The sequence below is a fragment of the Humulus lupulus genome, chromosome 4 (assembly GCF_963169125.1).
Source record: "Humulus lupulus chromosome 4, drHumLupu1.1, whole genome shotgun sequence".
NCBI lineage: Eukaryota > Viridiplantae > Streptophyta > Magnoliopsida > Rosales > Cannabaceae > Humulus > Humulus lupulus.
The window spans coordinates 142884090-142956178 of NC_084796.1; the positions used below are offsets into that span (position 1 = coordinate 142884090).

A 72089-nucleotide genomic window follows, 5' to 3' on the forward strand; every position below is an offset into this window, starting at 1 on the left:
AAAAGCTCACCTGGCTGAACCCCCCATACTATCAAAACTGGCATCTGGGGAATGTTTGTTTTTGTATCTGGCCATGAAGGAAAATGTGGTCAGTGCTGTGTTAGTTCGAGAGGAAAATTGGGCACAGAAACCAGTGTATTATGTAGGTAAAAGACTTCTTGGAGCTGAGTCCCGATATCCATTAATAGAAAAGCTCGCATTTTGTCTTATTTTGGCTTCAAGGAAGCTCAGGCCATATTTTCAATCCCACACCATCCACATCTTAACCGACCAACCTTTAAGGCAGGTTTTGGGAAAACCTTAAACGTCGGTACGTCTACTAAAATGGGCTATCAAACTCAGCCAGTTCAAAATATTATATATGCCACGCACAACAGTCAAGAGTTAAGCCCTCAGACTTTGTCGCTGAATGCACAGGTTTTCAGGACGAGCTATAACAGAACCGTTGCAGGAATTGTGGAAAATATTCGCTGATAGATCCTTTAATGAAAATGGATTGAGAGTTGGGATAATTTTAATCTCACCTGAAGGGCATTGATTCCATACAGCTCCTAGGTTCGGATTCGAAGCATCCAACAACGAAGTCGAATATGAGGCCTTACTGGCAGGACTAAGGGTGGCGAAAGAGCTAAAAGCAAAGATGATCCAATGTTATAGTGATTCCCAGCTCATAGTCAATCAAATATTGAGAGAATACCAAGCTTGCGGTATCAAGATGGCGGCCTACTTAGCCAAGGTTAAAGGCGAGTTGTCTGAATTTGAGTTTAGCTCAGTTGAACAAGTACCCCACTAGCAGAATTCCAATGCTGATGCTTTGGCTCGACCTGCTACCACCAAAGTGGCCGATACAATGAATGTAGTTCCGGTGGAATTCTTCGAAAGCCCGAGCATAATAGCAGAAACGGTTGAGGTCGGAATGATTGACATAAAACCTGCCTGGATGACTCCCACAGTGGAGTATCTCACAATCAGAAAGTTACAGGACGATCGAAAGGGTGCAAGAAAGCTGCTATATCAAGCTCCGCGATTGAAGGGATTCTATATCAACGAGGGCATTCACTACCTCTCCTACGGTGTGTTATGCCCAAGGAAGCGTAGACTATCTTGCAAGAAATACACGAAGGCTTCTGCGGAGACCATGCTGGGGGGCAAAACCTAGCTCTAAAGGTACTGAGACATGGCTATTTTTGGCCCACGCTGATAAAGGACTCAATATCATATGTGCAGAGATGTGACGAATGCCAACACTTCGCCATAGTTTCTCAAGCAGCTCCCATTGAGCTAACCATGATCTCATCCCCTTGGTCGTTTGCAATATGGGGAATTGACTTGATTGGTTCTTTGCCAACAGGAAAAGAAGGAGTTCGTTATGCTATTGTCACCATCAATTACTTCACGAAGTGGGTGGAGGCCAAACCATCACCTCGAAGAGAGTCTTGGATTTTTTCGTAAAAAATATCATATGTCGTTTTGGGCTCCCAAAAAAGATCGTGTCTGACAACGGAACTCAGTTCGATAGTGATCTCTTCACAAAATTTTGTGAAAAATATGGCATAACCAAGAGTTTTTCGTCGGTAGCATACCCACAGGCTAATGGGCAGGTCGAGGCCGTGAACAAGACCCTAAAGGCGAGCTTAAAGAACCAAAATATTATGGCCCGAGTAGCTCCAGCAAGTACTATAGGCCTATAGAACCTCACATTGAACCTACACGGGACATACCCCTTTTTCTTTGACCTTTGGAAGCGAGGCTATGCTCCCAATTGAGGCACTGGTGACGACCCACAAACATAAGACATTTGACCGAGATCAGAACCACGAGCTACTCAGTGCATCCCTTGATCTAATTGAGGAAAAATGAGAAGCGTCATAATTACAGCTCGCCTATTCTTAGCAGAAAATCACTCATTACTTCAACTCGAAGGTAAAAAGGATGCAAACTTGGACTAGGTGATTTGGTTCTCCAGAGGGTGTTTTTGGCAAGTAAATATCCTAATGACGGTGTGTTAGGGCCAAACTGGGAAGAACCATACCAAATCGTGGAGATCCTTCATGAAGGGACCATTAAGCTAGCCTGGTTAAGTGGAGAAATAGTTCCACGAACCTGGAATGCCCTACACCTCAAAAAGTACTATCAATGATTTTGTCATCTTTAATGTTTTTAGAATTATAGTTTATGTAAGGCTTATCAATAAAACCCACTTCATTTTAATAACAATTGGATTATTACGTAATCAATTTTGTCGTTTTATTATCGCAAGCTCTATTTGTAGAAGCAACCTAGAACATTTATAAGTTCTGGTTGCTTGGGGGGCACATAACTGAAGAAAGCTTTTATAAGAGTTCAGCATATTCGGATGAAATTTGAAACTTAGAGTTTGGAAAAAATTGATTATTCAACGAATTTTTAAAGCTCGGATTTTCAAATTCTGAAACACGAACTAAGATTGATAAATTTCTAAAACAAAACCCCTGGAAATTGTAATGCCCTGCGTTTCGGGTACCTTTAAACCACCCGGGTCGGGATTGTTTTCCTCGAGTTAAGAATATTATTTTAAATAATATTATATTTGTTTGGAATTTATTTCCATGAGTTATTGCTAGCCAAATTATGAAGTTTGTGATTAAAAGTCAAGATAAGACTTTCGGTCTTGGACCGACACAAAAACCCTAATCGGGTAAAAATCTCGGAAAATAAAATAAAATAAAAACTATGGAAAATATATTTTGGGCTAATTCAAGTTTGGTAAAAAATAATAAACCTAAGAGGAAATGGAAATTTTAAGGCATTTTGTGTTAAATGCTTAATTTTACCGAATTGGGGTATTTTATTCCATAAATGGACCTTAGGTTAAATTGTAATGTGTGACTAATTAAATTAAATGTGAGAGATATTTAATTTAATTATTATGTGTTAAGTTTTGTTTTTAAAACTTTATAAGAGTGAAAAAGGTGATAGAAAAGTGATTAAACTTTAATCATATTTGATTAATGTTAATGATACAAAGTGACATAAAATAAAAACACTAAGTGTTTTAGATATTTTTAGAGTTGTATAAGCTATTCCAACCCCCAAAACCGACCTCCCTTCTCTCCTCTCACTCTCATCTTTTTAAAAAATTTCCTCTCAAGTTTTCTCATCATTTTCAACTAACAAAAGCCCTAAGAAACCTTGGAAGCTTAAGCCTTGATCTTGGAAGAGTTTCCATGAGGTAAAGTTTCGAAAAAATTGACTTTTGTAAGGTTTTTAACCAGATATCTTTCAATAGCTAACTATATATGTTGTTGGGGGAGTTGGTTAAGGTTTTGAAAGAGTTTTGAAGGATTCAAAGCTAGTAGAAACATCAAAACCTAAAGCAAGAACAACAAGAGGTAAAAATTTTACTTTTTATGGTTGTTATTATATGATTTTTATTTTTAAGCATTATTTTGTATATTTAACGCTTAAAGTTTCTTATTGGTGATATAATAAGGCTATGGTAGTTGCTTTATAATTTTTATGATGCTTGTGTGTTGATTTTTGAAAATAGGGACCAAAATCCCAAAGGGTTTTGTTGAAAACCCTAAAACAAAAATACAAGTTTTGAGCTGTGACTTCCAAGGGGTCAAGTATCCACTATATACTTATTTTTTAAAAATAAATTGTACTGTGATGTTTTTGAGATAGATTACATAAATTTGAGCTTTTGAAACACTAAAAAACGTTTAGAAATGAGTGAGTTATGCTATTTCAAAGTTTAGGTAAAAAAAACTATTTTTTTTTTCGTATTCTTAAATTCGGGACCAAGTTTGGACAGCTACTGTATAGGTCAAATGAACCCAATTTTTTTCTAAAATTTGGTGGAAATATTCTTGGCATAACCTAGTATTCCACTGTAAAATTTGGTAATAAAATAATGAATGGTTTGAGAGTTGTTAAGTGCCAAAGTTTGGAAAAAAAAAATAAAGACTTGAAAATAAGGTCATTTTTACCTCAATGTTTGGAAAATATTTTCACAAAAAAAAATGGTCCTTTTGACCTAAGATTTCACAAAGACCTAAATGGCATACGTAATATGGAATTTTGAAATTTTGGTAGCAATTGGGTAAGTAAATTTCAAGTTATAACCTAACAAAGTATGTAGTTAAAAATGTGAAAAAAATGGGGTTTTCACACTTAGTGTAAAAATGAGATTTTGGGAACTTAAGATAAAAGTACATTTGTGCATATTGCAAGATAAAAACTCGATAAGTCTTGAAAACATTTTTTGACCTAAAATACCACTTTGAGTTTAGTGAGAAATTTTTATTAAAGAATTTTTATTCTTTCTAAAATAGAAGATTTAATTTATTAATAAGTTGATAAATTAAAAGAGGGTTAAACCCTATATTTTGAGAAAATAATTAAGTAAATTATTTTTCTAGTAAGTAAACTTGATTAATTGACTTCGGAAAATTAACTAGTCAAGATAAGAAATTATTAACGGTTTTCCTAATTAAGTTAAAATTAGGTTATTTTCTTAAAACAGTTTTTAGAGATTAAAACCTTAAGAAAAATAAATGGAAAATTAAGAGATTATTTTTTTCAAAAATAATTAAGGAATTTAATTAGTATTTTCTGGATATAATACCGGCTAATTTTTTTTATATATTTAACTACATGTTGAAAGTACGGGTTAATAGCAGAACTTTTAAAAATAAGATTTTTAGCGAATTGTGAGAAAATACTATTGCGATACTCGAGCCTAAGTATCAAGACCATAGGAGAGGTCTCCCCGAGACTTAGGGTTTAGTCTCAAATTTTTGAGTACGGATTTCTTGAATGGGTTTAAAACCAAATAAGGATTTTTAATCCTTACAAGTGATTTTTAAAATGACCAAAGTGCCAAAAATAATAATAATAATGAATTATGAAGTGCCATAATTAATCTGAGTATACTGTATGGATAATTACAGTATTGGCTAAGCAGAACTGGACAATACATTTGAGGGTGAAATCCTGCTAAGAGCTAAGGACTCCAAGTAAGTCAGCTTCTATTGTGTGGCTACAACATGAAACGACTGTTGTATTGTATGTTAGTATAGAGACACATGCACATATATACACCGTCGTAGAAAGTTTGCATAGAGGTGTTAGTCTAGTGGGTGCTGATTCAGAAAATATGACCGGTAGATATCCGTCATATTCTAAACGGCTGATCGCCATCACACTGCTTGATTTTATTATGTCCAGTTCATCACCGCGACGAGTGGCCAAGAGGTGAGGATTGCTGGTTTAAACCTAGGGGCGCCAAAATGAATGGGACTTAGGGGCCTTCATGCTTACTTAATCAGTGAATGGTTAGAACCTGAGCAAGTGCTCTGATAAGTTATTCCCAGATAGTAGTCGTGAATATTGGCCATTCAGTGAGAGTGCCTAAAGATACTAGCGGTTGCCAAGTTTGAGTGAGGCTGAACACCCTAGGGGCAACTGCTCACAAACACCAATGATTAACATAGAAGTCTCTGTAAACCCGTGTAACTTCGATTACACTCTTGAATAGTAGCAATGCTGTATAGGTGACTTGATGGTTATCATTGTGAGGGATTTGCTCTTAGATAAGTAGCGATGCCCTAGTTAACTTGATAGTTACCCTTGATAGGGATATTTATTGGCTAGATCATAGTGTTGAGACTTGTTTCTCTCTTATAGATTAACATTTATGTTGGAGGGCGTGATACGCCCAAATTGTTGGAAATTGCCGAGCGTTGGTCTCAAATAATAGTTGTGATATATTATATCTGCTTGCTCTGGGATTTTCTGAGTGCAGGGATTTATTTGTTTATATGAAATAGTTGTGATATATTATATTTGCTTGCTCTGGGATTTTCTGAGTGCATGAATTTATCTGTTTATATGAAATAGTTTGTCATTGGTTATCAGGCATGACCATAAGTTTTCCAGGACGCTATTGCGTTCTTGAAATTGATTTCATAGGGTCCGGATGGATCCAGAACCCTAATTTTTGTGAGCTATTATTATCTGTGGACAGTAACTTGGTCAGTGACCACCTGTCTTCTTTGCATGTTTTTTTTTTAAAGTTGAACTTACTAAGCATTTTCGCTTACCTAGTTGCTTCTTGTTGTAGGTAAGAACAAGGGCAAGGCAGAGCAGTGAGCACTGGAGTCTACCTTGTGAATGTACATGTGGACCGACCTTTTGGGAATCTGTTTTGTTTTTGGAAGTACTGTTTTATTTTCATAAACTAAGCTCAGTTTACTCTTCATAAACTATGTTTGTATTAAATATTAAGTATGGCCATACGACTTTAATTTTTTTTTTTTTTTTTATACGGGTTTTTGAAACATTTTGTTACATGAAAACTTTTATATTTCCGCATTATCGAGTCTTGAAAATCCGGGACGTTATAGAAATAACCAGGTCTGAGGTCTGATTCCTAACAAGTACAATGCTATTAAGCATACTAAAACCCCTGGATACGACCAGGTCCAAGGCCTGATTCCTAACAGGGTCAATGCTATTAAGCAGACTAAAACCCCTGGATACGACCAGGTCCGAGGCCTGATTCCCAACAAGTATAACGCAATTAGGCGGGCAAAATCTTGGATAAAATTAAGATATCGACTAAAATTAGTTAGTCGAGCCATCATAAATCTATCCCGATCTAAAGACAACCCTTAAGATTTCGAGTGTACAAGAATCCAAGAATTCACAAACATGAGACAACAATAGACCAAGGGGAACACGAATATATCACAAATTAAATATGTATTCAAAAGCATATAGTTATCTCAAGGGGAAAAAACCTTGATCTGAGCCTGAAGGCGATTGTTTTAATCCCTAGGGACTTAGTTACAAAATATAAAATGAAGAAAACGAATCATTGAGCTTCATCGACTTGCTTGGAGGATGTCACTTCCTCACCATACCCTTCAGCAGCATCAGAAGCCTCGATGGTCTCAGAGGGTTCCTGTGAGAATCGAATCTTGAATTTGGCAAGATAAGGTTCCCAAAACCCTGGCTGCATGAAAGTGAAATTCCTGTCCTAATTGAAAGCCCAACACCAGTAAAACATCTCCTCCATTTGATTCGATGACTCAACATTCTCTAACCTTGCTCTCTCAGCCTCCTCTTTGGCTTTAGCCTCGACCTCGCCAAGCTTCTTTTTGAGGCCATCATTCTCGGCCTGCAACCTATTTTGAATTGTATCTCTGATTTCTTTTTTTTCTTTCTTATTATTCTTTATCATATATATAGAGATTACTCTATTACCTTATTATTCCTAATAATAATAATAGTAATATAATAATAATATCATAATTATGATAGAAATTGATTTAGGTAATTATCTAACTTACCAAATATGAAAAACTATTTTCAAATTATTAATTAATTAAATAAAATAAGAACAACATTGATACAATACCAGTGTAGTGGTACACGCATGACACAGTCCTTGGAATGTGTCATGCGTGAACTGCTAATTCTCTTTTCATGGATATTGCATTTTTCTTTTATTTATTTATTTAACTAAAATCAATCTTCCACAAAATAAGGTATTTATCTTTTTAAGGAAAAGATGACAACCATATTTCAAAATTTAAATTTAAAATTTAAAATTCAAAATTCGAAGTGATGATCATCATTATCTGTAACGTCCCGTAAAATCTCTTAACATAATTTGCGGAAAAACGTAACCATTTTATAAAATAAGGTAACCGCATAAAAAAAACTTTTCAAAACATGCAAGAGTTCGGAAGTATGCGCATACTTAAAAAAAATTACAATGTCATAATTTTAAAACATTAAACAAGCCCAAAATAATTTCTTAGTTATCATATATGGGTTTTAGTCCCCAAAACATAAATTCCCAAAAGGTCGGTCCACATGTACACCTTCGCAGATAAACTCCAGCACTCACTGATTCACTTTGCTTTGATCTTACCTACAACATGAAACAACTAGGTAAGCGAAACGCTTAGTAAGAACAACATAACAAACATAACCACATAAATGGAGCAAGAACTTAACTAACTGTAACTAGACATATAATCAACCAAGAATAGGATTCTGATGAAACTGAACCCTAACATACAATTTAAGAACGTGCGAACGTCCTGGCAAACTTATGGTCATGCCTCATAACAAAAATTTATATCCTAAAAGTACACCTGCACCTAGAAAATCCCAGAGCATACATGCAGTCTTAACTAGTAATATACATACTTACTTACTCATTCATATCTTAACATACATACTTATTCTTCATATCTTAACATACATACTTACTTAGTCATCTTAACATACATATTTACTTATTCATTTGTATCTTAACATGCATACACACTTAGTCATTCATATCTTAACATACATACTTACATAGTCATTCATATCTTAACGTACATACATACTTAGTCATTCATATCTTAACATACATACATACTTAGTCATTCATATCTTAACGTACATACATACTTAGTCATTCAAATATTAACATACATACTTACTTAGGGTTCCAGAGGAACCTCCAACATAACTTAACATACATACATACTTACTTAGGGTTCCACAGGAACCTCAAACATAACTTAACATACATACATACATACTTACTTAGGGTTTTAGAGGAACCTCCAACATAACTTACATATCTTACCATAGCTTAACATATCTTACCATAGCATCGACGGGTGTAAACTAGTTACATCGGTTACCCAGACTCCTAGAAGAATTTGACATACTTTCTTAGTCATACAGATTTGATTCCGCAATTTACTTACTTACGTGTCACGGGGTTTAATTGGACTCTTATGTCACAAGTGTTAAATCGAACTTCTTACATGTTGCGGTGGCCAATCGACCTTAGTTACATAGTCATCGATGGCGAACTGGTTTCTTACTTAGTCCCCCGGTGGCTAGCCGGAGTTCATAGTTGTCACGATAGCTAGCTGTAATTGGAATCAACTTACTAATGTGTCTCGGAGTTTAATCAGACTCTTATGTCATGGGTGTTAAGCTAGACTTCTTACATATTGCGGTGGCCAACTGACCTTAGTTACATAGTCATCGGTGGCGAACCGATTTCTTACTAAGTTCGCCGGTGGATAGTCAGAGTTCATAGATGTCACGGTAGCTAGCCAGACTGCTTACCTTAGTCATGAGTATGTGAACCCTCTAGGACCACGGTCTTGAGTAAACCTTCTAAGACTAGTTCAAATTATGAGCTTATAACTTAGTTATCTAAACTAGTTATTAACGCATTGTAGCCAAACATATCATAAGTTGTCTTACCCGGATTCCTTAGCGCTTGCTTGTGGAAAACTTCTATCCAGAAGCGAGTCTTCACGCTTAGATAACACTGCAGTGAAACCACACAATGACTAGGGTTAAACTATGACATATTCTTTTAGTTAATATTCCACGATAGCTACATGAAATAAATTCTTAGAGACTTTATGCTATAGTCTCTTAGACACTCTTCACAGTGTGTAAGGCCGGATTTCGTTTCAGCCTTTACCATAATATGAGAAAATCGGCCTCACTGCAACACGCTCACCGTGTCGTGCATTTTAATATTCTTTAAATGAAGAACTCCCTTATCGGATAACTCGTATTTTGGTTTTAGGAAAAATGAGTTCTACCCAACTCACATCTTTAGGAAATACCAACGTTTCGTCCTCTTATGAAAATTTACCATTTTCTATCGTTTACCAAAATATCGCTTATTGATCCGTTTCAAATAATAACTAACAATGTTATATCGTTCTCTTAAAGGTTCTACAATCCAAACTCCCATTCTTACCGACTCTCACCCATAACCTAGGATCTCTCTTTATGTTATTTTTTAAAAGAAGGACAATTGGACCCTTAACTTATAGAATGGTAAAAATCAACTTTTCGTTAAGGTTCGAAATTGCCACCTTTCAGTTTTTAGGGAAAACTTAGAAAAAATATTTCTCTTAAACTGTAACACATTTTTCTCTCAAATTTTACAGGAGGACTTTTATACATCTTATATAATTATCTTCAAAATTTTATAATTTTTGGGATGGAAAAACCAATTAAATTTTTTAAAGCAATCTGGGCAGTGCCAGTTGCCCAGAAGTTTTTTCTAGTTTTTATGGTAACTTTGAAAATTTATTTCTCTTACAATGTAGCCCATTTATTTCTAAAATTTTACAAGAAGCTTTATACATGTCTAAATTATCTTAATAAAAAATTTCATAATTTTTAGAATAATAAAACTCAACCAATTGTTTAAAATCATCTGGGCAGTGCTTGCTACCCAGAACTTTTGTTTCTAGATTCTAGGGCAAACTTTGAAAACTCATATCTCTTATACCTTAACATATTTTCGTCCAAAATTTTACACTGATCCTTATAAAAGTTTAAATTAATACCTTACAAAATTTAATAGCTTTTTAGAGTAGTAAAATGTGTTCAAAAGTCAAAACAATCTGGGCAGTGCATGCTGCCCAGAAATTTTCCAGATTGCATCAAAATGCCAAAAAGTTCATAACTTAGGTTTGAAAACATCTTTTTTTCGATTTTCCAAAGCCTAAAATCAAGTGCTCATCTAGAAATATGAAACCATACAAATTATTTCCACAAATAGAGGTAGCAGGGTGTAATGACCCAAATTTGCTAAATAAGGCTTAGTGCCTTGATTAACGTGCCTGGAGGGCAATAAGTGATTTATTGTCATAATATGTGAATTTGTGTGAATATGTGATTAGTGATGCATGTTTAGGTGAGTTAAATATGCATGTAGGCCCCATTTGGTTATTAGGGGTATGTTTGCAATTTTAGCATGTTGAGGGAATAAATGTGATAAATGTGATATATCTGTGTTGCACGATCCGAGACAGTCCTAGGGAGCGTTTAGTTGGAAAGTCACAACGGGGTCGAAAATCTGACTCGGGGTGAGTCGAGGGGCATTTCTAGTAATAGACATTTTATGGGGTTATCGGGTTATGGAAATAAACATTTGGAGATATATTTGATGTTAGAATGTTTAGGAGGGAAAATTGGGGAAATTTACTATTTTGCCCTTGGGGACGTTTTTGGCACCCCGAGCTTTGAGGTAACCTTAGAAGCTTAAGTTGAATAAAACAAAGTTAAGGAAACACTCAGAACTTAGGAATTGACCCACCCACTCTATCTCTCTCTGTTATCTTCTTCCTTGGAAGCTTGGAGGTTCTTTTTGTGAGAACTAATTGGAAACTAAGAATCAAGTTAGAACTTTGGAGGCTAGGAGCTTGGAGTTAGGAGATCAACTCAGAGACTCAATTAAGCAAGGGTAAGCTTTTAAATTATTTGAATTGTGCTTGAAATTTCTGCTGGTGTGTTAAGAGTTTTGCATGTTTTGAAGATTCATCCTTGAGTTTGATGAGGCTTTGAGCTAGAATCCTTGTTAGGTTTTGTTGCAGAATCTATAGTATAACCTCTGTGATGATTAGTTTGGATTGTTGGCTTGATTTTGGGGTTAATTGGATGGGTTTTTGAGGAGAAAATGGTGAGTTTTTCTGGGCTCGAGGGGTTGGGTCGCGGTGCTGTTCATGCTGAGTCGCGGCCCCTTAGAACATAGGGTCGTCTGGAATTGGAGCTGCAACGCGTGTAGGCTGACTTGAGGTAGGGCCTCGGGTTGAGCTAGGGGCTGCGGCATGAGTTTTTAGGGCCACAGCGCTTAGTGCATTTTTGGGTTCTAAAGAGGTTTTAGGCTCGGGAATTCAATAGTTAAGGCTCGGGATGGATTCTATCACCCGGATTGATAGAATTCAATGTCCTGGAGACTAGAATTATGACCCAAAGCTATTCAATGGATTAGAACTTGATGGGTGGAAATTGTTAATGCATTGTGACTAGGGTTTCGGTGAGGCTCGGACTAGGGGACTGTGCTCGGGGATGATAACCAGGGTCAGGACCCTCCACTTGCCCCACAGAATTGGTAACAGATGTTTGCTGAAATGGAAGCAAGATTGCAACGAACAGAAGAAGAGCTTCGATAGTTGAGGCAACAGGCCCCTCCACAGGTCACTGGGTTGCCAATTCAGCAGGTTATGGCCCCAGTTCTAGTTCAACCTGTTGTGGAGAACAAGTGGGAACCTTTATATGAGAGGTTCAGAAAGCAGCATCCTCCCACCTTTGAGGGTGGACCAGACCCACTGCGGGCAGAGCAGTGGATGAATATGATTTCCTCTATTCTCGATTTTATGAGGGTTGGGGGGAACTAGAGGGTAGCTTGTGCAAGCTACATGTTCAGAGAGGATGCTCGCATCTGGTGGGATGTAGTAGTTTAGAGGAGAAATGTGACAGCTATGACCTGGGAAGAGTTCAGAACATCTTCAACGAGAAGTATTATAGTGTTGTAGTCCGAGCTGCGAAGGTTGATGAGTTATCAACCTGACCCAGAACCGGTTGACCGTGATAGAGTATGCTCTGAAATTTGACCGATTGGCGAAGTTTGCGCCAGATTTAGTGCCGACAGATGCGGCAAGAAGAGACAAATTCATACAGGGACTGAATGTTATGATCTCCCCGTGATGTGAAGATCACCTTGGACCCAGAGACTACTACCTATGCTTAGGTTGTAGACAAGGCGCTTACCGCTGAGGGGGCCGAGGACCAGATTTGGAGAGAGAGCACTGTTAGGCGTGATGCCAGGAGGACAGTGCCTCCTTTTATTGGATCCAGTCAGGGTAGTGACTCCAGCGAGCAGAAGAGGAAGGCCCCAGATTCCTTTGTTCCTCCCAGTTCAGATAGGAGGACATGCGGTGGTTCCAGTGGTTGTCAGGGTGGAAGTGACAACTAGAGGAGTTTTCCAGTGTGTCCTCGGTGCAGACGATGACATCAGGGTGAGTGCAGGATTAGGGCCTGCTTTGTCTATGGGAGTGCCAATCATCTGAAGAAGGACTGCCCACAAGCCAGGAAGGAGGAGCTGAAGCAAGGCGATAGTCTTGCTCCTGCCAGGGTTTTTACTTTGACTCAGACTGAGGCAGAGGCTAGCCCCTCAGTTGTGACAGGTCAGATTTCTAGTGCTGGTTCTTCTTATACTGCATTGTTTGATTCGGGAGCTACTTATTCGTTTGTGTCTCCTAGAGTGATAGATCAGCGGTGTAGACCTAGTGTTCTATATGCTAGGGGTTTTCAGACTTTGTTGCTGGCTGGGGAACTGGTAGTCTCTAGGAGGTGGATTAGAGCTTTACCAGTAGAGGTAAATGGTAGGGAATTATTTGCTGATCTAATTGAGCTTGCGATGGATGACTTCAATGTGATCCTAGGGATGGATTGGCTATCGAAGTACGGGGCAACGATTGACTGCAAGCGCAGGATGGTGACCTTTGAACCAGAAGGGGAGGTACCCTTTGTATTTGTGGGAATAGCTAGTGGACCACGGGTACCTATGATTTCAGCACTGAAGGCTAGAGACCTGATGTAGGGAGGTTGCATAGGGTTTCTAGCGACTATTGTGGATACCTCTATGGTTGTGTCAGTTGGATTGGGGGAGACCAGATTGGTATGCGAGTTTCCAGATTTATTTCCAGCAGATTTGCCAGGGTTGCTGCCGCAGCGGGAGATTGATTTTGTTATAGAGTTGGTACCAGGAGCGAAGCTAGTATCTAGGACACCTTACAGAATGGCTCCGGCAAAGTTGAAGGAGTTGAAGATTCAATTGCAGGAGTTACTGGATTTGGGGTTCATCAGACTGAGTTTCTCGCCATGGGGTGCTCCAGTGTTGTTTGTCAAGAAGAAGGATGGATCTCTTAGGATGTGTATTGACTACAGGGAGCTGAACAAGTTGACCATTAAGAATAAGTATCCACTGCCTAGGATTAACAATTTGTTTAACCAGTTGCAGGGAAAGACAGTGTTTTCTAAGATAGATCTCTGGTCAGGTTACCATCAGTTAAGGATCAAAGAGGAGGACATACCAAAGACCGCTTTCCGTATGAGGTATGGACACTATGAATTCTTGGTTATGTTCTTTGGATTAACCAATGCCCAGCAGCTTTTATGGACATGATGAATAGGGTTTTCAAGGACTATTTAGACAAGTTTGTGATTGTGTTCATCGACGACATTCTGGTGTACTCTCAGTCAGAGACAGAGCATGAGCAACATCTACGTCTGGTCTTGCAGTGGTTAAGGGAGCATAGGTTATATGCTAAGTTTAGCAAGTGTGAATTCTGGTTACCGCAAGTTACATTTCTAGGCCATATTGTCAGTAAGGAGGGGATTCTGGTCGACCCAAATAAGATTGAGGCTGTGAGAGACTGGCCTAGACCGAGCAGTGTTCCTGAGGTGAGGAGTTTTCTGGGATTGGCAGGGTATTATCGGTGGTGTTTTGAGGGGTTCTCCAGGATAGCTACACCGTTGACATAATTGACAAAGAAGAAGACAAAGTATGTTTGGACAGATATATGTGAGAACAGTTTCAAAGAGTTGAAGCGGCGACTGATCACCGTGCCAATGTTGAGTTTGCCGACAAACAACGAGAAGTTCATGGTTTATTGTGATGCTTCCAGGCAGGTTTAGGGTGTGTGCTAATTTAAGTTGGGAAGGTAATAGCCTACGCATTGAGGCAGTTAAAGGAGTATGAGCAGAGATATCCCACGCATGATCTATAATTGGTAGTAGTGGTATTCACACTTAAGATTTGGAGACATTTTCTATATGGTGAGAAGTGCGAAATATACACCAACCATAAGAGTTTAAAGTACTTCTTTACTCAGAAGGATCTGAATATGTGCCAGAGATGGTGGCTGGAGTTGGTTAAGGATTACGATTGTGACATCCTATACCATCCTGGGAAGGCTAATGTAGTTGCTGATGCATTGAGCCGGAAAGGCCCGGGACAGCTGCTCAGTTTGAGACAGAATATCTGATAATCTAGTTGAGGAGATGACTAGAGCGGGTATAGAGTTGGTGGTTGGTCGGTTATCCAACATCACTCTTCAGTCTACGCTCCTTGAGAGGATCAAGGAGGCACATGGGAATGATTCCCAGTTGAGGGGTTACAGGGAGAATGTCTTAGTCGGAGTAGCTAAGGACTTTTCTATCTCAGAGATGGGGTTATTGAAGTATAAGGGTCAGATCTATGTTCCGATGAATTCTGATATCCGGTGAGAGATCTTAGATGAACTGCATACCACTCCATATTCCTTACATCCAGGTACGACGAAGATGTACCAGGATTTGAGAGCTTTGTATTGGTGGTCGGGCATGAAGAAGGATGTGGTGGATTATGTGGCCAAGTGCTTAACTTGTCAGCAGGTCAAGGCTGAACATCAAAGGCTAGCAGGGTTGCTGCAGCCTCTAGGGATTCCAGAGTGGAAGTGGGAAGATATCACCGTGGACTTTGTGGTTGGTTTGCCAAAGACCGTGGGATAACATGATTCAGTGTGGGTGATTGTGGATAGGTACACCAAGTCCGCCTACTTTTTACCAGTCAGGACGACTTATACTATGGAGCAGTATGCTGAGTTATATGTGAAGGAAATTGTTCGACTTCATGGGGCTCCAAGGTCAATAGTATCCGACAGGGACCCCACCTTCACCGCCAAGTTCTGGGAGAATCTGTAGAAGGCTATGGGCACACAGTTACGATTTAGTACCGCTTATCATCCTCAGATAGATTGTCAGACTGAGAGGACAATTTAGATATTGGAGGACATGCTACGAGCCTGTGTGCTAGATTTTGGGGGATCTTGGAGTAAGTATCTCCCTTTGATTGAGTTCTCGTACAACAACAGTTATTAGTCGACAATCGGAGTGGCTCTGTATGAGATGCTTTATGGGAGAAAGTGCAGATCACTTATCCATTGGGATGAGACAGGTGAGAGGAGGTATTTAGGTCCTGAGATGGTTTAGAGGACCAATGAGGGGTTGAGAAGATTAGAGCTCGAATGCTCACCTCCCAGAGTCGCTAGAAGAGTTACTCAGACCTGGAACGCAGGAGCGTGGAATTTCAGGTTGGTGACCATGTGTTCCTTAAGGTTTCACCTTTGAGGGGAGTGGAACGGTTTGGTGTCCGGGGCAAGCTGAGCCTTAGGTTTGTTGGCCCCTTTGAGATTTTGGAACGGGTTGGAGAGGTAGCTTACAGATTAGCGATGCCTCCAGCCTTATCAGGGGTTCATGATGTGTTTCACATGTCCATGCTCCGAAAGTATGTGTCTGACTCGACGCATGTTTTGAGTTATGATAATTTGGAGCTGGATCAGGATTTTTCTTATGAGGAGAAGCCATTTCAAATTCTCGACCAGAAGGAAAAAGTCTTGCAGAGCAAGACCATCGCCTTGGTAAAAGTGCTGTAGAGGAACAACAAGGTCAAGGAGGCGACGTGGGAACTTGAATCTGAGATGCGGGAACGGTATCCCGAGTTGTTCAGGTAATTTCGAGGACGAAATTTCTGTAAGGAGGGGATAGTTGTCATGACCCAAATTTGCGAATAAGGCTTAGGGCCTTGATTAGCGTGCCTGGAGGGCAATAAGTGATTTATTGTCATAATATGTGAATTTGTGTGAATATGTGATTAGTGATTTTGTTTAGGTGAATTAAATATGCATGTGGGCCCCGTTTGGTTATTAGGGGCATGTTTGTAATTTTAGCCCGTTGAGGGCATAAATGTGATAATTGTGATAAATCTGTGTTGCACGATCTGAGACAAACCTAGGGAGCGGTTAGCTGGAAAGTCACAACGGGGTCGAAAATCTGACTCGGGGTGAGTCGATGGGCATTTCGGGTATTAGACATTTTATGGGTGTTATCCAAAAATCAGGCACGGGTGACGTGGCATACGTTTTTAAACACATGGCTGACACCTGGCAGAAGTTCTGTTCGACCATCGACCAGTTGATTCTCCTGGCGTAACATTTGAAGTTTCCTTACGACTAGCATGGTCGTACACTCCGCATATTTCAAGATGATCTTGGGTAAATCATAATCAATTCCGAGATTATCTCCTATGATTCCTGATTATCCGATTAATTAGGAGAGAATATTTGTAACAAATTCATGTAATCCTCCTTGAGCCTATAAATAGAGAGAAATAGCTCAAGGGAGGGACTTTTGGGCTTTTGGTTGATTAAAGCTATACACTTACAAGAGAATTAGAGCTATTGTATTACGATTGTATTGTTTATCTCTCTCAGGCTTGTGAAACTCAGTGAACCCTAGTTCTTTGATCACTCCTTTGAGAACTCATATCAATAATAGCTTCACTGGACGTAGGTCATTACCAGTTCTTGGGACCGAACCACTATAATTTACTGTGTTCTTTATTGTTTTTGTCATTATATCTATTCCAACACATCTATCCACTTCAAGCGTTTGACTCCGTGTCAGTTGACCAAAATGAGGGTCAACATTCTGGTGCTTTCATTGAGAGTTGAACTCAAGATTGTTGAAGCATTAATGGCGAAAACAACAAAGAAGACTGGGCAGGCGGCTGGCGCTGCACCATCTCAACCGCCTCCTCCCCCAAACATGGCTGAAAATGAGCCGCACTTGTAGTTTGATGAGGAGGAACTGGACATCGAGACGCTGAGAAATACCCTGGGGGTACTGCAAGATGAACTGGCCAATCTGAGGGCCAGTCAAGAAAGTGTTGTGGAGATTATGGCGCGGCAGCAGCAAGAGATAGAGCGATAGCGTCAGGAGCTAAGTGAAAGGCAGGCGGAGATGGACCGTTGTCAGAGGGAGGCCATGGCAGCCCTCGAAGCAGCCCTGCAGTTGGCTAGGAATCAGGCTGCACCTGCCTCACAGCCTGATCAACCCTCAAATGGGCCACCCCAAAGGGGCCCCAATCCTAGGCCCCAATCCAACTGACAAGCCCTCAAAGGCCCATGCAGCCACCAATGCCTTAGTATGATGTCCCACCAAGGGATCCTGAGATGCAACCTCCATCCCAGGCTGGTCGAGGCAATCCCCCATAGCCAAGTCAGAATAGGGCCGAGCAGCAGCCCCGTAGTCCTAGACGCATGAAAAGCCGAACCCATCGAGCAGGGGGCAGCATCCTTCTGGCAACAGAAGGAACTCAGAGATAAGCTCTGTGGTCTGGGGCTCCCCACGGCATGATAATGCATGGGGACCTACCGACCAATGAAGGCCACCCTCTAACGCTCGGGAAGTTCCAGCCCGAGGGGGCAACCGAGGGGACAGTCGGTCCCACCATAGCCAATCGAGGTTCAGAGATGGGCATGGTTACAATGAGGCCGACTCAGGCAGAGGAAATGCCGATCGGAGAAATGAAGAGAGAGGTGGGGGTAGAAGCCCACCACCTAGGGAAGACCAACTAGAGAGACGTAACACTGGGGGGCAGCCTAGACAAAACAACGTCTTTAACCAGCTCGGAGCAAGCGAGCAATGACGAAGAGATGAAGACTTAAGGGATGTACTCAATGACAGCCTGGAACGACACAACGAGTACATTCCCCCAGCAGCAGAGGCCCCGACGATTCCTGATGCCGTGCAAGCCCAAATAGATGCCCTAAACCAAGCAGTACAACAACTAGTCGGGGGAAGAACGTCTCATATCGAGTACGACAGGAGAAGGGGCACTCCTTTCGTTCAAAGGATAGCTGTGGTAGAAACTCCTAGCAAGTTTAAGATGCCCACACTTCTGAACTTTGATGGGTATGGTGATTCGGTATCTCATGTCAACAAGTTTGAGATACAGATGGACATTTAGAAAGTGTCCGAAGACGCTCGGTGCAGGATCTTTCCTGCAACACTTTCTGATGCTGCACAGGAGTGGTTTTTCAAATTCCCTCCTGCAAGTATTGTTTCTTGGGAGATGTTCATAAAGGAATTTTACGGACAATTCTATGCAGGTCGAGTACACCCAACTGAGGCAAACCAGCTGGTTGAGATACGCCAGCAAGAAGGAGGGCCACTAAAGGATTACGTCCAACGCTTTAAGTGAGCAGCTGCTGGAGCTAAAACAGTGGGAGATGAGGGCAAGATGATGGCCCTAACTGCAAGAGTTAGGCGTCGTACGCCTTCATGGAGTAGCCTCAGGAAGCATGGAGTTAAGACTACCCAAGAATTCTTGAATCGAGCTGATCGGTACATCAAGCTCGAAGATGCCATTGCCAGCGAGGGAAAGCCCCCAGGAACAGATAAGGGGACTGCAGAACCTGCCAAAGCCGCCGATGGGTCAAAACCCAACGACAACGGTAAAGGCAACAGGAGCGGCAATGGCAATGGAAAGAATGGGGGGAAGAGACCCCATAATGAACCTTCCACCTCCGAGAACAAACGCGCTAAGGACAACCGTTATGAACCACGGTTCACTAACTACACTGCCCTTATCGAGTCTTGAGTTCCAATGTGCCTTACAAAAGACCTGCTCCCATTCGAAAGGATATTTTGAAAAGAGATACTACCAAGTTCTGTCGTTATCATAACGACTACGGACACGATACAAACGAGTGCAACCAGCTAAAAGACAAAATTGAGTTCCTTATCAGACAAGGACACTTGAGGAGATATGTATGGGCCTCGGGAACTTCCCAACAATAGGCTCCAGGTGGCATCGAGCAGGTGCCTGCATGCCAATGCTCGCCACCTTTGCATCCTGATCTCATAGCTGGCACTTTACTCACCATCTGTGGAGGCCCGCACATCGCGGGAAACAGCGGAAAGGCAAGGGAACGATATGCTCGGACCCTATGCCACGATCAGGACATCGAGATGATGACTGTGGAGGACTGGGCATCAAAGAAGGCTCGGGCAGAGGACGGTGAAATAGCCTTCTCTGATAGCGACGCCCAGCATGTCCGATTCCCGCATTCTGATCCGCTGGTCATGGATGTTCAAATTGCCAACATGATGGTAAAGAGAGTGCTGGTCGATACAGGAAGTTCAGTTAACATCCTGTATAAATCTTCGCTTGAACGCATGAAGCTGTCCGTCAAGGACTTGGAGCCCTGCAACCAAACATTATACGGCTTCTCTGGTGAGGGACTTGCCCTAACAGGGTCAATCAGACTTCCGGTAACAGTAGGTAAAGTGCTTGCTACCAGGACATTACTCGCTACTTTCATAGTAGTCGATTGTCCTTCGGCGTACAATGTTGTAATCGGAAGGCCCATACTGGTTGACCTTCGGGCCGTCACCTCGGTATTTCACCTGGCCATGAAATTCCCGACAGACGCAGGGGTAGGACGCGTGTTGGGAAATCAGAGGGAAGCAAGGGAGTGCTACAATGCCTCGATCATGAAGGCAAAGAAGGGAACGTCGAATAGCACTCCCCCAGAGAGGTTGTAGATGGCCATTGATACACAAGACCAATCCGGTGATGGAGTCACCAAATAGGGTGTTGCCCAAAGTGAGGATAAAGATTTAGATCCTCGCTTTGGAGATTTTGAGGAAGATGTTGGACCCGTCGAGGACCTTGAAGAGGTCCAACTTGACGAAAAAATTCTGACCAGAGTTGTAAAGGTCAGTAAAAATTTAGAAGCAACAACGAAGCACGCACTGGTGGAATTTTTTAGAAAGAACCAGGAAGTTTTTTCCTGGTCACATAAAGACATGGCTGGGATAGATCCTGCAGTCATTAGTCATGTCCTGAACGTTGACAAAAGCTTTCCACCCGTGCAACAGAAAAGAAGGCTGCTCGATAAGGACAGATCGAAAACCTTAAAAGAAGAAGTTGAAAGATTGAAGGAGAATGGGTTCATCAGGGTGGCGTTTTATCTATCATGGGTCTCTAATCCAGTACTGGTTCCCAAGCCTAATGACAAATGGCGAACCTGTGTGGATTTCATAGACCTTAATAAAGCCTGCCCAAAAGATTGCTTCCCACTCCCAAGGATCGACCAGCTGGTCGATGCAACTGCAGAACATGAGATCCTCTCTTTCATGGATGCATACTCAGGATATAATCAGATCAGTATGCATCCCCCTGATGAGGATCACACTAGCTTTCGGACCGATACAGGGTTATACTGTTATAAAGTAATGCCCTTCGGACTGAAAAACGCTGGTGCGACTTACCAGCGATTGGTTAACCACATGTTTAAGGAGTTGATCGGAATAAACATGGAGGTGTACGTGGACGACATGCTGGTAAAGTCAAAGAAGGCAGAAGGACATGTGAAGGATTTACAGGAGTGTTTCAATGTTTTGAAGAAATATTAGATGAAGCTAAATCCTCTTAAGTGTTCCTTCGGAGTAGGATCAGGGAAATTTTTGGGATTCATTGTCAATTCGAGGGGAATCGAAGCCAACCCAGAAAAGATCAAAGCCCTGATCGACATGAAATCGCCAGTGAAAATCAAAGATGTACAAAGTTTAACTGGAAGGATTGCCGCACTCAGTAGATTTATTTCAAAGTCGACGGATAAATGCGTCCCTTTCTTTAATCTACGTAGAGGCAACAAGAAGTTCGAGTGGACTGGAGACTGCGAACAGGCTTTCCAAGCCTTAAAAGCCCACATGGCACAACCTGTTGTTTTATCAAAGCCTACAGATGGAGAAACTTTGTTCATTTACCTGCCGATCACTGAATATGCTGCTAGTGCGGTGCTAGTACGTGAAGAAGAAGGCGTACAAAAGGCAGTTTATTATGTTAATAAGAGGTTAATCAGGGCCGAATTGAGGTATCCTCCCATCGAAAGATTAGCCTATTGCTTAATTTTGGCCTCAAGGAAGTTACGTCCTTACTTCTAAGCCCATCCCATTACAGTCTTAACTGATCAGCCCCTTCGACAAGTTCTACAAAAGCCAGAGGCTGCTGGACGTTTGTTGAAATGGGCAGTCGAACTCAGGCAGTTCGATATAACATATTCACCGCGAGCAGCAGTGAAAGGACAAGTCTTGGCTGATCTTATCGCCGAATTCACTGAGCTCCTAGACGATGAGCAGTGCGAAAAACCTAGTGCGCCTGAGCCCCAAGTTAAAGCTCCTTCGTGGAGGTTATTCACGGACGGATCGTCCAACGAATCTCACGCAGGAGCAGGAGTGATATTGATAACGCCAGAAGGGCATCGATTTCACTGTGCTATTAGGTTCGATTTCACCACTTCAAACAATGAGGCCGAGTATGAAGCACTCCTTGCTGGGCTGAGGTTGGCCAAAGACATGAGTATAAAAGTGCTGGATATTTACAGTGATTCACTGCTGGTAGTGAATCAGGTCTTAGGGGAGTATCAAGCACGAGGCCTGAAAATGGTGGCCTACCTGAACAAAACCAAACATCTGTTGGCGCAATTCGAGAAATACACCCTCCAGCAAATACCTCGAGATCAGAATTCAAATGCAGATTCCTTAGCCAAACTCGCGAGTGTGAAAGATGCTGACAGTTTAAATATAGTGCCAGTGGAGCGGCTACGCGAGCCGAGCATACGAGCAGATGAAGTCAGCATGGAGGTGTGGTTAGAAGATACATGGATGGCACCGTACTTGGGGTATCTCACTAGTGGCATACTACCATCAGATAGAAACAAAGCTAGGACTCTTCAGAGACAGTCTGCTAGATACATACTGGTCGATGGTGTTCTATATCGAAGAGGATACTCCATGCCATTGCTCAGATGTATTACACCAGAAAAGGATAAAGAGTTGATGAGGGAAGTATATGAAGGCTTCTGTGGAGATCACGCTGGGGGGCAGAGCTTATCAAAGAAAATTCTAAGGCAGGGTTATTTCTGGCCAACTATGAACGAAGACTCAATGGAGTTTGTACGAAAATGTGATAAGTGTCAAAGGTTCTCCAAGATCACACATGCAGCTCCAAATGAATTAAAGCAGATGCAAAGTCCATGGCCCTTCGCAGTATGGGGTATCGATTTAATTAGGTCCTTGCCAATGGGAAAAGGTTGAGTAAAATACGCAATTGTAGTAGTCGACTACTTCACCAAATGGGCTGAAGCCGAGCCACTCGCTACCATAACGACAAAGAAGGTGCTTGATTTTGTCATCAAGAACATTGTTTGTCGATATGGATTGCCTCGAAAGATCGTCTCAGACAACGGCACCCAGTTTGACAGCGACCTATTCACAAACTTCTGCGAAAGGCATGGCATCGTCAAGAGCTTTTCTTCAGTCGTGCATCCACAAGCAAATGGGCAAGTCAAAGTAGTGAACAAAACACTAAAAGATACCCTAAATAAAAGGCTCGAGGAAGCTAAAGGAGCATGGCTAGAACAGCTGCCTAAAGTACTCTGGTCGTATAGAACGTCTTATCGAACAACAACAGGTCATACCCCATTTTCCTTAGCATACGGGTATGAGGCTATGTTGCCAGTCGAGTTAGATCCGCCCTCACATCGAAGAATCACATACGACAAGGACTAGAATAGCCAACTGTTGATGGAATCCCTAGACTCGGTTGAAGAGAAACGAGAGAAAGCCTAACTCCGAGTAGCTGCGTACCAGCAAAAAGTCGCCCAGTACTTTAACTCAAAATTAAAAGAAAGAAAATTCAACACGGAGACCTAGTACTTCGACAAGTTTTCTTAAACACCCGCGACCCGACTGCTGGAGTACTCGGACCAAACTGGGAAGGACCTTACCAGATTTAAGAAGTCCTTCACCCAGGCACATAAAAACTTGCACGATTAAATGGAGATCTCGTTCCGCGCTATTGGAACAGAGAACACCTGCGCAAGTATTATCAGTAAACAGTCCTTCTTAAAGGACTGGCTTGTATTAATTTTTACTTTTTACAAGTTTTGAAAAAGGGTTAGTCATGTTGTATGAATAATTGCTTTAAGTGTAAGATCTTTTAAAGATCACTCGTAAAGACATGTTTAGTCCATTTTAATACGAGAATTATAAGGGACTGTGCGCATCCAGTCATTCTTGCCAAACCTTTGTAAATTTTTTTACAAGTATTTGTTCATTACGTGTGTTGTTTTGCTGTATTATAAGTATTGCATTTTATACCGAGCAGTAATGTTCGTACAGGTCGTGGTCAAGGCAAGTGACCAAGGACCTAAAGCTCCTCAGTCACTTGGGAGGCATATAAGGTACATCGATAGCAAAGCATACCAAGAGGTTTGTAAACACATGAACAAAATAAGTGAAAGCGTGCTACGGTACTTAGAGTATTTTTCAAAATTTATATTTTGTTAAATCAAACCAAAGTACTATGCTAAGTTCGGTCATGCGAACAGATGTTATAATAAGTAGAAATATTATAATATCAAAGAGAATCCTTTTACACCGCAAGCAGTACTGCTTGGATGTAATTGTTCAAAAGTAAAAGTAAAATATGCTGCCCATGCAGCAAAATTAAAAAGAAATCAGTCTTTACATCACGACCCGTAGGTCGTGTAATTAAAGAAGAATAAAAGAAAAAACTTTATGGAGCTTGAGGAGCAGGAGGATCCTGTGGAGCATTTTGATCGACCACGTCCCCAGTAGCTTCTCCTCCCTCCACTCTGGCGGTTGGCAGAATGTCTGGGGAAGCAGGGACCCTGGCTCTCTCTTCGGCAGCCAACTGAGCAGTGCAGCGGGCTATCTCAGCCTTCCTGGCGTCCTCTGGAAGGTAGTTGAAGTTGGCACTTTGGTTGTGTTTCCAAAAATTATAGAAACACCGAAGTGTCGCGTTCTTATACCTATCTAGGTCCTTGGCATTAGTAAGCTTAAGCTGCTCCACCTGGCTCTGAAGGACAGCAATGGTCGTGTCCTTAGCAAGATGCTCCTCCCGAAGTTTTTTGACTTCACGCCATTGGATTCGGCTAGATTCCTGGTAGTCATCCCTCTGCTTTCTGGTAGTTTCCAGATAAGCTTGCTTTTCTGCCAGCTCTGCTACCAAGGCATCCTTCTGTTGGGTGACTACCTCCAGCTCCCCAGCATGCCTTGCCTCCGCGGCTTGAAGCTCCTCAATAACCTTCACCCGAGACTGCTCGATGCTGGCACCAGCGCGAGTACGAGCAGTAGTCATTGTCAGCATGGCCTGCAATCAAAGAATAAGAGTTAGGCTATCTTAAAAGAAGGAAAAATAAAAACCAAGATCGCAAAAAGAGAAAGAGTGCTTACACTGGCCACTTCATTAAGAGCCCTGTTGAGGATCTGATTGACCCCCATGTTTTCAGCCTCAGCCATTGCCTCCCTGCAATGATCATGCTTCAGGATATGGGCGAAGCGATCCTTAGCTGATCGGTGGGAGCGGCTCGAGAGTTTGGCCCCAGGAAGTTCGGCTTGCTGGGCCTGTTCTTTAGGAGCCACGAGCGAAGGATTTGTGGCAGCAGGCGGGGTCTCCTTCTCAGCAGGAGCAGATGGTTGAGCAGAAGGTTGGCCAGAGGGCCCATCCTTTGGAGGATCAGCTGCTCGACTCTTCTTGGTCGAGGGTGCTTGGCTAGACTCGCCATCTTGTCTCCTAGCCGATTTCCTCCTTCGGACCAGGGGAACCTCCCCCTCCTCCTGAGTGTTGTACAGGTCAAAAACGTTTGCGGAGGCCATGTCTACAGAAAGAGATAAACATGCAGATAGTAAGCTAAAAATAGATGACAAGTTATGGTACATCAGAAAAGAAGTAAAGAAATTTATAAAGTCCAATACCCGAGCTATTACTACTTGTCGCTACACTACTGACTCTACTAGTCATACACTCACTCTCTGGCACGAAGAAGTCTGGCCCAAGATTTGGAGTATATGTAAAATTGCCGTCCCCGCCAAATAAGTGACAGGGAATTGGCAAGCTATTTAAAAGCGAAATAACAGTACCATTTTCGTCTGATGACTCTTCCAAGTCTACGACAGTCTCTGCTGCCTTTTGTTTCCCCTTCCCTTGGGGGCAGAAGGCCTTTCTGCTGAGGGGGCGCCAGTCGGTTCCCTGATCGTAACCCCAGTCTGTCTCCTTCGAGGAGGGGACGCTGAGGGTTGCTGCTCGGGATGCCCCTTGGCAATGGCGTCAACCACCGCAGGTTCCCTCATTTCCTGATGAGGGGTCAGAAGGCCAGAAAACCTCAAGTTTTCATCAGTGACCAGAGACTTAACACTTTTTTCAACGTCAATCATTCTGGCCAGCGTGTTGGACCTCAACACCATGTCTGGTGTTGGGTTTGGGCGTAGCCATGGTCCTGAAAGGCACAAGATACTTTAGAGAAGTACAAGGAAAATGGCTAAGTAAAAGTAGCGACCAGTGGAAAAGGACATTTACCTCCTCGAGCAAATGCCAAGTTGTTTGTAGTCATGTCGGGCGTGAGGAAATAATCCTGGATATATTTCCCCACGTTGGAGATGTGGGTGGTGTCACTCAAGAATGTTCAGGTTGTTTCCTGGTGACAAAAATGAAAAAAGCCCATCCCGGACTGTTGAGGGTTGGACTTAAGGTCAAAAAGGAAGTTGACCTCGTGAGGAGTAGGCTCTGGCCATTTTTTAAGTTTGTAAAGGATATAGAGTGCAGGGAGCATTCTATATCCGTTGGGAGTAATTTGGAAGGGGGCGACACCGAAATAGTTCGCCACCCCCTGATAAAAGGGATGAAGAGGAAGGGTAGCCCCCGCCTCTATATGATACCTCGACTAGGCGCTGTAAGCGCCTCCAGGAAAATTAGCCCTCTGATTCGCAGCGGGGATCTTGAGATTGACCCCAGTGAGAGGATACTTCCTAAGATAATTGGCAAGCATCCTGGGGGTCACTTGGCTGAGGGGAGAAAGATACCACTCGACATCAGGAAGGGTTGAATGCCGAGGGTGAGCCCTGACCTGAATGCGAGGGTCCAGGACAATGTTTTCTCGACCGCTGGTCGAGGGAACCCTAGCCTGCAAATTAGGCTGGGCAGGAGGATTTGGATTGTCTTCAGGGTTTGGTTTCTTTTTTCCAGGAGATTTAGAACGAGCCATTTTAGGTGGTGATGATTGAGGTCTGGAAGAAGAGAGTCTTGAGAATGGAATCTCGTGAACGCGCTGGGCCGACTGTTCTTCACCTTCAACCAGTTGCGCAAGAAGATCGTCTTCGATAGGCCGTTCACCTCCCCATAACTCTGGCACTAAAATCTGTGAACAGAAAAATGGGGAGGTGAGGGTGGAGAGTCTAGAAAGTTGGTTAGAATAACGCTGGTCGTGTATAAAAGTCAAACTTTTATACAACAGCATTCTAACAAAAAGCTAATTTTTTCACATGAACAGTTTGAAAAACAGATCAAAAAGTGAAAGCAAATTTTTTTTGAAAAAGCCTTTTCAACTCCTATAAGGGCTGGAAAAACTCAGTTTTTCAACTAGCATAAAAATGAAATTTTTACTTCAGTTTTACGTCCTAAATTTATGATCTCGACTATCAAACTGACTCATAACTCCTGGATGGCAAAGAAACATCATCCTATCTAGCATCACCCGATAAATCCCCTACTTTCATGCATCTCAACCCAAGAACACAGACAATGCCAGAACCTAAAAGTTAACTCACAGTGGCATGCATAGCGAAAATAAAGAGTAGAAAGGTTCTGAAACTTACCAAAGCAAAGATTGTGAAGGTTTGAAGGAATTTCGAGCGTAGACGAACGGACGGCTGGTTCTTGGAACGCTGAAAGATGATCTTCAGAGAGAATGATGGTTCTGATTTAGGGTTTCTTGAAAGAGAAATAACTTGCGTAAAAAGAAAAAAAAAGGCTCTGAGAAGGCTATATATATTTTGTCTGTGGCATGAAAAAAGAGGTAATCATCAGTTTCCTCTTTTCGAAGAATGGGGAAGGGTGATAGCCGTCAATAGGTTACTTGGGAACCGAAAAGCCGTGATTAGACAGGGGTAGGTCACTTTTTCCAAGAATGCATGAACTACTCTGACAGATCTGGTGCAGTAATCGAAGAGTCGTTTTCCTTAAAGTTTATTTATTGTTGGTCGTAATAAATAAACTTGGGGGGCAAATGTTATCCAAAAATCAGGCACGGGTGACGTGGCAGACGTTTTTAAACATGTGGCTGACACTTGGCAGAAGTTCTGTTCGACCATCGACCAATAAGATTCTCCTGGCGTAACATTTGTAGTTTCCTTATGACTAGCATGGTCGTACACTCCGTATATTTCAAGATGATCTTGGGTAAATCATAATCAATTCCGAGATTATCTCCTATGATTCCTGATTATCCGATTAATTAGAAGAGAATATCTGTAACAAATTCATGTAATCCTCCTTGAGCCTATAAATAGAGAGAAATAGCTCAAGGGAGGGACTTTTGGGCTTTTGGTTGATTAAACCTATACACTTACAAGAGAATTAGAGCTATTGTATTACGATTGTATTGTTTATCTCTCTCAGGCTTGTGAAACTCAGAGAACCCTAGTTCTTTGATCACTCCTTTGAGAACTCATGTCAATAATAGCTTCAGTGGACGTAGGTCATTACCAGTTCTTGGGGTCGAACCACTATAATTTACTGTGTTCTTTACTGTTTTTGTCATTATATCTATTCCAACACATCTATCCACTTCAAGCGTTTGACTCCGTGTCAGTTGACCATAACGAGGGTCAACAATAGGGTTATTGGGTTATGGAAATAAACATTTGGAGATATATTTGAGGTTAGAATGTTTAGGAGGGAAAATTGGGGAAATTTACTATTTTGCCCTCGGGGACGTTTTTGGCACCCCGAGCTTTGAGGTAACCTTAGAAGCTTAAGTTGAATAAAACAAAGTTAAGGAAACACTTAGAACTTAGGAACCGACCCACTCAATCTATCTCTCTCTCTTATCTTCTTCCTTGGAAGCTTGGAGGTTCTTTTTGTGAGAACTAAATGGAAACTAAGAATCAAGTTAGAACTTTGGAGGCTAGGAGCTTGGAGTTAGGAGACCAACTCAGAGACTCAATTAAGTAAGGGTAAGCTTTTAAATTATTTGAATTGTGCTTGAAATTTTTGCTGGTGTGTTAAGAGTTTTGCGTGTTGGAGAGATGAAGATTCATCCTTGAGTTTGATGAGGCTTTGAGCTAGAATCCTTGTTAGGTTTTGTTGCAGAATCTATAGTATAACCTCTGTGATGATTAGTTTTGATTGTTGGCTTGATTTTGGGGCTACTTGGATGGGTTTTGGAGGAGAAAATACTGAGTTTTTTTGGGCTCGAGGGGTCGGGCCGCGGCGCTGTTCATGCTGAGTCGCGACCCCTTAGAACATAGGGGCGTCTGGAATTGGAGGTGCGCCGCGGTGCCTTTCAGGAAGGGTCGCAGCGCGTGTATGCTGACTTGAGGCAGGGCCTCAGGTTGAGCTGGGGGCCGCGGTGCTTAGTGAATTTTTGGGTTCTAAAGAGGTTTTGGGCTCGGGAATTCAATAGTTAAGGCTCGGGATGGATTCTATCACCCGGATTGATAGAAATAAATGTCCCGGAGACTAGAATTATGACCCAAAGATATTCAATGGATTAGAACTTGATGGGTGGAAATTGTTAATGCGTTGTGACTAGGGTTTCGGCGAGGCTTAGACTAGGGGATTGTGCTCGGGACATCGGTGCTTGGAAAGCTTGGGACACAGGCAAGAAAACTACTATTCTCATAGAGCTTGAGTTGCAGGGCTCGGCCCTATATGATTGTGTTGCAGGGCTCGGACACACGAATGTGGCTCGGAAGGAAAGGTTTATCCAGGGGTTCAATCCAGTGTAGCTCAAGGCATTAGGGTCGCCCAAGTGCATGAAATCTCTACCTACGCTCAGGTGGTAGAAAAGGCTCTTGTTGTTGAGAGCACAGGAAATGAGATTATAAAGGAGAGTGCTCGAGAGAGTAGTACTGAAGTAGTGACACCTCCATTTATTAGTTTGAGCAAGAATAAGAATTGGAGACTTTTCCCAATATGCGCTCGGTGCAAGATGCATCATCTGAAGGGATGTTGACCAAAGGTATGTTTCTTATGTGGGATAGCGGCGCACCTCAAGAAGGATTGCCCTGGACGAAGGACAATGAGCAAAAGGGGGTGGACAACTCGCCTCTAGCTTGAGTGTTCACTCCGATGCAGTTTGAGTCGGAGACTGAGACTGAGGCTGGTTCCTCCTTGGTGGCAGATCAGCTTTCTAGTTCTGATTTTTTTGTATTGTGCTCACTGGTTTTGGTGCCATGTTGTCCTTTTCTTTGTTGCATCTAGCGAGGCACATATTTTATATGCATATTACACGATTATGTTGTGATGAGAATTTTTTAAAAGATGAGTTGGATTATTATGGTGAGAAGGGACTCATAAGTTGATTTGATAGGGTTGGTTATGACTAGCTTCAGTATGATCCTGGATATGGATTGGTTAGCCAAGTGTGGGGCAATGGTAGATTGCAAGGAAAGGATAGTAACTCTTGGGCTTGAGAGTGAGATACTTTTGTAATAGTTGGCACTGTGTATATGACATCTGTATTTAGAGCTAGAGATCTATTGCAGGAGGATGCGTAGAACTCCTAGCTAGTATGGTGGATACCACTTAGGTTGTGCCAGTGGGATCAGGACAGACTGGATTAGTCTGTGAGTTTTTGGATGTGTTTCCAAGGGATTTGCCAATATTACATTTACATAAAGAGATAGAATGGTAATAGGATTGGTACAAGGGGCAGAATCAAGTCTAGGGCACTGTATTAAATGGCTTTAGCAGAATTGTAAGAACTAAAGGCTCAGTTATTGAGTAAGATGGTATTCTCCAAAGTGCATCTTTGATCTAGTTATTACCAGTTGAAGATCAGAGAGAAGGATATGCAAAAGACTGCTTTTATATCAGACAAGGGCACTTGGAGTGCTGACTTATGTTTTGGAGGATTTGATTAATGCCGAGTTGTTTTGATGGATTAGATGAACAGAGTATTCAAAGATTATCTGAATTGGATTTGTGATCGTCTTGATCGATGGTATTATGATATATTCTTGGTTGGAGATTTGCTGAGGTCAAGGAACGCCTTAGAGGTTAGGAGTTTCTTTGGACAAGCATGATATTACATGTGCTTTGTGGAAGATATCTGAGTCTTCTTACAAATCAGAACCAATTTGTAGGTTATTATGATACCTCATTGACAGAAAAGGGTGATTGCCCAAGAAACATGTTAGTTGAAGGGTGTGACTAGAACTAGAGCAGAGTTACTGGTGGGTCAAGTGTCCAACATTATGTTTGAATTACTCTTGTAGAGAGGATCAATGGAAAAAAAGTTAAGTGAACCCATAGATGGGAAGAATTGAGGGGAATCTCTTAGCTGGATTAGCTAAGGATTATGTAGTGTCAGGTATGAATTTATTGTGGTATAGGGATCAGACTTGGGATTCGATGGACACTGGGATTAAACGAGGGAATCTGGATGAATCTCATATTACCCCTTATTCTCTTCATCATGGAATCATGAAGATATATCACGATTTGAAAGTTTTATATTAGTGGTTTGGGATGGAGAGGGACGTGACAAAATATGTGGCAAAGTTCTTAACCTGTTAGCAGGTCAAAACAGAGTATAATAAAATCAGTAAAGCCAATATAGCCTTTGTGTATTCCATAGTGGAAGTAAGGAAACATCGCGAGGGATTTCGCGGTGGGGCTACCTAAGATAGTGGGTCAACATGATTTAGTTTGGGCATTATGGACTAGTATTTAAAGTGAGCTCACTTCTATTAGTAAGGACAAGTAACAAAGTTGATCAATATACAAACCTCTATGTGAGAGAGATAGTTTGCCTTCATGGAATTTGAGGTCTATCTTATTAGATGAAGACTCTGCTTTTACTTTCAAGTCTTGGGAAAGGTTGCAGAAGACGATGAATATACAGTTGGAGTTTAGTACAGTTTATTATTCTCAGACTGATGGCAAATCAGAGAGAGAGTCACCCAGTTATTGGAGGGGCACCTTATGAGATGTTATATGGTAGAGAGTGTTTGTCGCCCATTCATTTGGATGAGATGGGTGAGATGATATATTTGGATCCTGAGGTAGTTTAAAGGACCATTGAAGTTATTGAAAAGGTTAGAGCTTGGATGCTCACTTCTCAGAGTAAATGGAAAAGTTATGATTATTTGAAATGCAGAAACATGGAGTTCCAGGTGGAAGACTGTATCTTCCTTAGAATGTCACCATGGAAAAGGGTGAGGAAATAAAGGCACTTTGAGCTCTAGATTAGTAAGGACTGTATGAAATCTTGGATAGGATCAGTCAGGTTGCCTTTGGGTTGACCTCAGTTTTAGCACTGTTGGCCGTATACAATGTATTTCATATTGTTCATGTCAAGGAGACATGTGTAGATGAGACTCATGTGTTGAGTTATGAGAATCTGGAATTAGAGGCTAAGTTATCCTATGAGGAATAGCAAGTCCAGATATGAGACATAAAGAACAGAGTTTGGAGAAACAAAGCTATACCTTTGGTTAAGGTATTATACAGATACAGAAATAGTGAGGTCGAGGGAGCGACTTGGAAACTGGAATCAAATATGCTGAATTTATATTTTGGGCTGTTCAGATAAATTTCGAGGATGAAATTTCTATAAGGAGGGGATAGTTGTAACGACCCAAATTTCCTAATAAGGCTTAGGGTCTTGATTAGGGAGCCAAGATGGAAAATTATGGAATTATATGATAATATGATATTTGTGTGCATTATTATGCGAATATGTGAACAATATTATAATGTGACTTGATATGCATGTTTATGTGTATTAAATATGCATGTGAGCCCATTTCTGATTAATTAGGAAAGTTTCACATTTTGGCCCATTTTGGGTATATTTGGCATATATGTGGTATGTGTGTGGTGCTTCATTATTATTTGGTTATGCTTGGGTTACACAGCACGAGACGATCCTAGGAGGAAAGCTAGTGGGAAAGTTCCAATAGGATTCATACTTGACTCAGAAATGAGTCAAGGGGTATTTAGCATATTACTAGGATATTGGGTAATGGGAATAAATATTTGATGACAAATTGGGAGTTAGTGAGATTAGGAGAGAATTATGGGAATTTTGACTATTTTACCCCGGGGGGGCGTTTTCGGGACCTCGAGAATTAGGATTTGCTTGACGTTACTTAAGCTTGAAGTAACCTGTTAGAATTATAAAAACAACGTTCAGAATGTTCTCTCTCCCTCCCGTTCCCTTTTTGACACCGATCACATTTTCGAAGGAAACTTGAGTTTTAGGACTCAGATTCAGGAAAAGATCGAGGCATAGCGATTCTAAGGAAGATTAGAAGCATTTTAGCCAGAGGATTTAGTGGGGAAGTGACTCAATTGGAGGTAATCCAAGTTTTAAGTTTTGAGGTTTTGAGTTTTTAAGCTTGAATTGGATTTTATATTTTGATGAGTTTTTGGATGATTTGAAGCTTGGATTATAATGGTTTTGGTTAATTAGGATGTTTGGGAACTTTGATTTTGGGATTTGGAGATGTTTGGATATGTTTTTGGATGATTTGAAGCTTGGATTTTAATGGTTTTTTTTTTTTTAATTAGGATGTTTGGGAACTTTGATTTTGGGATTTGGAGATGTTTGGATAGGTTTTTGGAAGGATTTTAAATGAAGAAAATGAAGGTTTTTGGCTGGTTTGTGGTTGGGCCACAGCCCTGTTCTAGGGCACCGTGGCCCAGGCTTGATGAAGAGGATGAGGTTGGCTGATGGGCAGGTAGGGCCGTGACGCAAGGTTGGTGCGCCGCAGCGCAAGGTGCCGGCAGAGAGGTGGTCTGGCTTCTGTCTGGAGGTGGGCCGCGACTCAGGGTTTGGGGGCCGCGACGCTTAAGGGCAGTGTTGCCCAGATTTGGCTTTTAGTCATGGGAACTTAACTCTAAGGGCCTAGGATCGATCCTACTACCCAGTTGTGTAGGATTTGACGTCTCGGAGGCTGTACTCATTTTTTATGAGGTTTTATATTATGGTTGTGACTAGGTTATTGCTAGGGGCTTGGAATCAGTATCGTGCTTAAGAATTGTTTATTGGTAACCTGTGCTTGGACCAAGGGTAAGAAAACTACACCTAGTATGTGACATGCATGGTTATTGATGATGCATGTTGAGTGCTCTATATATGGACATTGATTGCATTGAAAAAGCATAGCAGCACATGTGATTGGGACATGACATGAATATTGAATATGGAATTGATCAGAGCTTGAGTCTCTGTAAATGTGCATGATCATAATTATGCTAGTGATTGTTGAGTAAGCATGTTGAATGCCCTATATTTGGATATTCGACATATAATATATGCCTGGTTGCATTGCTTACTTGTGAATAGTACTGACTTATTAGTCAGCAACGACAATGGTGTCAGTATTGATTATGAAGCTGTGACTTATTAGTCAAGTTTGGCAGTGGTACTGGGCACTGGTAGTATGTTATTGGCTTATGAGTTAAGAACGATATTAGCATGTTTAACGCAAGCCAAAAAGATTAGATCTAATCGACATAAGTATTATCAACATAAGCATGAAATGCTTGACCGACCTCAAGTTCGATGAAAATAAAAGCGCTTGTCTAGTCTAAAGGCTAGTTACTTAGAGCCAGAGCCAAAAGGCTTAGGTGATCATAATGTCACATGGCTTAGGGTGCCCAAGTTTGTGACTCATTAGTCACTTATCTGATTGGGCTGCAAGCCCCAACATGATTACCAAAATCATTATTTATATTCACTTATCTGATTGGGCTGCAAGCCCCAGCATGATTACCAGAATCATTATTGATATTCACTTATCTGATTAGGCTACAAGCCCCAGCATGATTACCATAATCATTATTGATATTCACTTAGGATTGACTTGATAGTTATCCATATAGGAGGGTAGGGTCCACAATCATTTATTTGGACTTGCTTACATGCATGAATAGGGCTATTACTGCTGGGCATGCTATTATATTCAGTGACATGTTATTACATGTTCATGAGCATATTGAGTTTTCTTGCTGAGCCTTGGCTCACAGGTGCTATATGGAGCAGGTAAAGGCCAAAGAAAGTTGGACCATCCTTGAGTTGGAGAGCTTAGGTGATGATGTGTACATATGCAGCTGCTCGGCTACTACGACTGAGGGTTTAAAGAGGAACTAGGGTTAAACCCTATTTTGCCACTCAGGTCAGCTGGTTGTAAATCTTTTACTGTAATTTACCTTTAAATTATATTTTGGGATCCAAATGTATACTGTAAATGTTTTAGTGAAACATTATATCTTTAACCAAAATTTTTAACCCTAAACCGTTAATAACATTTAGTTACACGATTATGGCCAAATGGCTCGGTTAGCGAGTTTAGCATAGTTTAAAATGCACAACGTAACGATCCTTGGGTAGTAGAGCGTTACATTTACACTCCACGAACCTTGAAAATCTAGCACGCATGCTCTCAAAATATCTTCCAAGGTCTGAATTGTTCATTCACTATGGCCATTCGTCTGTGGATGGAAGGCAGTACTAAACTTGAGTTTAGTTCTCTATCCCATTTGCATTTGATAAACAAGTTTTAGGCTCGTTTATGGTCTAGTTTTTAGGAAGGTTTTCATTAGTTTAGGGCTATTTTATTGCAGAATTATGCTCGTTTGTTCATGTTTCAGGTTTTTGATGCTAAGATGGTGAAAATAGTAGAATGAAGTGAAAGTGGAAGAAAATGGAGTTATTTTAGAGAAAATCGAGTCTTTCGGGAGAAATAGGTCCGAGTACTGATTCTGTCAATAGTGCCCCAGTGTTACAAAACAAGTGCTACAATGCTTGAAGGGTCTGAAGAGTAGCGCCCCAACGCTACATTACTGGCACTACAGCGTGAGTAAAACAATTTTTGAGGTAATTTGGCACTATCAACAGTGCTACAGCGCCCAAAAACTAGCACTACAACGCTATCGACGCGATTTTGAGATTTTTAGCCACTTTTAGAAGGACAAAACGGTCTTTTCACTTGGGAGCATTGGAAAGCTATTTAAGGGACATTATTCTTCGAATTTAGGAGGCAGTTTTAGTTTTATAAACCCTACATCTAGAAAAGATTGCTGTAATTAGATTTCTTTTTTGGTTTATGACTTTCTAGCTTTCTTCTTCATTTGAATTTTTTTAGGTTATTTTCTATGAACAATTATTTGAATTTTATTGTCATTATGTTATCTATGAACTAAATCTTTTATTTAGGGGTTAATGTAGTCACTTGAATTTCAATTTAATTTTATTATGATGTTCTATGGATACTTCTTTTCTATTTTAATTTATATGATGTTTGTTTAATGCTAGTAAGTAATTGATCACTATTTACTTGATTTAAAGGTTTTGATTCAAAATTCGAAAGATGAGAATTGAATATGCTATTATTATATAGACATATGTTGCATATTGGACGAAAGTACCTGTATGACTTGTGTAGTAATTAGGTTTCTATGCTTAATGCCTTCTATATGTTTAAGTTTATCACAGAGATGTAGAAAACCTACATATAGGCTGAGATGTTATATCTTGAAAAAGAATAGGAATTGATTATGTTAACCAGCTATTAGAATAGGAAGAAGAGATTTAGAATTTATTAATAAAATTAATAGAATGAAAAGTTGATGAAATTAATTCCTAGGCTTTTTATTATTGATTATTAATTCGTTGATTTATTATTCTATTTACAGTTATTTAAATTGTGTTCATAGTTTAGAATTATTCATCTTTATTTTAATCACCAATAAAAAGTGAAAAACGATTATTGGAAATCGGTTAATAGTCTCTGTGGGACGATCTCTGTTCTTACAGACTTTATTACTTGACACGACTACGTATACTTGCGTACAGATTTAACAGATCAAGTTTTTGGCACCGTTGTCAAGGACTAATAATCAATATCAAATATAATTGTTATTCAATCTACTTTGGTTTTAATTTAACATTTTCTAAATCGAGTTGCTTTTAAATTTCTCAATTTCAGGTGAACTATTTTATGCGACGTAAGGGTTAGAAAATACTAGTACCTGTTGATCCTGAGATTGAGAAGACCTGCAAAATAGAAAGAAAATAGAAAAGACTTGAAAGGATGGCCCAGAACGTCAATAATGTTGCTAATAATAATCTGAATCAGGGTAATGCGGGGAGTGCTGCAGCTGAGGCAGACTTACCCTTGAGGGACTATGTACTCCCTACTATTACAGGGGTACATTCTAGTATTCGCCCACCTACTGTGGAGGCAAACAATTTTGAGATTAAGCCTTTGATTATCCAAATGGTTCAGAATTGCGTTCAGTTTGGCGGGCTACCTAATGAGGATACGAACCTCCATATTACCAACTTTTAGGAGTTATGTGATACTTTCAAAATGAACGGAGTAAGTAATGATGCAATCCGTTCGAGGCTATTTCCGTTTTCTTTGAGAGACAGGGCTAAAAGTTGGTTGATTTCGCTGCAAGCCGATTCCATTCTGACTTGGGAAGACCTTGCTCAAAAATTTATCGCTAAGTATTTTCCTCCTGCTAAATCATCATGGATTAGAGGTGAAATAAATAATTTCTGTCAATTTGATGGGGAATCATTATATGACGCTTGGGGGATGTTTAAAGAGCTATTGGAAAAATGTCCACATCATGGTATAGTGAAATGGATGTTGGTGCACACTTTCTATAATGGACTGAGGGGAAACACAAGCACTATTACAGATGCAGCAGCAAGTGGAGCATTTATGAGCAAAAGCGCTAACGAAGGTTACGAGCTTTTAGATGAGATGGCCATGAATGATTATAATTGGCCATCTGAGTGAGAAAATAAGAAGGTGGAAGGTGTTCTAGAAGTTGATCCTATTGCTATGCTCACTGCTCAAATTGCTTCGCTAACAAAACAACTGCAACAACAAAAAAACATTTCAGGTCAAGCGATGCGATTACAACCCACTCTTATCAGTTGTGAGACATGTGGAGGCCCTCTCATTTTTAGCAATGTCCAGCGATGAATACTTATTTGGTTGATGATATCCCACTTGAACAAGTCAAAGCCATTGGTAATTTCCCAAGGCAACCGAATAACAACCCATACCCTAACAATTATACTCCAGCATACAAGAACCATCCGAATGTGTCGTGGAATAATAATCAAGGGCACCAACCACGGTATCATCAAAATCCACCTCAATATCCTCCATATAGACCATCTTATGGGCTAAACCCAAGGCCCTTTTATGATACTCAAAGGCCACAAATGCCGCAACATCAACAACCACTGCCTCAAATGACTAAACCAGAGGTATCTGCTGATTCATTGAGCCAATTTATGATAGAAACCAGATCCTCCATTCAAAGCTTAGAAACACAAGTTGGCCAACTTGCAAAGTTAATGGCGGATCGTAATCATGGGGCTTTACCTAGCTCAACTGTGGTGAATCCAAAGGAGCAATGTCAAGCTGTCACCTTGAGGAGTGGGACTAAGTATGAGGGGCCTATAGTAGAAAACAAGGGTAAGAAGATTGAAGATCAACCTGTACCTAGTCCAGCACAAGAGGAAGTTACTGAAGACCTCCCAAAGAAAGAGACACCAAAATATACCGAGCCTACACCGAAGATTCGATATCCTCAACGGTTTCAAAAGGCTAATCTTGACAAACAATTTTCTAAATTCTTGGATATCTTTCGAAAATTACACATTAACATCCCTTTTGCAGAGGCTTTAGAACAAATGCCAAGTTATGTGAAGTTTATGAAAGAAATTTTGTCAAGGAAGAGGAAGTTAGAGGATTATGAGACGGTTGCACTAACTGAAGAGTGCAACACAATACTTTAGAAGAAACTACCTCCAAAGCTTAAAGATCCTGGTAGTTTCAATATCCCATGTTCTATAGGGGGTTTAGTAGAAACAAAGGCTTTATGTGATTTAGGAGCCAGTGTGAATTTAATGCCTCTATCAATCTTTCAGAAGCTAAATTTGGGAGAAGCTCGACCAACTACAATATCTTTGCAGATGGCAGATAGATCAGTTAATCACCCTCTTGGAGTGATTGAGGACATATTGGTAAAAGTGAGTAAATTCATCTTTCCTGTAGATTTTATTATTTAGATATGGAGGAAGATGAAAATATTCCAATAATACTTGGGAGGCCATTCTTAGCGACTGGTAGGGCTTTAATTGATGTACAAAAGGGTGAGTTAAAGCTGCAAGTGCAAAAAGAGGAAGTTATATTTAAAGTTTTTGCAGCAATAGAAATTCCAACTTGTTGTAGAGTTGAAGTGGTAAACCAAGAAGGGAACAAGTTGGAAGTCTCTAAGAAAAGCTCCATAGTTAAAACCGGAATGAGAAAGGGGCGTAATCGGTTAAAAAAATACTTTAATGAAAGGATTCGAATGTTATATGAGCGAGGGAAAGTTACGACAATTTCTAATCACAAGAAGCGAGGGCCAACTCATGACACTATGGCTCTCAAGGATGTGCGGGGAGGACTTGATCTAAGTTGAAATTGAATGAAAACAAGAGTCCAGCTAAAAGACGTTAAAGACAACACTCTTAGGAGGCATTCCTATGTTTATTTTTATTTTCTTTTATTCTATTTTAACTTTATGTTATTTGTTTTTGTTTTGTTTGGAACAATGTTTTAGGGAATTTATGTTATTTATTTTTAGTTTTAATTAGGAAAAATTCTGATGTAATTTATAAACCGTGAAAAACGTGAAAAACACAAGGGCGCTACAAGAAAAGGCTTAAATTTTTTTATTTTTTGAAGCTGTAGCGCTACAGCGCTCTCCAAGCAGCGCTATTTCCAAAGGATTCAGTATTTTTGTAAGGACACCTAGCGCTACAACGCTATCAAGGTAGCGCTACGGCGCTACTTCCAGAACTAAAAGGAAGCTTGAATTGCCAAGCAACACTACAACGCTGTCCCAGTAGTCCTACGGCGCTCGTTCCAGATTCAAAAGGGGTTAAAATTACAAGGTAGCGCTACAACACTCTACCTATAGCGCTACAGTGCTCTAAAGCCTCATATATTTTTTTTTAAAAGGGCAGGGTTTCGAAATTTTCCCCATAACCTTTTCTTCTTCTTCTCCCATTCCATTTTCTCTCTATTCCAACTCCTCAAAACCACCATCTATCCTCCATTAAAGCCTCTTCCAAGAAATTCCACCATATTTTTCCACTTTTAATCTTCATCTTTTCCTTCTCTCAGCCATATTACCCATTGATCTAATCCTTTCCACCAAAACCAATTTTAAAAATCAAAATTTTGAACCCTAAATATCAAAATTTCACATTTCTTGAAGAAAGTTCAAATTTTCAAGGGGCTTTGATCATTCAAGCACGTGGAAGGCCATTTATTTGGGTGTTTTTGAGATTATGAGTATGAGCTAAACTCTAAATAGCTAGGATAATTGGAACCCTAATATGTGATTGTCTTGACACTTTTATATTAGTGCTAATGCAATATGAGGTTTATTCATTCAAATATTTATCATGGTTAATGCTTGTTATTGATTGATCACCTTTAGTAGATAATTGGGTTAATTTTTAATTCTGAAAAGGTTGAAATTAATTGACACACAATTTGAATGGTGCATGCTTGAACTCTTTGATTTCAATATTATAGTGATATATACATATATTATTACCATGCATAGTCTTATGGAATTGATGCTAAAATTAAATCTTTGAAATTGAATTTGCATAGACATATGTGATTTAATTTAAAGATTAGAATCATAGTTCTTTGAAGAAAACCTATGAAAATCAATTAAAATTCTGGACTACTAGACCACCAGTTGCTGCAACATTAGTCCAGCATCACTGTCAGAGTTGCATATTAGGGGGATAATTATTCTAGTTGCCATCATACCATTTGTCACTCCTTGAATCAATTTTCCTGAGTTGTTTCTTTTATTTTTTTTGCATTTAATTAGTATTTAATTACTTGGTTCTTAGACCACAATCCTTTTAATTAATCTTAGTATTTTAAATCATTTTGTTAGAACTTAGTTTCACAATGAAAACTTAAGAAATCCGTCCTTGTGGATATGATATCTGGTACTTGTTACTATATTACTTGTTGTTGATAGTGTACACTTGAACTTAGCTTTATTTTACGCAACAACCACGATCTTAAGTAAACCTTCTAAGACTAGTTCAAATTATGAGCTTATAACTTAGTTATCTAAACTAGTCATTAATGTGTTGTAGCCAAACATATCATAAGTTGTCTTATTCGGATTCCTTAGCGCTTGCTTGTGGAAACCTTCTATCCAGAAGCGAGCCTTCACGCTTAGAAAAAACTGTAGTGAAACCACACAGTGACTCAGATTAAACTATGGTATATTCTTATAGTTAATATTTCACGATAGCTACATGAAATATATTCTTAGAGACTCTATACTATAGTCTCTTATACACTTCATAGTGTATAAGGTCGAATTTCGTTTCAATCTTTATTGTAATATGAGAAAATTGGCCTCACCGCAACACACTCACCGTGTTGTGCATGTTAATATTCTTTAAATGAAGAACTCCCTTATTGGATAACTCATATTTTAGTTTTAGGAAAATGTCATGCCCCAACTAACTTTAAGACGTCTGACCATTAAAACTACTAAGCATAGCTACTATTTTGGAATACATGCATAAAATAATAGAAATTTATTATAAAAATCCAAAATACGGGATCCCATTGTTATTACATAAAATCATAAACAAAACAAAAACCTTTAATTAATTGTTAAAATACTAAATGCGGAAAACATACATACATAATTGAAAAAACTTGAAACAAAATGTCATCCTCAATCTTTCCCATCAATCCATTCATTCAGTTCTCGCCCAATACACATGCCAAAGCTGCCATGAATCCGTCCCGCCTTCCAAGCTCATTTTCCTGCACAATTTAAAATAAAATGAATGAGCCTAATGCCAAGCAGGGAAAATGTACCAAAACATATTATACATAATAAGACTAAAAACATAAATCATAAAACATATGACGTAAAAACGTAAAAACATAGGATTACAATATTATTGGCCATTAACTCATTACTGTAGTATGTGATAAAATCATCTAGGTCCTCTGTCTATTAATCGAGGTAGGTTAGATCACAAAATAGTATATGATAAACCATCTAGGTCCTCTTGCTACTATTCGAGGTAGGTTTAATCATAACTCTAATCTACGATAATGATAAAAATCTTAGGATTTGCTTATTTGCTGTCTAAGCAACTATATTTTCCAAGTGACTACAACATAAAACATATACAAATATAAACATAACATAGCATATAAACATATCATAACACATACAATCTAACCTATTTTCCTTACCAAAAACCGGGATATTGGAGACAAGAACGGGATGGAAAACTCCTAAAACCAAACAGTAAAAATCATAAGTTTCTAAAGAAATGGAGATGAAAAGAAGATTTAAACCATCAAGATTAAAACTTGTCGAAAACCTTAAGATTCAAGAAACTTAAACACCTAACCAAAAGCCATAATAACAAGTTAGGATCTGGAAGAAAATGAAAGAAAATAAAAGAACTATAATGAACTAAACCTGAGGATAAGAATACCTTGGATAGACTAGGACTCCGATCTACACCTCAATACTGAAATATCACTCTATCTTACTTCCCAAGTGTTTAGAAAATCTTATATTGGAAAGCTTTTAATCCCAAAACCCTAGTTTTTTCTCTCTAGAATAAACTTACCAGCTCGGAGGCTCTGAAGAATGCTTGAATTATCAATGAAATGGCTGAGTGCAAGGTCCTATTTATAGATTTCAAGGAGTGAAACTAACCCCTTTTAAAAAGAATAAATAAATGAATATTAATTGAATAAATTTGAATTTTCAGTTCAACAGATGCCCAAAATTTGGTCAAAAACATTCAAGAGCAAGTCCAAGTTGTTGAGGGCTATTTCTAGCTAGGATTCCACAGATTTTCAAACTATACTAAAGGAGTCGATACATCGCCCCCTATAGGCAATATATCGCCTGCCCCTATATCCCGAGCCTCCGTGGTTTCGTTCGTGTGAAGTCAACGTGTTTTTCGTATCACCCATAGGCGATATATCGACCCCTATGACTGCGATATTTGGCATATGCTAATATTTTAAACACGTTTTTGAACACTTTCGACACACTTGAAGTTTGTTAAAACAACTTTGACTAAATAAAACTTGATCCTAACAGCTGCTGGAAGGTTCTAGACCTTCTAGATCTTTCCTTTACTAATTTATTCATCTAAAATCCTAAAATCCTTAATAAACATGCATGTGACAAGTGTCATGTTCTTAATTATTCTATCTAAACCTTAGGTTATAATAAATATCATTTCTAGGACCAATTATATTAATCAAACCTTATGTTAAAATTAATATTTCTAAACTATAGGTTAAACTTATAAAATCCATAACTATTTCTACGAGTTTCCAACTAAATCCCGACTTGAACCAATAACCACGAAAACTAAAATACTACAAGCTACTACTAAGTAAAATGCCAAGACGCTACAATTCTCCCCTACTTAAAAGAATTTCGTCCCCGAAATTTACTTACCGAACAATTTCGGATATCGTGCTCGAATGTCTTCCTCCAACTCCCATGTTGCCTCCCGTTTTGTACTATTACTCCATAAGACCTTAAGTATCGGAATAATCTTAGACCGTAATTCCTTTATCCCCTTCTCTAGGACACTAACCAGTCGTTCCTCGTAAGTCAGGTCTTTCTGAAGTGCTAACGTATCATACTTGAGAACGTGAGATGGGTCTGACACATATCTACGCAACATCAAGATGTGAAACAAATTGTGGCTTTTTGCTAGAGCTAGCGGTAGGGCTAATCTATATGCTACTAGTCCCACCTTGTCCAATATCTCAAAAGGACCTATAAACCAGGGACTAAGTTTGCATTTCTTCCGAAACCGCTTCACTCCATTCATAGGAGATATTCTTAAGAAGACTTGATCTCCGACTTTTAATTCCACATCTCGCTGGTTGGCATTTGCATAACTCTTTTGCCAACTCTGAGAAACGACCATACTCTTTCTAATCAACTCCACTGCATCATGAGCCTCTCTAACAGCTTCAGTTCCCAGAAGTTATCTTTCTACTACCTCATCCCAAAGTAACGATAATCGACACTTCCTTCAATAAAGTAACTCATAGGGTGCCATACCGATCGTTGCCTGGTAGCTATTATTGTAGGAGAACTCTATAAGTGGCAAATACTTACTCCACGATCCTCCGAAGTCTAGTACACAAGCGCGCAACATATCTTCTAAAATCTGTATGGTACGCTCGGACTGACCATCGGTCTGAGGATGAAATGCCATATTGAGACTTAGTTTGGTACCCATGGCTTCTGACAAGCTTCTCCAAAATCTCAATGTAAACACTGATCCTCTATCGAATACTATGGTCTTAGGGATTCCATGCAGTCGTACAATTTCTCGAACATAAATGTTTGCGTACTGGTCTACAGTGTACGTCATCTTGACAGGTAGGAAGTGAGTTGACTTGGTGAGTCTATCTACCACAACCCAAGCCGAGTCGTGTTGCTTATTTGTTCATGGTAATCTCGTCACGAAGTCCATGACTATGTCTTCCCACTTCCATTCTGGAATACTAAGTGGTTGAAATAAGCCTGCGGTTCGTTGATGTTTTGCCTTTACTTGTTGGCATTTTAGGCATTTAGACACATATTCTGCTATGTCTTTCTTCATTCCCGGCCACCAATATAGTGCCTTAAGGTCGTGAGTCATCTTGGTTGACCCCAGGTGAACTGAGTATGGGGTAGTGTGCGTCTCTTCTAAAATCTTCAGCTTAATCCCATAGTCATTCGGCACGCACACCTGTCCTTTATATCTCAAGAATTCTTGTCTTGATATGGAGAAATCTGTAGTCTTGCCTTCTTTGACTGCATCCATATGCTACTAATGTGTCATCATGCCCTTGCCCGATCCGTATATCATCTAGTAAACTTAACCAAATAGACAAGCTAGCCAGTTGACCCCTGACTAGTTCTATTCCGGCATTAATCAGCTATTGCTGAAGCGACTTTTCAATTCCAAATAATGCTGCTAGATTTCTGTAACTCTTCCGACTTAACGCATCTGCAACTACATTCGCTTTTCCTGGGTGGTATAGGATTTCGCAGTCATAATCCTTTACTATTTCTAACCATTTGTGTTGCCTCATGTTGAGCTCCTTCTATGTGAAGAAATATTTTAAGCTCTTGTAGTCCGTATAAATCTCACACAGTTCTCCATAAAGATAGTGGTGCTAGATTTTCAATGTGAATACAACCGTTGCCAACTCCACATCATGTGTTGGATAGTGTTGCTCGTATTCCTTCAACTGGCTTGAGGCGTAGGCTATCACTTTGTCATTTTGCATCAGCGCACAACCTAAACCTTGCTTCGATGCATCACAGTATACTACAAACTTGTCATTAGGTGTCAGTACACAAAGTACTGGTGCTGAGGATAATTTATCTTTAAGCAATTGGCAGCTCTCTTGACATTTATCCGTCTAGTTGAACTTTTGTTGTTTCTGGGTTAGGTTGGCAAGCGGAGTGGCTATCTTAGAAAAGCCTTCTACAAATCTCTGATAGTAGCCTGCTAGTCTGAGAAAACTTCTAACCTCTGACTCATTCTTAGGTCTTGGCCAATCCTTCACAGCCTCTTCCTTAGCTAGGTCTACAACAACTCCGTCTTTGGATACTATATGGTCGAAGAATGCTACTTGTGATAGCCAAAATTCACATTTCTTGAACTTGTCATAAAGTTGATGCTCCTTTAGTCGCAACATGGTCAATCTTAAATGCTCCTCGTGCTCGACTTCTTCCTTGGAGTACAACAAAATATCGTGAATGAATACTACGATGAATTTATCCAAGTAATCCTTGAAGACCCTATTCATTAAGTCCATAAATGCAGTTGGAGCGTTGGTAAGATCAAAAGACATAAATAGAAACTCGTAATGTCCGTATTGAGTTATAATAGCTGTCTTCGGTATATCTTTTTCCCTTACCTTGAGCTGGTGATAACTGGACCGTAGATCAATCTTTGAAAATACAGTTGCTCCTCGGATTTGATCAAATAAGTCGTCGATCCGGGGTACGGGTATTTGTTCTTAAATGTCACTTTGTTCAGCTCGCAATAATCGATACATATCCGCATGCTTCCATCCTTCTTCTTCACAAATAGAACTGGTGCTCCCCATGGCGAATGGCTTGGTCTGATTAAACCCAAGGCTAAGATCTCTTGCAACTGCATTTTTAACTCCTTGAGTTTGGTTGGTGCCATCTGGTATGGTGCCTTTGAGATAGGCTCGGTTCTCGGTACTAGTTCGATTGTGAAGTCAATTTCCTGAGTAGGCGGTAACCCTGGTAAGTCGTCAGGAAATATCTCTGAAAAATCCTTTATAATGCAGATGTCTCCAACCTTTAATGGTGTTTCCTGTGCCACATCTGTGACGCTTGTGAAGAATGCGTAACTTCCTTTCTCTATCATCTCCTGAGCTTTGAGGGATGAGATAAGCGGTGTCTGTAGTCCCGAAACATTTCCCATAAAACATAGTTTCTGACCATCAGGAGTTTCGAACATTACTTGCTTACGTCTATAGTCGATAGTTGCACCATGCCTTGCCAGCCAATCCATGCCCAGTATTACGTCGAAGTCCTCGATCTCTAGCTCTTTCAGGTCTCCTTATAGTTCTATGCCCTCGACTTTGATCGGTATTCCTCGTACTATTCGTGATGATAGAACTACTTCGCCCGAAGGCAATTCCATAACAAACCTAGTTCTAAATCTTTCACAACGTTTGTCTAATTTTTCTATCATTCCTAACGAGATATACGAGTGTGTTGCTCCCGAATCAAATAATACTGAACATGTATTATTGAGGATAGGAAGCTGACCTGCAACCACTTTGTTACTAGCTTCGGCTTCTCCCTGGGTCAAGGGAAAGACTTTGGTTGGAACCATCTTATTGTCCTTCTTTTCTTCTGTTTTGAGCTGCAGACACTCCTTTTTTCGATGACCTTCCTAGCCAAAATTGAAACAAACCTTTGTGTTTTCACGACACTCCCTAGGATGTCTTTTCTGGCATTTGGAGCACTGAGGGTATTCCACATAACCCGACCTATTATTATCGTTGTTAGTCCGTGCTCTTTTGTCACCATCGGCTTGCTCACTATCAGGATGCTTTCTTTTCTGCCCATTATTGTAGTGCTGGTGGTTGTTGTTGTTTCTACCATTTTGAGTTTGATTTTCTGCTTGGGTTCAGACTTACTGGCCTCCTCCTTACTAACATTTTCTTGGAGCCTTTCCACCTCTATAGCCGTTTCTAGGACATCGGTGTAAGAAGTGGTTCCAAGGTTTGCAAGCTTGATTCCTAACTCAATCTTGGGTCTGAGTCCCCTGGTGAACTTGGTAATCCTCAAGAAATCGGTTGGGACCAACTCCGGTGCAAACTTGGCTAAACGATCAAATTGTCAAGCGTACTCGACAACTGTCAAATTTCCTTGCTTCAGACTGGAAAACTCTTCCATCCTTGTAGCGATAACAGCCGAGTTGTAATACTTTTTATGAAATAACTCCATTAATCTAACCCAAGTCATGGTGGCGACATTGTTAGGAGTATGTCCTAAAAGCATGTAAAAGACATTTATTATTTCGATGAATAAATAAATGCAATGATTTATTATTGTTATATTTAGATTATTAAATTATTGTTTGAATAATTTTGTAAATATCATAAAAATTCCATATTCATTTTTGTATTAGTACGAGAGAATTAAGATCACATGAATGAATAAAAATAGTCAACAACAACAAATTGAAGTTATGAAATTCTTTAATTGGGGTTGTAAGTACGGTTTGCTGAGTATCATGTTGATACAAATAATCTAGATTCAGATTATTGATGTGGTAAGACATCTCGGTAAATGTGCTTTATATAATATGATTATATGTGACATGGACCGATATGAATAAAAGTCTTTATCCAAAAGCTATTTAATAATAAAGACTTGTAATTCATATCATAATTGATGATCATTTATAGATCAACCTAAATCCTGAGTGTTCATGAACTCCTATTCATGTTTATTAAATCTTTTGATTCATTCGTTAAGGTCTCTTCATAGAATGATGCTAATGACTTTTGTTTTGGAGATTTAATATCATGGATGGCTGGGAACATGTATCAACAATACGGAATCTAATCTTTCCTAACGGATCGTATATTAGTTCCTTTAAGGGTTAATTCTGGAACTGAATGATTTTGAGCTCAAATCTATAATTAGATTATAGATTAATTATTGACTAGTGAATTAATGGTACTTAAGGAATAAGAAGTAAATTAGAAAGGTAAAATAGTAATTATTCCATTCTAATTTATGAACTAATTAATTACAGGGTTGAACTATTGTAAGATGGTTATATCAATGGACAACTTAGAATAAGATTTCTGTAAAAGTATATCTATAACATAAAGAGTGCAATTCTGAATTTACAGTGGAGAAATATCAGAATTAATAAATTAACTATTATAATTAAAGAGTTTAATTATTTAGTTTCAATTTATTGGAGCTTAATGTTATAGGTCCATGGTCCCCAAAATGGCTCAAACAAACTCTGATAAAGATAAATACAAAAACGGGCAAAATGACTTATTTGATAAGTAAAATATTTTTCTGTGCACTAAACATAATTATTGTATAATTATGTGTAATTAATTAATTGAGAATTAATCAATTATTTGACTTAACAAAAATATAATTAATTTTGAATTAATTTATTTTTTGGGATTTTTGGTATTTAAATAATAAGAAAAAAATTGGGAAAAATCACATGCCTTCCTTGGCATGTGGGACACGTGTAGCACAATGCACAGTCATTGTGCTACACACATAAGAAGCTTCTAGAAGTTTCTTTGTTCCATAATTTTAGTTATTTAAATATTGAATAAATAATGAGATATTGTAATATGATTAAAACATTATTATTTAAACAAAATCTTATAACTGATTAGTTATTTTCAAATTGTTTAAAATAACTATTATTTTATTTTTAATATATTGGATATATTAAATATAGGAGATCAGTTTTTCAGAATGATACTTTTTCAGTGATAGAAAATATATCGTGAAATCTCCTTGAGAGAAATAGAACAGTGATACAAGCATAGGTCACTGTTCTTCAAAACTTAGGTCAAAACTTTATCAGATCTCATGTGTTGAGAACATCTGATAAATAGATTTTGCCTATTATTTTGTATAGCGAGCCCACACTCGTTCTTTGAGTGTTGAGAACATTTTGGAAGATCCTGGTGTGGAATCTCAAGAATTTTTTCTGTACAGAAAGATAGCAGCAAGGAAGGACTTGAGGTAATTTTCTATTCATATCTTTGATTCAATATATATATGTATGTGAAGAAGTAGATCTAGAAATCTTGTGGGGTTAAATTAACAATTTTGATTGTTGTTCCACTGCGTATAATCTCTGATTTGATCTATAAAAACCAACAAACATCATGAGTCTGCTGTAACAAATCCCACAAAATTCTAGCATCCTTTTTCAGTAGAGAGGAAACACAAGATATGCGATCCTCCTTGTCAAGGTTCATGTGTGCTAGAATAGGCTCTACATTCCTGAACCATTCTTCTGCCTCAAAGGGGTCGGTTGTCCCTCCAAAGTTTGGAGCGTGCTGCTTACGGAAACGCTAGTAGATTGGCTTTATGTATTGAGTTGGATAAGGCGCGTAGTTCTTCGTTGGGCATCCCCCATAAGGATATCCTACATGCTGGGTGCTTGAACCATTGGCTACAGCTGAGGTTGCGGCCGAGGCTGGGGCTGAGGCTGTTATCATTGTTGCAGCAGTTCTTCCACGTATTACCGTAATCAGATAATCTTAGCAATGTTGTCAACTGGAGGTGGTGCATTTCTATTAGCAGCAACATTGGTAGCACGTGTTCCCCTTCTTCGAACTGGAGGGGCTTCACGAGTCTCATTGGCGGTGTTGGGGGCATTGCCATTCGTGCGTGCAGACATTCGTAGCGACATCTTCAGCAAAGTTCTAACAGTTGAGAAAACACGTTAGAACTTACCCTAATAGGTTCTAAGGCGAAACTTAGTCTAAGAAAACATAACTCAGACCTATCAATTATGATTTCTTATGAAAAGTTATGTAAGCCTTCTTTATAAATTAGGGTGTGTTTCTATACTTAGAACAATAATCCATCTTTATTATTTTCTAAGTCTATTTATAATCATCCTATATGACTTAATTCTTAGGCTCGAATCTCGTTGAAGTTCCAAAGTTAACCATATTGAGGGAGGGCTGGGATCAGTAAAATCGTTCTCACTACTATGTCCCCCTAAACTCTCAATACAAAACTCGGTCCATTGATTTGTATCGACCTTCACTAAACTCAGTCATTATTTATTGAATTTATTCTAATTTTATTATGATTGTAGAAAACAAATCAAACTCATACATGCCATTCAAAAATAACAACTTTATTCATTTGAAAAAAAAATTCACTTAATACAATCATAAATTCAAAATAAATAAAGAAACTACAATAATCTAGGGTAAAATTTCTAAAAACCAGGATCTTCTACATCTAACCCTTCATCTAACATATCATCATTTATTTCCTCATAATCATCATTACTATGAGCCTCGAAACTACCTTGGGGAATATTCATTAAGATATTATGCTTTTGTTCATTAGTGAATTGAAACTCAAACCTATAGGTAAACCTAAGTATGAGAAAATAATATCTCATGGCTATCGGAAAATCATCTTCATCATCCACAATCTCCCATAATTCTTCCAATTTTGAAACTACAGTAGGAAAATCCTTAAAATGCTTAATTACTAAGACATATTATTTCATGGCTCTCATCATGATTTGCCTAGCGATTTGAAGGTGAACTATCTCCTTGTGAAATATGATCAATCTTTGAGTGATTCTTTCTAGCACTCCTATTGTATTCCTTGGTTCTCTAATCCTTTTCAGTGCCTTCATGGCTCGGATATCATGATAAGTCAAAGAACCATTCATTTTTAACTGAAAACATAATGAGTAAAACGTTATCTATTAATATAAACATAACATAAACACTTACATTGGCGGTTAGATCCGGAGCTTCTGCGTGTGTATCAAGGAGAACTTCATGCATATGAATCGTGGGATCTGATACCAACTGTAATGCTCTGACTAACTCTAAGACCTTAGAACATTAAAACAACTAAGCATAACTACTATTTTGGAAAACATGCATAAAATAATAGTTATTTATTATAAAAATCCAAACTACGGGATCCCATTGTTATTACACAAAATCATAAAGAAAACAAAAGCCTTTAATTTATTGTTCAAATAATAAATGTAGAAAAACATAAGTACATAATTGAAAAGACTTGAAATAAAACGCCATCCTCGATTTTTTGCATCAGTCCATTCATTCAATTCTCCCCCATTACACATGCCAAAGCTGCCATGAATTTTTCCAGCCTTCCAAGCACATTTTCCTGCACCATCTAAGATATAAGGAATGAGCCTAATGCCCCGCAAGGAAAATCTACTAAAACATATCATACATCATAAGACTAAAAACATAAAACATAAAACATATGACGTAAAAACGTAAAAACATAGGACTACAATATTATTGGCCATTAACTCATTACTGTAGTATGTGATAAAACCATCTAGGTACTTTGTCTACTAATCGAGGTATGCTAGATCACTAAATAGTATATAATAAACCATCTAGGTCCTCTTGCTACTATTCGAGGTAGGTTTAATCATAACTATAATCTACGATAATGATAAAAATCTTGGGATTTGCTTATTTGCTATCTAAGCAACTATATTTCGCAAGTGACTACATCATAAAACATATACATACATATATACATATAAACATAACATAGCATATAAACATATCATAACACATACAATCTAACCTATTTTCCTCACCAAAAACCGGGATATTGGAGACAAGAACGGGATGGAAAACTCCTAAAACCAAACAGTAAAAATCATAAGTTTCTAAAGAAATGGAGATGAAAAGAAGATTTAAACCATCAAGATAAAAACTTGCCAAAAACCTTAGGGCATGATTGGTATATGATTCAAATATGATTTTATGTTTTCAAAAATTAAAAGTTGGGGGACCTACGAAGAAAACTTGATTGGTTAAACATTTTTAAAAACTAATTCCAAAAACAAATTCAACTTTACTGAAGGATTTAGAAAACGAAAATTTTGCGTTTTCAGTAGAATCCAACTTTTTTTTAAAAAAAAATATATTTTTTCTTATGGTCTTACATTGATTTTTTTTTTCTTTTGTCTTTTTTACAAGTCAATCTACTTTTTTTTTTTAAGGTTATTTTGTATTTACTTCTATTTAAATTTTTTTGTCATCTATATAAATTTAGTAAAATAATTAATTATAAAATCATATAACAGAATATAATTTGATTCTAATTTACAATATATTTGCTAAAAAAATTCATCGAAGATAAAACGTATTTGATCAAATAAAAATTACTACAAATAAATAAAAAAAAAATATTTTCACTTCAATTATTATTATACCAAAAGTAAAATATATATATATATATATTACATATTCAATTTTTAGATTTTCTACCAAACAATTATTCAATTTTATAAAACCCAAAAATAGTTAACGAACAATACATTCAATCACATTTTCAGAAACATATTTTCAGACACTAAATCTAGATTCTTTTTTCAGAGTCATACTTTTTCAAAATAAATTTTTTAAATCACTAACCAATCATGCCCAAAAAAAAAAATATAACTTTAATTTAGAAAAAAAAATCAAAATTAATGACAATACAATATTGTTATGAATTTAATCAATGCACTATTTCTATTATTAAATTTTAATTTATCAATATAATTAAATTTTACTTTTAGCTGAACCAATCACGTATTCAGTTTCTATTATATTTTCAAATTTAAAACCAATCACAGATTCAGTTTTTTAAAACTCAAAAACAGTTTACTGATATTGAACCAATCACATTTTCAGAAACATGTATTTAGTCACTAAATTCAAATTTTCATTTCAGAATCTCACTTTTTAAAATATACAGTTTTCTAATCGCGAACCAATCATACCCTTAAGTTTCAAGAAACTTAAACACCTAACCAAAAGCCATAATAACAAGTTAGGATTTGGAAGAAAATGAAAGAACATAAAAGAACTATAATGAACTAAACCTGAGGATAAGAATACCTTGGATAGACTAGGACTCCGATCTACACCTCAATACCGAAATACCAGTCTGATCGGTAGTTCCGCATACAAGGCAACATTTATGGGAAGATCTTTATGAATCCCGAATTTATCTCATACAATCTTCTGGATACCCGATTATTCAGGGAAGAATATCTGTAACAATCTCGTGTAACCCTCCTTGAGCCTATAAATAAGAGGAGATAGCTCAAGGGAGGGGATCTTTCTGGGTACTTTGGAATCATAGGAAGCAATAGTAATTCTCCAAGTAAATCTGTATTGTTCTTGAGAAGAGTGTGAAACTCATTGAACCCTGGTTCTTTGATCTCCATTATGATCTTATATCAATATTATTCTAAGTGGACGTAGGTCATTACCAGATCCTAGGGCCGAACCACTATAAATTACCGTGTTTTATTTACTTTTGTCATTGCGTTCTTCTCTATACATTCGTCCATATCAATTACGTTTTGACTCCGTGTTAGTTGGCCAAATCTTGGGTCAACATTCTGGTGCTTTCATTGAGAGATTGATTTGTTGCTGTTAAGAAAACCAATGGCGAAAGCAGGAAGGAAAACTGCGCAGGCAACCGCCGCTGCACCGTCGAATCCACCACTTCCTCCTCCCCCTGCAAGCATGGCGGAAGATGAGCCGCAACTAGATTTTGAAGAGGAGGAAATGGACGATGCAACGCTGAAGAGCACCCTGGGCGCGTTGCAAGAAGAATTGGCTAGTCTGAGGGCCAATCAAGAGACTGCCGCAGAAGTTATGGCGCGGCAACAGCAGGAGATTGATCGATAGCGTGCGGAATTGAGCGAGAGACAGGCGGAGGTGGATCGCCGCCAGACCGAAGCCATGGCTGCCCTTGAAGCAGCCCTGCTGTTGGCTAGAAATCAGGCCGCACCTGCCTCGCAGGCTGATCAACCCGCGAATGGTCCACCCCAGAAGGGTCCCAATCCTAGCCCACCAATTCAGCCTTCAAGTCCGCAAAGGCTCGAGCAGCCTCAGATGCCCCATGAAGATGTCCCGTTGGACCTTGAGGCAAATCCACCATCCCAAGCTGCTCGGGGTAATCCCCCCCAGCAAAGGCAGAATAGGGCCGAGCGTCAGCCTCGTAGTACTAGGCGCCATGAGAATGATGGGCCAAACCAAGCTAACAGAGGTCACTACCCTCCTGGTACCAGGAGGGACTCGGAGCTAGGCTCTGCGGTCCGTGGACCCCCATGGCATGACGATGCACGGGGACACCGCGACCAGCGCAGGCCACCCTCTAACGCTCGGGGCGTTTCTGCCAGAGACGGGAATAGAGGGAACAGTCAGTCTCACCACATCCAGTCAAGGTTCAGAGATGGCCACGGGTACAATGAGGCCGACTCAGACAAGGGAAATGCTGGTGGGAGGAATGGAGAAAGAGGTAAAGGCAGGAGCCAAGTACCTCAAGGTGACCAGCCAAATAGACAAGATGCTGGGGGGCAGCCCAGACAAAATAATGTCTTCAACCGGCTCAGAGGTAGCGAGCAGCGAAGAAGAGAAGAGGACCTGAGAGATGTACTCAACGATCGTCGCGAGAGGCACGGCGAGAACATCCCCCCAGCCACGGAGGCCACCGCAATTCCTGCCGCAGTGCAAGTCCAGATAGACGCACTCAATCAGGCTGTGCAGCAGCTGGTCGGAGGAAGGACTTCTTACATCGACCACGACAGGAGGAAAGGTACTCCTTTCATCCAGAGGATAGCTAATGCTGAAACTCCCAGCAAGTTCAAAATGCCTACGCTCCCGAACTTTGATGGATATGGGGACCCAGTCTTGCATGTGAATAAATTTGAGATTCAGATGGACATTCAGAAAGTGTCCGAAGACGCTCGGTGCAGGATCTTCCCTGCAACACTTTCTGAAGCCGCGCAGAAGTGGTTCTTTAAGTTCCCCCCTGCAAGCATAGTTTCTTGGGAAATGTTCGTAAGGGAGTTCTACGGACAGTTCTATGCGGGTCGTGTGCACCTAACCGAAGCAAACTAGCTGGTCGAGATTCGCCAGCAGGACGGAGAGTCAGTGAAGGATTACGTCCAGCGCTTTATGCGAGCGGCAGCTGGAGCAAAAACAGTAGGAGACGAAGGCAAGATGATGGCCATTACCGCAGGGGTAAAGCGTTGCTCTCCCCTCTGGAAGAGTCTCCGAAAGGAAGGAGTTAAAACAACCCAGGAGTTCCTGGACCGAGCTAATCGATACATCAAGCTCGTGGAAGCCATTGCTGACGATGGAAAACCCTCGAACAAGGGTAAGAAGGCCGCTGAACCTGCCAAAGTTGCCAATGGTTCCAAACCTAATGGCAACGACAAAGGCCACAGAAACGGCAACAGTAATGGCAAAAATGGTGGGAAACGGCCGTATAACGAGCCTTCCACCTCCGACAACAAACGAGCCAAGGGTAATCGTTATGAACCTATGTTCACTAACTACACTGCCCTCGTCGAGTCTCGGGGAGAGGTTTATCAGGCCACAAGCTCTAGTGTGCCTTACAAGAAACCGGGACCCATTCGAAAAGACATTTCGAAAAGAGACACCACCAAATTCTGTCATTACCATAACGACTACGGACATGACACTAACGAATGCAACCAGTTAAAAGACGAAATCGAGTTCCTTATTAGACAAGGACACTTGAGAAGATACGTACGGGTCTCAGGAACTCCCCTTGCCTTGGGGAGCAGAAGGCCTTTCTGCAGAAGGGCTACCTGTGGGTTCCCTGATCGTAACTCCTGTTGGCCTCCTCCTAGGAGGAGGCACAGGAGGTTGCTGCTCGGGAACCCCCTCGGCAGTGGCTTCATCCACCACGGGCCCTCTATTTTCATGGCGAGGAGCCAGGAGGCCAGACGACCTCAAGTTCTTTTCGAGTGTCAGGGTCTTGACACATTTTGCTGCATCAGACATCCTGGCCAGAGTGTTACACCTCGACACCATGTTTGGTGTTGGGGTCGGACGTAACCAAGGGCCTGAAAAACAGATTAAGTTTGAGAAAAAATGAAAGGAAACACTCTATGTTAAAGTATCGACCAGACGAAGACAAGTTTATACCTCCTCTCGCAAAGGCCAAGTCGTCACTGGTTATGTCCGGAGTAAAGAAGTACTCCTTGTTGTAGTGCCCCACGTTTGATATATGGGTAGTACCACTCAAGAACGTCCGGCCGGTCTCCTGGTGGCAGAAGTGGAAAAAGCCCGTCCCGTTGTGCTGTGGGTTGGACTTGAGGTCAAAAAGATAGTTGACCTCGTGAGGTGAAGGTTCTGGCCATTTGTTAAGTTTGTACAGGACATAGAGTGCGGCCAGCATTCTATATCTGTTTGGGGTTATTTGGAAGGGAGCGACGCTGAAATAATTGGCCACCCCCACAAAGAAGGGATGAAGAGGGAGATAAGCTCCCGCCTCAATGTGATACCGGGACGAGGCACTGTTCGCCCCTCCTGGACGGTTAGCCCTCTGGTCCGCGGTGGGACGTATAATGGTTACCCCCGTAAGGGGGAATTTCCTGAAGCAGTTGGCAACCATTCGAAGGGTCACCGAACTGGCTGGGGGAGTATACCACTCGACATCAGGCGGATTCCGATGATGAGGACGAGCCCTAGTTTGGATATTAGGGTCAGGAACAAGATTTTCTCGATCGTTGGTCGAGGGGGCCCTAGCCTGCGAATCAGGATGGGCAGGAGGAGTAGTGTTGCTTTCAGACTCGGGCCTTTTCTTGCCAGAAGACTTGGAGCGGGCCATTGGAGAGGAAGGATGTGGTCTGGAAGAGGGTCGCGAGAAAGGAATCTCGTGGACACGAACAGCTGGTTGTTCTTCCCCCTCGAGCAGCTGGGCAAGAAGGTCATCGTCGATGGGTCTTTCACCTCCCCACAAATCTGGCATTAAAGTCTGCAAACAGAAGAATGGGGAGGTGAGGAAATAGAACTCTAAAAAGCTTTTTAGAATAACGCTGGTCGAGTATAAAAGTTAGGCTTTTATACAACAACATTCTATCAAAAAGCTAGTTTTTCTACACGAACAGTTTGAAAAGTGGATCAAAGGGTGAAAGTAAAAAGTTTTTCTGTAAAAGCTTTTTCAACTTCTCTTAGGGCGGGAAAAATTTATTTTTCAACTGGCTTAAAAATAGAAATGTTACTTCGGTTTTACGTCCTAAAAAGCATGATCCTGGGTTTTTAAACTAACTCGTAACTCTACTACGCCTACAAAACATTCTGCCTACAAGCATTTTAAACCAGAAACAGAAAGACTTAAACAGTATACCACCAGAAGCATGCATCACGAGAAATTAGAAGCATGGGGTTTCGAAAAATCACCAAGAAAAGTGATCGTGAATGTGGAAGAAAGGTCTTCGGAGATTAAAGAGTCCGCGGTCTGAGTCTTGGAAGTGCAGGAAAACGGTCTCCGGAGATGATGAAAGCTTTGGTTTTTAGGGTTTTCTGCAAAGATAATGGCGTGCGTAAAAAGAAAGAAGAGGCTCCGACGGTCTTATATAAGTTTGTCTCTGATATTAAAAAAGTGTGATCATTAGTTTTCCTTTTTCAAAGTATGGGGAAACGTGATGGCCGTCAAAATCGTTTCTGGGGAACTGAAAAGACACGATTAGATAGAAGTGGGTTGCTTTTTTCAAGAACACACGAAGGGTTCTGACACGTCAGGAGGAGTTACCGAAGAGTCGTTCGTTCAAAGTTTATTTACTGTTCGTAGTAAATAAACTTTGGGGGGCAAATGTTATCCAATAAATTAGCATTGGTGACGTGGAAAATAATCTCTTGACACGTGGCTGATACCTGGAAGTGTCTGCTAGAGTATCGACCAGGAGACACAGTAGAAGCAGGGCAAGCCTGTCTTACCCGCCACCAGTCTGGTCGGTAGTTCCGCATACAAGGCAACATTTATGGGAAGATCTTTATGAATCCGAATTTATCTCATACAATCTTCTGGATACCTGATTATTCAGGGAAGAATATCTGTAACAATCTTGTGTAACCCTCCTTGAGCCTATAAATAAGAGGAGATAGCTCAAGGGGGGGGGGGGGGGGATCTTTCTGGGTACTTTGGAATCATAGGAAGCAATAGTAATTCTCCAAGTAAATCTGTATTGTTCTTGAGAAGAGTGTGAAACTCATTGAACCCTGGTTCTTTGATCTCCATTATGATCTTATATCAATATTATTCTAAGTGGACGTAGGTCATTACCAGATCCTGGGGCCGAACCACTATAAATTACCGTGTTTTATTTACTTTTGTCATTGCGTTCTTCTCTATACATTCGTCCATATCAATTACGTTTTGACTCCGTGTCAATTGGCCAAATCTTGGGTCAACAATATTAATATTTCTAAAATATAGGTTAAACTTATAAAATCCATAACTATTTCTACGAGTTTCCAACTAAATCCTGGCTTGAACCAATAACCACGAAGACTAAAATACTACAAGCTACTATAAAAATACTACTACTACTATAAAAATTCAGAGACACTACTATAAAAAGAAGTTCCACTCAACTCATATCTTTAGTAAATACCAACTTGTCGTCCTCTTATGAAAATTTACTGTTTTCTATCGTTTAACAAAATACCGCTTATTGATCCGTTTTAAATAATATCTAACAATGTTATATCGTTCTCTTAAAGGTTCTACAACCCAAACTCCCATTCTTACCCATAACCTAGGATCTCTCTTTATGTTATTTTTGAAAAGAAGGGCAATTGAACCTATTTATCCATAAATCAGCTGCTGATGACGTGACAAGGATTTTCAACACGTAGCAGAGATACAGCTCGCCTATCGACCAGCATTATTTCCACATGAAAATATCACGTTTTATATACGACCAGACTGGTTGTATACTCAGTTCATTTATGTAAAGATCTGTACAGTTGTAATGATATCCGAGAATATCTCTTCATTATGACGTGCAGATCCGTTTATTAAGAATAGATATTATTTCCTAATTCATGTAACTCTTCCTGAGCCTATAAATACTCAAGAAATAGCTCAAGGAAGGGGATGAATCCTTTTCTTTTGGAATTATAGTACAATTATCCATTGTTTGTATTGCTTTATTCTTCCAAGGTCTGTGAAACTCAAGAACACTAGTTCTTTGATCTACATTTGGAGCTCAATACTTATAATAGTATCAAGTGGACGTAGGTCATTACGAATCACTGGGGCCGAACCACTATAAATCTCTATGTTCTTTATCTTTCCATTAGATCATTTTCTCAAACTCTATATTACTTTCCTTTCGTTTTCTAGACTCCGTGTTGTTGACCAAAATCAAGGTCAACATTCTGGTTTCATTGAGAGACTTGAATTCAAGAAAATCTAATGGCAAAGACTACCAAGAAGACTGGACAGCCTGCTGCTGCACCATCCCAGCCTCCTCCCCCAATATGGCTAAAGACGAACCTCATTTGGAGTTCGATGAGGAGGAAGTGGACTCTGAGGCCGTGAAGACAACACTGGGGGTGTTGCAGGATGAGTTGGCCGCTCTGAGGGCCAATCAAGAGAGTACCGTCGAGATAATGGCGTCATAGTAGAGAGAGATAGAGCGCCAGTGCCAACAGCTGAGCGAACAATACGCGGAGATGGACCGTCGTCAGAGGGATGCCATGGCAGCCCTTGAAGCAGCCCTCCAGTTGGCTAGGAATCAGGCTGCACTTGCCTCACAGCCTGATCAACCCCCAAGCGGGCCACCTCAAAGAGGTCCCAATCCTAGCCCTCCGCTCTAGCCAACAAGCCATCAATGGTCGGAGCAGCCACCGATGCCTCAGGATGATATCCCACCTAGGGATCCTGAGACGCAGCCTCCGTCCCAGGCTGGTCGAGGCAATCCCCCGTGCCCTTGGTAGAATAGGGTTGGGCAACAGCCCCGCAGCCCTAGATGCCCAGGGGTGAAAAGTCGCATCCACCGAGCAAGGGGCAGCGCCCTTCTGCCAATAGAAGGAACTCAGAGACAGGCTCTGCGGTCAAGGGCCCCCCACGGCATGACAATGCATAGGGACCCACCGACCAACGCAGGCCTCCCCCTAACGCCCGAGAAATGCCAGCCCAAGGAGGCAACAGAGGAAACAGTCGGTCCCACCATAGCCAGTCAAGGTTTAGAGATGGCCACGACTACAATGGGGTCGACTCAGGCAGAGGAAATGCTGGTCGGAGGAACGAGGAGAGAGGTGGAGGCAGAAGCCCCCCACCTAGAGAAGACCGACAAGCAGGACATAATGCTGGGGGGAAGCCCAGACAAAATAACGTCTTTAGTCGGCTCGGAGCCATCGAGCAGCGGCGAAGAGACGATGACTTGAGGGATGTGCTCTACGACCGTCGAGAAAGGCACGATGAGTACATTCCCCCAGCACCAGAGGCCCCAGTAATTCCTGAAGCCGTTCAGGCTCAAATCGATGCCTTGAACCATTCTGTGCAGCAGCTGGTTGGGGGGCGGACATCGCACAACGAGTATGAACGGAGGAGAGGAACCCCTTTCGTACAAAGGATTGCTGTGGCAGAAACCCCCAGCAAGTTCAAGATGCCGAATTTGGCAAATTTTGACGGGTATGGAGACCCGGTATCTCATGTGAACAAATTTGAGATACAGAGGGACATTTAGAAAGTCTCTGAAGATGCTCGCTACAGGATCTTCCCAGCGACCCTTTCCGATGCTGCTCAGGAGTGGTTCTTTAAGTTCCTTCCTGTAAGTATAGTATCCTTGGAGATGTTTGTGAAGGAGTTTTACAGTCAGTTCTACGCGGGTCGTGTGCACTCCATCGAGGCGAACCAATTGGTCGAGATACGCCAGAAAGAGGGGGAGCCTTTGAAGGAATACGTTCAGTGCTTCATGCGAGTCGCAGCAGGAGCCAAGACTGTGGGCGATGAAGGCAAGATGATGGTGCTAACCGCTGGGGTTAGACGCCATTCTCCCCTCTGAAGTAGCCTCAGGAAGCATGGGGTTAAAAGTACCCAGGAGTTTTTAGATCGAGCTGATCGGTACATCAAGCTTGAAGACGCGATTGCCAATGAAGGCAAGTCGCCAGCAAAAGACAAGGGGCCCAAGGAAGAACCCGCCAAAGCCGCCAATGGGTCTAAGCCCAATGGCAACGACAAAGGCAATAGGAATGGCAACGGAAAAAATGGTGGAAAGCGGGCAAGTGGCGAACCCTCGGCTTCCGAGAGTAAACGACCCAAAAATAATCAGTATGAACCGAAATTTACCAATTACACCGCCCTTGTTGAAAGCCGAGCGGAGGTTTTCCAAGTGACCAACTCGAGCGTGCCCTACAGACGATCCACACCCATAAGAAAAGATATCTCCAAGAGAGATTCAACAAAGTTTTGTCGTTACCATAACGACTACGGGCACGACACCAATGAGTGTAACCAGTTGAAGGACAAGATTGAGTTCCTGATAAGACAGGGACACTTAAGAAGGTATGTACGAGCTGTGGAAGGTTCTCAGCGAGAGGCTCAAGGTGGCAACGAGTCGACGCTTGCATGCCAGTGCTCGCCACCTTTACAGCCAGCTCCCGTGGCAGGTACCCTACTCACCATCTGCGGAGGCCCACATCTTGCAGGAAATAGTGGAAAAGCGAGGGAATGATATGATCGAACCCTATGCCACGACCAGGACATCGAGATGATGAGTGTCAAGGATCGCGCACCAAAAAAGGCTCGAATAGAGGAGGAACCGGTCACCTTCTCTGAGGACGACGCCCAACATGTACGATTCCCACACTCCGATCCGCTAGTCGTGGATGTCCAAATCACAAATATGATGGTGAAGAGGGTATTGGTTAATACAGGAAGTTCAGTCAACATCCTAGATAAGTCCTCATTGGAAAGGATGAAATTGTCCATTAAGGACCTAGAGCCATGCAACCAAACCATTTATGGTTTTTCCAGAGAAGGGCTCACCCCAGTGGGGTCAATTAGACTCCCAGTCACAGCAGGTACTACGCCTGTTTACAGGACATTACTCAATACTTTTATAGTAGTTGATTGTCCTTCGGCGTATAATGCCGTGATAGGGAGACCGATTCTGGTTGACCTTCGAACCGTCACTTCTGTATGGCACCTCGCCATGAAATTCCCAACAGACGCAGGAGTAGGATGCTTGTTGGGAAACCAGCAGGAGGTGAGAGAATGCTACACCGCCTCGATCACCAAGGCAAAAAAGGGTGTATCGAGGGATGCCGCCGGGAAAGAGTTGCAAATGGCAACTGATGTTCAAGCCTGCTCAGGTGATAATCTCACCAAATAGGGCGTTGCCCAAAGTGAGGATAGAGACTTAGATCCTCGCTTTGGGGATTTCAAAGAAGAAGTAGGCCCCATCGAGGACCTTGAAGAGGTCCAACTCAATGAGGAAAATTCGACTAGAGTTGTGAAAGTCGGTAAAAACTTAGAGACAACAATAAAACAAGCACTGGTGGAGTTCTTAAAGAGGAACCAGGGCGTCTTTGCCTGGTCGCATAAAGACATTGTTAGGATAGATCCTACAATCATCATCCATGTCCTGAACATTGACAAAAGCTTTCCACCTGTGCAACAGAAAAGAAGGCTGCTCGACAAAGACCGATCAAAAGCTTTGAAGGAAGAAGTTAAGAAGCTGAAGGAGAATGGGTTCATCAGGGTTATCCATCATGGGTCTCCAATCTCGTACTCGTGCCCAAGATGAATGGCAAGTGGCGTACGTGCGTGGATTTTATAGACCTCAATAAAGCCTGCCCCAAAGATTGTTTCCCACTCTCGAGGATCGACCAGCTGGTCGATGCCACTGCAAGACATGAGATCCTCTCATTCATGGATGAATACTCTGGGTATAATGAGATCAGTATGCATCCCCTTGATGAGGATCGAACTAGCTTTCGAACCGATACAGGGCTCTACTATTACAAAGTGATGCCCTTTGGTTTGAAAAACGTTGGTGCGACTTACCAGAGACTCGTCAACCACATGTTTAAGGAGCTGATCGATGCAAACATGGAGGTTTACGTCGACGACATGTTGGTTAAGTCGAAGAAGGCAGAAGGACATTTAAGGGATTTGTAGGAATGCTTCAACGTCCTGAATAAATATAGGATGAAGCTAAATCCCCTTAAATGTTCCTTCGGAGTTGGATCAGGGAAGTTCTTGGGATTCATAGTTAACTCAAGAGGAATTGAAGCTAATCCCGAGAAGATAAAAGCCCTGATCGAGATGAAGTCGCTAGTGAAGATTAAGGATGTCCAAAGCTTGACCGGGAGAATTGTTGCTCTTAGTAGATTTATTTCAAAATCAACGGACAAGTGCGTCCCATTTTTCAATCTACTCAGAGGCAATGAGAAATTTGAATGGATAGATGAGTGCAAACAGGCCTTTCAAGCACTGAAAACGTATATGGCCCATCCACCCATCTTGTCAAAGTCGGTCGATAAAGAGACTTTGTCAATCTACCTGGAAATCACGGATTACGCTGCTAGTGCCGTTCTGGTAAGAGAAGAAAAAGATGTGCAGAAGGCTGTCTATTACGTAAGCAAAAGGCTGATCGGAGCAGAATTGTGATATCCCCCCATTGAAAGGTTAGCCTACTGCTTAGTATTGGCCTCTAGGAAGTTGCGGCCTTACTTCCAAACCCATCCAATTACGGTATTGATCGACCAGCCTCTTCGGCAAGTCCTGCAAAAGCCAGAGGCTGCCGGAAGATTACTAAAGTGGGTAGTTGAACTCGGGCAGTTTGACATATTCTACCTGCCGTGAGAAACGATAAAGGGACAAGTCTTAACTGACTTCATCGCCAAGTTCACAGAGCCCGTGGGAGGCGAGTAGATCAAGGAGCCCAGGGAGCCTGAATGTCAAATCCAAGCACCCTCATGGAAATTGTTCACAGACAGTTCATCTAACGAATCCCACACAAGAGCAGGAGTGATATTGATAACACCGGAAGGGCATCGATTTCACTATGCAATAAGATTTGACTTCACTTCCTTTAATAATGAGGCTGAATATGAAGCATTGCTCACTGGATTGCGGTTAGCCAGGGATATGAACATAAAAGCGCTTGATGTCTATAGTGATTCTCAGCTAGTCGTGAATCAAATCTTGGGATTGTATCAGGCGCGAGGATTGAAGATGGTCGCCTATCTGAACAAAGCAAAGGATCTGTTAGCCCAATTCGACAAATACACTCTCCAACAAGAACCTCGTGATCAGAATTCCAACGCGGACGCTTTGGAAAAATTGGCAAGTGCAAAAGATGCTGATACTCTGAACATAGTGGCAGTTGAGTGACTATCCGTGCCCATCATCCAAGCAGCAGAAAACCACTCTAGTCATCCAGATGACGGATGCATGGATGGTGCCATATGTAGAGTATCTATCAAGCGACGTGCTACCAGCGAACATAAACAAAGCTAGGACCCTTCTGCGGCAAGCTGCTAGGTATATCCTGGTCGAAGGAATCCTGTAGAGAAGGGGATACTCACTGCCACTTCTCAGGTGTATTACAAAGGAGAATGCCAAAGAGTTGATGAAGGAGGTACATGAAGGTTTTTGCGGGGACCACGCTAGGGGGCAAAGCCTGTCAAAAAAGATCCTAAGGCAGGGATATTTTTGGCCAACCATGAATGAAGATTCCATGGAGTTCGTGCGAAAATGTGACAAGTGTCAAAGGTTTTCTAAAATCCTGCAAGCAGCTCCCAACGAGTTAAAGCAGATGCAAAGTCCATGGCCCTTTGCAGTTTGGGGAATAGATCTAATCGGATCTTTGCCTACGGGGAAAGGTAGTGTAAAGTATGCCGTGGTTGCCGTTGACTACTTCACCAAATGGGCCAAAGCTGAGCCACTCGCGACCATAACGACGAAGAAAGTGCTTGACTTCGTAGTCAAAACATCATCTATCGCTATGGATTACCAAAGAAGATAGTCTCAGATAACGACACCCAGTTTGACAGTGATCTATTCACGGACTTCTTCAAACGTCACGATATTATCTAAAGTTTTTCTTTAGTCGCTCATCCCTAGGCGAACGGGCAAGTCGAAGTAGTTAATAAAATGCTGAAGGATACCCTGAAGAAAAGACTTGAAGAAGCCAAGGGAGCATGGCTAGAACAGTTGCCTAAAGTCGTCTGGTCGTACAGAACTTCCCACCGGACAGCAACAGGTCATACCCCGTTTTCCTTGGCATACAGGTATGAAGCCATGTTTCCTGTCGAGTTGGATCCACCGTCGCACTGCAGATTAACGTACGACCAGGATTCTAACAGCCAGCTATTGATGGAATCCTTGGACTCGATTGATGAAAGGCGTGAACAAGCCCAGCTCTGAGTAGCTGCATACCAGCAGAAGGTCGCCCGATACTTCAACTCGAAAGTGTGAAAAACAAAATTCAATGTTGGAGACCTAGTGCTCCGAAGAGTTTTCCTTAACACACCGCGACCAAGCTGCTGGAGTACTCGGACCAAATTGGGAAGGGCCTGACCAGATTGATGAATTCCTTCACCCAGGCACTTATAAACTTGCACGCTTAAACAAGGATTTTGTTCCTCGATATTGGAATGGAGAACACCTGTGCAAGTATTATCAATGAACAATTCTTCTTAAAGAATTGGCTTGTACACATTTTACTTTTTACAAGTTTTGTGTAAGATCTTATTGATCACTCGTAAAGACATGTTTAGTCCATTTACTACGAGAATAAAAGGGACTGTGCTCAGCCAGTCATTTCTTGCCAACTATTGTATTTATTACAAGTATTTGCTCATTACGTGTGTTTTTTTGCTGTATTATAATTCTAATCATATTGCTACGAGCAGTAACTATCAGGCAGGTTCTAGTCAAGGCAAGTGACCAAGGACCTAAAGCTCCCCGATCACTTGGAGGGCATACAATGTACAAGTAAGGAAATCATATCGTTAAAAGGTATGTAAACACATGAGCAAAATAGGTGAAAGCATCCTAGGGCACTTAGAGTATTTTTCAAAATTTTGATATTTTGTTGAATCAAACCAAAGTGTTATGCTAAGTTCGGTCATGCGAACAAATAGATGTTATAATAATATGCAAATATATTATAATATCAAAGCGATCCTTTTACATCGCAAGTGGTAACTACTTGGATGTAATTGTTCAAAATAAAAGTAAGAGCTGCCCACGCAGCAAACCAAAAAATTATATTGTCTTTTCATCACGACCCGTAGGTCATGTAGTTAAAAAAGAAAGAAATATAAAAAGAAAAGACTAAGGAGCTTGAGGAGCTGGAGGATCCTGGGGAAGATTCTGGTCGACAGCACCTGCAGCTTCGTTGTCTGCACCCTCCATCCCGGCGGCCAGCAAGATCTCGGGGGAAGCAGGGACCCTCGTTCTTTCTTCTTCAACCAATTGAGTCGCGCAGTGAGCCAGCTCAGCTTCCCTCACATTCTCAGGAAGGTAGTCAAAATTGGCGCCCTGATTGTGCTTCCAGAAATTGTAGAAGCACCTCAGGGTGGCATTTTTGTACCTTTCCAAGTTGACGGCATTGGTCTTCTCCAAGTCCTCAACCTGACCCTTCAAATCTCTGGTTTCCTGCCTGCTCGTGATCAAGTCGATCTCGAGCTATTTAGCCACTTTGAAGTTAGAACGGTTGGGATCCTTGTATTGGTGCCTTTGCTCGCGGGTTTTTTTTTTCAGAGACTTCAGCTTCTCCTCCAACTCCTTAGCCAGTTGGGCCATTTCTGCAGTCATTGCCGTCAGTTGATCAGCATGTTTGGCCTCAGCCACTTTGAGTTCATCCTCGTGCCGTTGCTCCGAGGTCCTGGCCTGCTCGGTGACAGCACCCAGGCGGATGCGGCTGGCAGTAAGGGTTAGCATGGCCTATAGTCATAACAAAAATGAGACAAATAGTAAACTAACGAAGACTTGTTTCCACAAAAATAGATAACTTACACTAGTAAACTCGTTTAGAGCACGGTTCAGAATTGGGTTAACACCCATCGTCTCCGTAGCAGCCATTGCCTCTCGGCAGCGTTCATGCTTCGCGATCTTGGTGACCCTCTCCTTGATCAGCATGAAGGCGCGACCAACCATCTCGTTCCCAGTTGAAGCAGGATCTCCCTACTGAGGTTGATCAGATGGGGTAGCGGGAGAAGGAGTCGACCCGGCTGCAACAGATGGAGTCTGCTGCTCGTGGGGAGAAGGCGAAGTCGCGGTGGCAGAGGGCCTGTCCTCCGAACGACCTGCATTCCGGGCCTTCTTCGCCTGAGGCGCTTTGCTGCTCTCCCCAGTATGTCTCTTACTGGCTTTCTTCTTGCTTGGAGGAGCTGTGGCAGCCTCTGGGATGCTGTAAAGATCAAACACATTGGTGGAGTCCATGTCTGAAAAGCAAGAACAGAGTCAAATAGTGAGATTGCATGAATGACCAAACACATTACATCAGAAAAAGGAACAAAAAAGGATTGCAAAAGTCCAATACCCGAGCTATTATTACTGGTCGCTACACTACAGACTCTACCAGTCTTACACTCATTCTTTGACATGAAGAAGTCTGGCCCTAAGTGTGGAGCATATTTAAAATTGACGTCCCCGTTGAATAGATGACAAGGAATTGGCAAATTGTCTAAAAGAAAAATAACTATACTGTTGTCATCTAACGAGTCGTCAGAGAGGTCGGCAGGCTCGGTGGCCTTCTGCTTTCCTTGCCAGGGCCTCTCTGCTCGAGGAGTGCCAGTAGGTTCCCTGATCGTGGCCCTAGTCGTTCTCCTCTGTGGAGGTGATGCTTGAGGTTGCTGCTCGGGTTCCTCTTCGGCGCAAGCACTCCCTGCCGAGGGCCCCCTCATGTCCGATTGAGGGGCCCAGAGGCCAGCCAACCTAAGGTTAGCCTCTGTAACCAGATTCTTGACACTCTTTTCAGCATCAGTCATGCTGGCTAAGAGTGCCGATCTCGACTCCATCCCCGGAGTTGGGTTTGGTCGCATCCACGGGCCTGGGAGACATCAAAAGTTTAAGACATTGTGGAGGAAAACACTAAGTGAAGAAGTCATCCAGTGATCCAAAAGTTTTACCTCCTTGTGCGAAAGCCAGGTTATCCGCGACCATGTCAGCTGTAAGGAAGTACTCTTGGTAGTACCTCCCCACGTTTGAGATGTGGGTCGTGTCAGTCATAAAAGTGCGCCCAGTTTTCTGATGACAAAGGTGGAAGAACCACGTACCTTCATGGTTGGGGTTAGATTTGAGGTCGAACAGGTAGTTGATCTCATGAGGCAATGGCATAGGCCATTTCTTCTGGCTGTACAGGATATAGAGTGCTGCAAGCATCCTATATCCATTCGGTGTTATTTGAAAGGGGGCAACTCCAAAATAGTTGGCCACCCCCTGAAAGAATGGGTGAAGAGGCAAGGTGGCCCCTGCCTCAATATGAAACCGTGACTAGGCGCTACAGGCACCTCCAGGCAGATTAGCCCTTTGGTCTGGGTTGGGCTTGACTAAGGTCACCCCTAGCAGACTATATTTTCTTAAGTAGTTGGCGATCATTCTGATTGTCACCCTACTTTCAGAGACTACATGCCACTCAACATCCGGCTGAATGGCGTGTCGAGGGCGGGCATGTCTTTGGATGTTTGGGTCTGGAGCATTTTCATCTCGACCACTGGTCGAGGGAGCATCACCCGCAGTAGTAGTAGCAGGCTGATGGGAAGTGTCGGAGGTTTTTCTTTTCTGGGCCTTGGTTTTGGTGTGAGCCATGTTTTTGATTAAGACTGGGGAAGTGTTTGGATTGGTACGAGAAAAGGGAATGTCGGGTATCAATGTCGAGGGTTGTTCTTCATCCTCGAGCAGTTAAGCTAGCAAATCGTCGTCGATGGGTCTTTCTCCTCCCCACGGGGCTAAACTATCGGGCCGCGCCCTAAGGTCTGCCAAGGATCGCCTTGCTCACATTCTTAAGCATGACCGCTGAAAAGAGGCCATGGCTGAAGCAGAAACAATGGGGGTCGACCAGATCCTCAATAGAGCCCTCAATGAAGTGGCCAGTGTAAGTAATCTTCCTTCTCTTTTGTGCTCATGGTCTTGATTTTCCTTTTTGAAGTCAGTCTAACTCTTATTCTTTGATTGCAGGCAATGCTAACCATGACGGCTGCTCGCGCCCGCGCGGGTGCAAGCGTCGATCAGTCCTGTGCTAGGGAGTCGAAGCTAATGGAGGAGCTTCGAGCTGCGGAGGCAAGGCACGCAGGAGAGCTGGAGGTGGTGACCCAGCAGAAGGATTCTTTGGCTGCGGATTTGGTGGAGACATAGGCCTCTTTGGAAAGTGCTAGAAAATAGAGAGAGGAATACCAGGAGGCCAGCCGAATCCATTGGCGTGAAGTCAAAAGGTTCCAAGAGGAAAATCTTGCGAAGGACAGGAGCATTGCCAGCCTCAAGAGCCAAGTGGAGCAACTCAAGCTCACGAACGCCAAGGACCTGGAAAGGAACAAGAATGCGACACTTCGATGTTTCTACGACATTTGGAAGCATAATCAAAGTGCCAATTTCGGCTACCTTCCAGAGGATGCCAGGAAAGCTGAGTTGGCTCGCTGTGTTGCATGACTGGCTGCCGAAGAAAGGGCCAGAGTTTCTGACTCCCCCGAGATTTCGCTGGCCATGGGGATGGATGGAGGGGAAGCTGCAAAAGATGTAGTTAACCAAGATTCTCCCCAAGATCCTCCCACTGCTCCTTAGCTTGTTTTTTACCTATTTTATTTTCTTTTCCTTACATGACCCACAGGTCATGATGTTAAGACAATATTTATTTTCTTATTGCTGCATGGGCAGCTTTTCCTTCTAACTTTAAATTTACATCTAAGCAGTACTGCTCGTGGTGTAAAAGGATTCCTTTAATATTATAATATTTTTGCTTTATTATAACATCTGTTCGCATGACCGAACTTAGCATAGTACTTTGGCTTGATTTAACAAATTATAAATTTTGAAAAATACTCTAAGTACCGTAGCATGCTTTCACTTATTTTTCTCATGTGTTTACATACCTCTTGGTATGCTTTGCTTTCTATGTACCTTATATGCCCCCCAAGTGATTGAGGAGCTTTAGGTCCTTGGTCATTTGCCTTGACCACAACCTGTACGAAAATTACTGCTCGATATAAAATGTAAAACTTATAATACAGCAAAACAACACACGTAATGAACAAATACTTGTAAAAAATTACACAGTTTGGCAAGAATGACTGGCTGCGCACAGTCCCTTATAATTCTCGTATTTAAATGGACTAAACATGTCTTTACGAGTGATCTTTGAAAGATCTTACACTTATAAGCGATTAGCCATATAACATGACTAACCCTTTTTCAAAACATGTAAAAAGTAAAAATTAATACAAGCCAGTCCTTTAAGAAGGATTGTTTACTGATAATACTTGCGCAGGTGTTCTCCATTCCAATAATGAGGAATGAGATCTCCATTTAAGCGTGCAAGTTTGTAAGTGCCTGGATGAAGGACTTCTTCAATCTGGTAAGGTGCTTCCCATTTTGGTCCGAGTACTCCAGCAGCTTGGTCGCGGGTGTTTAAGAAAACTCTTCGAAGTACTAAGTCTTCGACGTTGAACTTTCCTTCTTTTACTTTGGAGTTAAAATGTCAAGCGAATTTTTATTGGTACGCAGCTACTCAGAGTTGGGTTTTTTATCGTTTCTCCTCGATCAGATCTAGGGACTCCATCAACAGTTGGATATTTTGGTCTTGGTCGTATGTGATTCTGCGATGTGAGGGCGGATCTATCTCGACAAGAAACATAGCTTCATACCCGTATGCTAAGGAAAATGGGGTATGACCTGTTGCTGTTCGGTGAGAAGTTCTATACGACTAGAGGACTTCAGGCAGCTGCTCTGGCCATGCTCCTTTAGCTTCCTCGAGCATTTTCTTTAGGGCATCTTTCAATGTCTTATTTACTGCTTCGACTTGCCCATTTTCTTGCGGATGAGAAACTGAAGAAAAGCTCTTGATGATGCCATGTCTTTCGTAGAAGTCTATGAACACGTCACTATCAAACTGGGTGCCATTGTCCGAAACAATCTTTCTTGGCAATCCATATCGACAAACAATGTTTTTGATGAAAAAATCAAGTACTTTCTTTGTCGTTATGGTTGCGAGTGGCTCAGCCTTGACCCATTTGGGGAAGTAGTCGACAGCCACCATTGCGTATTTCACCCCACCTTTTCCTGTCGGCAAGGACCCGATTAAATCTATACCCCATACTGTAAAGGGCCATGGACTTTGCATTTGTTTTAACTCATTAGGAGCTGCCCGTGGGATCTTGGAAAACCTCTGACAGTTATCACATTTTTGCACAAACTCCATCGAGTCTTCGTTCATTGTCGGCTAGAAATAACCTTGCCTTAGAATCTTCTTTGATAAGCTCTGCCCCCCAGCGTGGTCTCCATAGAAGCCTTCATGTACTTCCTTCATCAGCTCTTTAGCCTTTTCTGGTGTAACACACCTGAGCAGTGGCATTGAGTATCCTCTTCGGTATAGAATACCATCGAACAGGATATACCTAGCAACCTATCTTTGAAGGGTCCTGGCTTTGTTTCTATCCGCTGGTAGTATACCGCTCGTGAGATACCCCAAGTATGGTGCCATCCATGTATCTGCCAACTGGACCTCCATATTGGTTTCGTCTGCTCGTATACTGGGTGCGCGTAGCTGCTCAACTGGCACTATATTTAAAGTGTTAGCATCTTTTGCATTCACGAGTTTGGGTAAGGCATCTGCATTTGAATTCTGATCTCGAGGTATTTGCTGGAGGGTATATTTTTCGAATTGTGCCAACAGATCTTTTGTTTTGTTCAGATAAGCCACCATTTTTAGGCCTAGTGCCTAGTACTCCCCTAAGACATGATTCACTACTAGCTGTGAATCACTATAGATATCTAGCACCTTTATGTTCATGTCTATAACTAACCTTAACCCAGCAAGTAGGGCTTCATACTCAGCTTCGTTGTTCGAAGTGGTGAAATCAAACCTAATTGCCCAGTGAAATTGATGCCCTTCTTGCGTTATCAATATTACTCCTGCTCCTGCGTGAGATTCGTTGGATGATCCATC

General features: G+C 41.1%; 1 protein-coding gene and 1 non-coding gene across 2 annotated transcripts; one reads left to right on the forward strand and one right to left on the reverse strand.

Annotated features, from left to right (window-relative positions):
* Positions 1–37278: 37278 nt before the first annotated feature.
* Positions 37279–37385, reverse strand: LOC133833281 (small nucleolar RNA R71). Its single transcript, XR_009892673.1, has one exon. It is a non-coding gene; the product is annotated as a small nucleolar RNA R71 (small nucleolar RNA).
* A 351-nt stretch (positions 37386–37736) lies between these two features.
* On the forward strand, positions 37737–38564 carry LOC133832580 (uncharacterized). The gene has a single exon (XM_062262903.1). It carries the CDS (start codon positions 37737–37739, stop codon positions 38562–38564), a length of 828 nt encoding a protein of 275 aa, XP_062118887.1.
* Positions 38565–72089: the final 33525 nt, after the last annotated feature.

What these genes read in the sequence shown, in the direction of transcription:
- LOC133832580 (XM_062262903.1), top strand. Translation starts at nt 37,737, where the DNA reads ATGAATACTTATTTGGTTGATGATATCCCACTTGAACAAGTCAAAGCC.